Here is a 72,089-nt window from a genome sequence, read left to right as displayed (position 1 = left end):
CCAGGTGCTCCGGTTTCCTCCCACAATCCAAAAATATACTGATAGGTTATTTTGCTCCTAACAAAATTAACCCTAGAATGTCTGTGTGTGCGTGTACATGTGATAAGGAATATAGATTGTAAACTCCACTTGGGCAGAGACTGATCTGAATGTTCAAATATTCTCTGTAAAGCGCTGCGGAATATGTGTGCGCTATATAAGAAACTGTTAATAAATAAATAATACATAAATAAATGTGTTTTGGGCCATTTTGCTGTTGTAGGAACCATGACCTGCAATGAGAAAGAGCTTTGGGCAGCATGCAAAATGCCTTCATAGTTGATATTTCATTGTGCCCTGCAGATTCAAGGCACCACAATGTAACCCATCTTTTCTTCTTACATGTTTGACTATAATTTTACTTCAGATCTCCTCAGATAACCCTCTCCTTTGATTTATCTGGTCCATATTCACTGTCGCACATGATGATACCAAACAGCATAGTGACTACTCTCCATTGAAATTAGAAGATTAAAGACATGTGTGATGCTAATTCAAAAAAAGCAATTAGCTTAAAATAGCACTATAATCCAAACATTTTCTTTTTTTGAAGGAGTACCAACAAATTTGGGTACTTGTTTAGTTTCACGGCGGCCGATATATCAGATGCGATATTGGCTGATATATCGGGCGATCCGATGCGATTTTTTACCTGTTCATAACCCCACTATCCACTACCCATGGAATTGATTTTATAAAGTGTGGTGAGCACAGTAATCCGCATCCCCTCGCGGGGCTCGCTACGCTCGCCACGCTTCGGGCTCAGTGGTTTGCTGAGCTCTCTACACTATATGAAATCAACTCCATGCGTAGTGGATAGTGGAGTAATGAACAGGTAAAAAAATTGCATCGGATCGTCCGATATATCGGCCGATATCACATCCGATATATCGGTCGCCGTGAAACTAACAAATTTGTCCTGAATAAGCAATGATCTATTTTCCTAGTTTATTTGCTTTCTTTCATGATACACCAAAGGCATGCAGGTATACAACAGCATTTAATTTTATCGCGTTTCAGGAGGAATTAATCATTAATCTTCAATGATATAAAACAATTTGGCAACATCTATATATATATATATATATATATTTTGCAATATACCTAAACTATACCTACCATTACTAGCCTATTAATGGATAAAGGTGATGTAGCCTCAACCCGGGTAGAAAACCAGGTCAATCTCTGTATAATTATGAAATTTAGCACAAAAAAAAAAAGGTAAATCTAGTGAATAGAATATTCACCAGGTAAACTTGAATGCCTGCAATGTATCTAAGCAACAGGAATTCTTGGTCTATAGAGACAGCAGTATGGAATAAGTAATCGTCAAATTTCTATGTTTTATTTGAAATCTACAAAAACATCTGTATTCAATGAATATGTTCATACATTGCAAATATGACACACTCAATCTATCGCTATCTGTATCATTCTTTTAATCATGTTGGTTTTATACACAAACACACACATACACACACACATACACACACACACCATATTTGAATGGTGCTGATGATTCAGTGTAAATGTATCTGTCTCTCATCACTTTCTTCCCCAAAAATGTAACAGTGTAATGTGGGCTAGGTGAAATGAGGGAGATTGCTAGAGTAATGAGGGAGAGAGGGAGATTGCTCTTATTTCAGGGAGTCTCCTGTAGAATGCAGGAGGGTAGGCAACTATGACTCACCCTCGCACAGAGACCCAAAGACTAACTGCAGCATTAGAGAAGAGTGAGTAGCTGTATTGGCCAGGTCCATACAGCTTAGATCTTATTGTAAATTACTCTTGCATCACCCTGTGAGAGAGTTTTGTAGACGTGTATAGTAGCAGAATCACGAGCACACCTGCAGCATAGATGTAACACTGGTCTTTTTTCACCATGAGGCAGATACTAAGTGCAAGTAAGTGAGACTAACCAGGAAGTAAGTCCCCTCAGCATGACATCATCTCCCAGGATGCACAGCATGCATTTACATCCCCCTTTTTAAACTGGAAGGATTCAAACATGAAAGAAACAAATGCAACAATATTTGGCATGAGCAAAAAAATTGATATCATACAGTAAAGTCTTGAAACTGGGTTGGGCTTGGACACTCGGCCCGATCTGGTAATGGTATATTGGGAACCTATAGGTATGTCCGCGGTGACACCAGAGGGCTCTACTACTTCAGGAGTGGCCTCTGGTGAGGGACTGTCCATGTAATGTGGATCATCATTGACATTGGTTGCAGCTGTGTTAGAAACTGGTGAGTGTAGAGCTTTCTTCAGGTACACTTAACAGATGGCGGTGGTTGCGTTCATAGAGGGCATTATCAGATATAGCTATTTGGACGACCTGTAGGATGCTAAACCACTGCCATTCTGTCACAAGCGGAGGACTGGGAGGGTTTGTGTGGTGCTCAGGAACCACTCTAGGACTGGCAGAGGTAGGGTTAAATCGAGCTGGTTTAATAATGGAAGGTTTCGTAAAGGATACACAAATAAGATAACATCTCTCTTGGAAACAAACAGTGCACAAATACTTCTTTGAGCTGGACCGGAATAGAGGGACGGTCCCAAACTAAAGTCTTTAACGAAAAGTCCTTAACATAAAATTACGCTCTTGCGTGGGAATTTGGAGGAAGTCTCTGCTGGATTGTGGAAGAGATGACTGATGATTGATACTGGAGAAAGAAGGTACTTGCAGATGAAATTTACTTGATTACTGTGAAGAGATGCAAATGGCAGGAGACCTGAGGCGTCCGAAGTTGAGTGACTGAAAGACGTGATGAATGGATTGAATAATAAGACTTTAAAGAGTTGATGGGACTGGAACCGGAGTCATATTGGAGACTGCAAGTCTTGGACGGTGATGGACAAATGGAGTATACTGGTGTGACACCCAGCGGGTGGACAGACAGGACCGGACAACCGGATAGGTTAGGGCTGGAGAGGCTGTGACCAATAGGGGAAGGTTCCAGGACCAGCAATGCCCACCAGAGATGAAGCAGAAATGAGCCGAAGTACAAGTCCAGAGGGGCGGAAATTGACCTGGTTGTACTCCAATGAGGATTTGCCCTCATCCAAGATGGCGGCGCTGGCCTCACGCCGGCACCAGAGTCACTACTGCCGCCGGGATCTGCAGCTCACATGGAGCCTTCCAGCTGCCGTCCTGCCACCGTCAACCTGCCGCCCGGGACCCGCTGCACAGCGGGAGAGCCGCCGGCGGGCACGGAGGGGTGAGTAGTGGACCCTCCGTGCGCCGCTGCGGCTGCTCCTGACACATTCTGTCAAATCCCTGCTCGGTTTGCATGCAGACTGGCTGGCCTTGAGACAGTGGTGGCAAACGGTATGCTGATCTGTCATAAGAAGCTTTGGCAGCCATTCTGCGCTTGCTGATGGTTTCAGGTACATGTGGCTCTACTCTGGGTTGCAGGAGCTGCTTTGTCATTGGGATGCCTGTGCAGGTGCGCCGTGCTAATAGGCATTGTGCAGGGGATGGGAGTCCATCTCAGGATGTGTTTCTCAGGTTTAGCAGTGCCAATTATATCTCTGATCCATCTCGTGCACACTTCTCCATTAGGTGCTTTGCAGAGCAGACTGCACACTCTGCAACCCCATTGGACTGTGGTTAGTGCGGACTTCTAGTGATGTGCTGGAAGTCCCATGTGTTCGCAAAGTCCTTGAACTCTCTCAGCTCGAATTGCATGGCATTATCATCGATCAGCTGTTGTGGGGTGCCATGTGCTGCAAAGTGTCTTTTCAGCTTTGAAATTACAATATGACTTGTGGTGCTGGGTAAGTAACCATCCTGAATAGGAGTCAACGGTACTTGTTTAGTTTCACGGCGCCATCATGGTGCCATGCGTCTGTGTCCAGCTGCGGGGCTGAAAACTCCATGCCAACGTGTATAGTTCGTACCCCCACTATCCACGTTGGCATGTAGTTGATTTTAGATAGCGTGGCGAGCGTAGCCATGCTGGCGCCATGAAAGTACACAAGTACCGAGTCAACTAGTACCAGGTACTCCTTCCCCCTCCATTCGAATAAATCAGCTGCCAGAATGGACCATGGAGGATCAGGAATGTCATGGAGCAACATGGGCTCCCTTGGCTGGTGTGGACGTAAAGCATTGCAGGGTGCAATGTCACTGTACATGGAGGTCCAGAACGTGGTTTCACGGGCCCTATGCTTGGTGGCCTCCAGGCTGGCATGGTCCTGGTGCATCTGCTGGGTGTAGGACGTTTGAAGGGCAGCCGGGATCACAAAGACAATTTTTTCCGACCAGCCTGGTAAATATCTTTAAAACCTCCGGAGTTACCCCTTATCCCTCCACATTAACTGGAAAAATTGGCTTATATTGTCCCCAGACCCATTGCATATTGGTGCGGATAATTTTTCTCAGACCCCCCAACATTTTAATATTGTTGTGCTATCATTGTTATGTGAATTGTTTGTATTTTAATTAAAATACCGGTAAGTGTTAATTTTACAATTGTGCAACGCTGCTTTCTATGCTTCTGTGAGTTTTTTATTAGCATATCCGGTACTCTTTACCTAGCACGGCGCCCGCGATTGGCATCGCGGTCATCGGGGGTAAAAAATCGCGGGCATCGCGGCCATCGCATGCACTAATAAAATGGGTGTGACGCGATGCCCGCGATGCCCGCGATTTCCCATAGGGATCAATGTTAAAAGTGTCAATGGACGCGATTTTTGTGTTCAATGCCTCAATGCCCGCGATTTGTCCATAGGAAACAATGTTAAATGGGCCACAGAGCCCTAATAGTCCCCCTGAAGTCTGAAATGGCCCCCCCAATTGTTAACGCCACCCCACGATCAACGTGAACCGAGGGGCGGCGGTACGCGTCCTACGACCTTTTCATACCCCCACTATCCACGTCGGCGTGGAGTTGAGAATAGAATAGTGTGGCGAGCGAAGCGAGCCACCGAGCCCGAAGCGTGGCGAGCGCAGCGAGCCCCGCGAGGGGACGCGGACACCTGTGAAGCCCGCGAAGGGACGCGTTTACCTGTGAAGGTATCCGTGTCCCCTCGCGGGGCTCGCGGGGCTCGCTGCGCTCGCCACGCTTCGGGCTCGGTGGCTCGCTGCGCTCGCCACACTATTCTATTCTCAACTCCACGCCGACGTGGATAGTGGGGGTATGAAAAGGTCGGAGGACGCGTACCGCCGCCCCTCGCGGGCTCGCTGCGCTCGCCACGCTTCGGGTTCACGTTAGAGATGTGCACCGGCCACTTTTCGGGTTTTGGGTTATGATTACCTTGAGGTTTTGGGTTCTAATGGGTTTTGCCAAAACACCTCCTAAGTGTTTTGTGGTTGGATTTCTTGGGTTTTGGGTTCTGATTTTTTTGTTAAAAAGGCATAAAAACTGCTAAAATCGCAGAATTTTTTATTTGTTTTGCTCCTACGCTATATTAACCTCAATAACATTCATTTCCACTCATTTACAGTCTATTCTGAACAGCTCACACCTTACAATATTGTTTTTAGGGCAAAAGGTTGGACCGAGGTAGCTGGATAACTATGATAAGCCACACAAGTGTGCGGCACAAACACTAGACTGATATGGCACACTTAGCATACCCTCTAGGCCACAGGTCTTCAACCTGTGGCCCTCCAGATGTTGTGGAACTACATTTCCCAGCATGCCCTGACAGTTTTGGCATGCTCTTATAGGAAAAAATGTGGCAATGCATGTTGGAACATGTAGTTTCACAACATCTGGAGGGCCATAGGTTGAAGACCCATGCTCTAGGCTGATACTGCACACCTAGAATTACCCCTGGACTGATATGGCACAGGTAGCATCACCCCTGGACTGATACGGCACATTTAGCATCACCCCTGGACTGATATGGCACACTTAGCATCCCCCCTAGTCTGATACGGCACACCTAGCATCACCCCTGGACTGATATTGCACAGGTAGCATCACTCCTGGACTAATACAGCACACTTGGCAGCACCCCATGAATTATACGGCAGACTTGGCTTACCCCAGGAATTATACGGCACAGATGGTGGCACCCCTGACCTGATACAGCACACATGGAATTATACGGCACAGATGGCGGCACCCCTGGACTGTTACGGCACACATAGCGGCAGGCATGGAATTATACGGCAGACAAATTCCTGCAGTAAAAATAAAAATGTGTATTCTTTTAATTATAAAAAAGAGCAGCACACCTTACTTAGCAACACCCCATGAATTATACAGAACTCTTGGCTCACCCCTGGACTACAGTGCATTTAACAGCCCTTGCAGTAAAAAAAAAAAAAAAAACACCTTAATTTTATTTTCATTAAAAAAAAGGGCAGCTCCCCTGGTCTGATATGGGACACATGGGGCACCCCTGGAATTATACGGCACACATGCGGGCACCCCAGGACTGATACAGGGCACATGGGGGCACCCCTGGACAAATACAGCACACATGTGGGCACCCCTGGATGGATATAGCACACATGTGGGCACCCCTGGACTGATAGTACTGGTAGCCAGTAGAAACAGCAGATTGGAATTATATACTGCAATAAAATACTGGTAGCCAGTGGCAACAGACTGGAATTATATACTGCGATAAATACTGGTAGCCAGTGGAAACAGCAGACTGGATTTTTATATACTGTGATAAATAATACTGGTAGCCAGCGGCAACAGCAGACTGGAATTATATACTGCGATAAATACTGGTAGCCAGTGGAAACAGCAGACTGGATTTTTATATACTGTGATAAATAATACTGGTAGCCAGCGGCAACAGCAGACTGGAATTATATACTGCGATAAATACTGGTAGCCAGTGTAAACAGCAGACTGGATTTATATACTGTGATAAATAATACTGGTAGCCAGCGGCAACAGCAGACTGGAATTATATACTGCGATAAATACTGGTAGCCAGTGGCAACAGCAGACTAGAATTATATACTGCAATAAATAAAATACTGGTAGCCACTGCCAGTGGCAACAGCAAACTGGAATTATATACTGTGATAGGTACTGATAGCCAGGGGCAACAGCACACTGGAATTATATACTGCAATAGGTACTGGTAGGCACTAGCCAGTGGCAACAGCAGAGAGCAGACTGCAGCAGACACTAGGCAGTGCAGGGCAGGCAGTGGCACTAGCAGCACCAGTGGACTATCACACTGTGACTGACTATACAGGAGCAGACTCAGCAGAGGCAGGCCACAGCACAAAGGAGAGACAGAACACAGCACCAGTCATCCTTGCAATGGTGATGTCTTGATCACTGAGCAGAGACACAGTACACAGCAGCACGGGCCCCAGCAGAGACCACACACAGCAGCAGCACACCCTTCCCTACCCTTCTCCGAGATTGGAGTGAAGATGGCGGCGCAAGGTTGCGGAATTTAAGGGTTCCGTGATCTCGCGAGATTCCGACGCCGGGCGATGACGTTTTGCCCGTGCGCCCGGATTCGAGTAAGGCGGGAAGCGCCGAGCGCTGCTCGTATCCGGGCCCGGATTGCTGACGTCCGTGCTGGCTCGGATCTGAGGAATCCGAGCCCGCACATCTCTAGTTCACATTGATCGTGGGGTGGCGTTAACAATTGTGGGGGCCATTTCAGACTTCAGGGGGACTATTTGGGCTCTGTGGCCCATTTAACATTGTTTCCTATGGAAAAATCGCGGGCATTGAACACTAAAATCGCGTCCATTGACACTTTTAACATTGTTCCCTATGGGAAATCGCGGGCATCGCGGCCATCGCGTCGCACCCGTTTTTTAGTGCATGCGATGGCCGCGATGCCCGCGATGGGCACCGTGCTAGGTAAAGAGTACCGCATATCCTTTGTATGTTTTTCACCTGGTAAGGACTGACTATCCTCAATTAAAGCAGCTGCTTTTTATCAAGCGCTCAGAAACATAACCCTGGTTATTTCTTCTGATAAATATTTCGCCCTTCTCATCCAAGTAGTCTACACTGTCAGAGACTGTCATGCGAATTGTGTTACATTATGGCTCCGTTTCAACCTGGTTAATCGGCCGGGGTGGGTGGCTGTAGCGTGACTCAGACTGTCTCTTTATGAAAGTTTGATCTTTGGTGCGGCAGCACCTTGCAAAATGATTCCACTTGCCACATGCATTACATCATTTATCATATGCAGGACAGCTTTGCCTGCCAGGAGGGTGCTGTGCTGCGCAGTTCCCACATGTGGGTGATCGGTGTGGAACGGCCGCCATGACACACACCTCAGCGTCCTTTTTTAGCTCCCTTGTGCCCTTTTCAGACTGTTCATGTAGCATACAGATGCTTATGGCAGTTTCTAATGTGATGCCCTTCTCCCGCAGCAGCTGTGCACGTACCTTGTTGCTGCGGATGCCACGTACGATTCTGTCATGGATGAGCTCGTCTGTGAGGATACCGAAATTGCACTTCTTTGCCAGCAGCTTTAGCGTGGAAACGTAGGACTGTATAGTGTCGTCACCCTTTTGGTTTGTGCTGTTGAAGATATGTCTGTCCATAATGTCATTCTTTACAGGCATGCAGATCTCTTCAAACTTTGTAAGTAGGGTGTCAGGATCCCCTCTGTCTTCTTCATCAGTGTATACAAAAGCATCTGACTTGTCCGCAGCATCAGTGCCTGCGAGGTTCAGCAGTGTGTATCCCTGGACTTTTTTTGATTTGTCTGAAAGACCGGCTATGCAGTACACGTGCCATTACCTTTTAAACCTCAGCCAGTTGTCAGCAACGTTTTCATCAAATATCAGCGGATCTATTCTTCTCATACCATGTGCCATGTCAATCCCTATTCTAACACCATGTAGAGGTGTATAGTAACAGAATCACGAGCACACCTGCAACATAAATGGTTCCTGGGTTCTCCCCGAAGAGGAGACTGTAAAAGTCGGCAGCCCTGTGTAACACAGGTCTTTATTCACCATGAGGCAGACACTAAGTGCAAGTAAGTGAGACTTACCATGAAGTAAGTCCCCTCAGCATGACATCATCTCCCAGAATGCACAGCATGCATTTACAGGGTTATCATGGCACAATTCTGGGTAATGCACTTGTAATGAATATGATTATGCATTTCTTGCACTTAAGCATGCTTAGTTCACTGTCTTCTCCATTGCTGTGCACAAGTACAAAAACCAAGACCACTTGCTTACGTTTGTCCCCCACACTAAAAGTTGCCAGCCAGCCCCTGACAAGGTATTTTCTTTAGTATACACTTAATAGTGAATCAATACAAACAGGCAGCTGGTTATTAATAACGCTTTCACATAACAAATGCCCAGTCGCACCCGGGATTTTGATACGGTCCGTCCCCGGAGCAACCCAGCATTTACGCTAACTGACATCATCCGGGGTTGGGGCAGTAGCACATCAGACGGGGCGGAGGAGGAGGCAGCACTAAGGTAATGCTTCTGCCTCCTCAATAAAAGTGAACAAGACCCGGGTTGCGAGATCCAGATTACCCATTCACACTGCCCAGCAACCTGGGTCCAACCCCTTCTTTTTACCCAGGTCGGATTGCAGGACCCGAGATTTTTCAAAAGGAACTTTCACATCGCACAGTCAGTCGACCAAGCAACTACCTGGGTCGGACCCAGGTTATTGTGTGGTGTGATAGGGGTATCAGTGAGTTTGCTGTACAGTATCTTCAAGTTATGAACTTTGACCATGAGGTGGCTGCCCAGGGGCAGTTTTTTTTGGGGTGTCATCAGTAGCCCTAATTCCTAGCATTGTCTGTTCACATCCTGTCGCTCCTGTTTAGAAATAAAGGAATAAAAAAATAAAAAAGAGAAAAACACTGTAAATGTGTTAAAAAATTATTGTTGAAAACTAGAGGGATCAGAAACACGTCTTTCTCAAATATTTGATTGTTTGTTAAAAAAAAATACGAAAAACAAAAAGACAAAGAAACACTTGAAATTGTGAACTATTTTGATCTTAAAAATATCAAACTCACCATGTAGATCTTAGTAGCCTTCAGTTAAGGTGGGAAAAAATGTCCAGGTCAAATAATCTTGTGCGGCCTAGAGGGCAGATGTTGTTGACCTGTAGCAATTTCTCCCAACATAGGTGGTAGTAGAGAAGGGGCACTTAGGGGCCTGGCCTTGTAGTCAGGGGGCATGGCACACCCACTAGGCCACATCTCAGCAGAGCAGAAGGTAGCAGGGGGTCTTCCAATTGTGTTGTGGTGAATGTAGAAGGAACCGCACAGACTAGCAATAACGTAGCCTCTAATTAGTAAATAAACCAATGTGATAAACTACTAATGACAATTCCTGAAGTTGTATATTGGTGGTGTGCCGAGCATTCAGTATAGTAAGGAGAGAAGGGGTTTACCTGCAAGAGGGCAGGCTAAAGAAAAAAAATGCTTTTTGGGCACACTCTTTGATTCGTATTTCGTATGGATAATGATTGTTTTAAAATGTAACTTTTATTAAGACTTCTAAAATATATAATTCATCTTTTACCATATTTCAACAGAGGCGAATATTGTTGTAACCTATTGTCCCAAAGAATTATATTCGTTCTTAGTTATGCTGTAATCTTCAATTGATTATGGGACTCGTTATCTCGCCGGTCTTCCAAATGCCCCACCACCACCACCACCCTCCCACCTGGGACACTGCCGGCCCCAGGTGGGAATGCGGGACAGTCATCAAATAACGGGACTGTCCCATGATAATCAGGACAGTAGGTATGTTGTAGCCATTCTATCAGACAGGGAATATAGAAGGTATGGTGGCAGGGTGATACAGCCATTCCCATTCCAACCTTAATGTCAGAGATGCAGATGGCACAGTATACTACTTGTTCTCTTTCTGTAATAGTGCACCTGCTGTAGGTGGGAAAACAGGGTAGTATGAGCCACATGATGGTGTTGTCCAGCATAAGAAAGGTCTGATCTCACTGCAGCTTCCCAATATTCACTGGAACTAGGCTAATTTCTTCCTATTCCTGATGATTGTCCAGTTGTTCCTCTGATGATGGTTGTCCATGGGATGGTCTGCGAGGTCCTAACCTCTGCTATGTCTCACTGATGTTATGTGTTGTTCTATCATTTCCAAACAGCTGGCCTAACTCACACAATAAGGGAAAAAAGGGGAAAAAAAGAAAAAAAAAGCACAGACGTGATTATGTGCTGAAATCCGGTCACTGGTGAATCGCTGGTAGCAAATACTGAGGTTTTGTCTCATGTGTCCACAACAGCTTCTTCTTAAGAAATGCCAAGGATATTGCCATGCACTGAGGCTTTATACCATGGAGAATTCAAACCTGTCTCTAGATATCGGCTGTATGAGCCAGTGGTAGTCCCTCCTCTCTGTCCTGGCAGTCCCCCCCTCATGACAGACATGCTTCTGAAAGCTTACAGTCTAGACCAGTGGTTCCAACACTTTTTAAAATCATGGTGCCCTAGAGTATCAGAATTTTCTTCATGGTACCCCTGGGCTGAAAGTTTCTTATTCATAAATTTTGAAAAAGAAATTAAATAAATTGTGTTTATATGACATTCCTAAACTCGGGTACAGTGGCGGATTCAGGGGGGTGGCACCCAAGCAAGTGACCATTTCTGACATTTTGTAGCTGAGGACCCAGGCTTTCCAATGAGCCCAGCTTTGCAATGCTAGCCCCCCGGGAACCGGAGATACCGCCGGGCAAACCTGGAACATTTTCCCCATAGGATATCATGGACCCGTTAATTCCGCCCCCACCCGGTTCCGACGGCTGCTGGTTCCCCCCGGTATCACATAAAAGAAGCTCATGGTTGATCTAATTCGAACCCAAATCGCAAGGCCTTCAATCTGATACCAGGCTAGTCCATGTGTGTCAATTGGTTCCAGAGCTATTGTGGATAAACCAATTTTTTTATTTCTGAAATGTAATTTCATGGCTGTTCATATTCTCTGAGGGCAGATTTGTCTGGTCTCAGTTTCACTGGACCAGTATCATTCAAAGCCCACTCGAAAGTTCTTTAAAATGATACTGGTCTTGTGTAATTGGGCCAATTGGTTCTGAAGATATAGAATGTTAAACAATATAGTCGGAATTGTCCATGCATGATCCAGGGACCATATTCCCAGGTCAGACCCTGCATTTTCTGGTGTGAAAGGGGTATTATTTCAAGTAGCTGGGACCAGCCAACTCATAATTGTCCATGCATGATCCAGGGACCATATTCATGGTTAAGACCCTGCATTTTCTGTTGTAAAAGGAGTATTCTGAATACAGCGGGGCAGCCCACATGGCTCAATCCATGTAGCATTATGTTAATTATGGCTCAATCTGTGTAGCATTATGTGAATTATGGCTCAATCTGTGTAGCATTATGTGAATTTTGGCTCTATCCATGTGGCATTATGTGATTTTTAGCTCTATCCATGTGTCTTTATGTGAATTTTGGCTCATTCCGTTTGGCATCATGTGTAAGGGGCGAGTATAATAGGGTCTAGTATTTTGTTGCATAATGTGTAGAAGTGGTAAATGGTGTGGTACATTACACTCAAGGACACCCCTTCTCAGGTATGTAGTGAGGCATAGGATTCGCTTCTGTTTGTCCACATATGTTATGGTTGGAAGCCACAAGCGTTAGTTGTGCCTATTACATTGCCCATAAATAATTTGAATTGTCCTGGACCACCAACCCAGGGCACCCTGCAGTTGTCCTGAGGCACCTCGGTACCACGGCACACAGTTTGGGAACCATTGGTCTAGACATTTAAAAAGAGAACCTGGTGAGACTGCTGGAAGGAAAGTCAAGTAGTGAGGGGGGTAAACCATGCTGAATAAATGGCTTTTGAGGGAGCCATTGACATTGAAAGAGTGTAAGACAGGGGTGGCCAAACCGATCTACCAACGGTCCACTTTTTCCAGATCACCTAGCTGGTGCACAGCTGTAGTCATTACTAACGGTCACATTTTCAAACCTGCTGCATTAATTCCTACAATAGATCCACAGGTTGCTTGAAAAACATGCACTGTTGGTAGATCTTGAGGACAGGTTTGGACACCCCTGGTGTAAGATATTGGACAGCTTGGTAAGTGGATTTAGTTAGTTCATTTATGGGAGGCAGAAAGGGAAGAGTCTTGTAGAGGTGGATACTAGGGGTGGGTGAAAGGTCATAGGTCAGAAGCAGTACAGAGAGGAAATGATGTATCTTGTAACAAGATCAGAGATGAAGGAGGTGAGTACTTTAAAGATGGGGGTGAGGAATTTATATTGGACCCAAGAGGAGATTGGGAGCTATTGAAGGGATTTAAAGAACTCTATAGAAGAGTTGGAATGGGGTGTGTAATCCTCATATACAGTATAGGGAGAAAGTGTCAGTTCTATGCAATGAACAACATGGTGTTTGGCTACAAACATTATGGAAGAATAATTTTGTGCATTTCATGCACAAAATTATAGTGCACACCAGTGACTGCTCCAGAGGTGAGGCTGCTACAGCGCAGTTGAAAAGTCAAATTGTGGAGAAACACCAACTGCCAGTGAGTAATTTTGGAATGGCAGTTGGTCAGTGTGACTCCCCAACTGTCCGCACCCTTCTGGAGCCTCCCCTGGTGCACACTATAATACAATTTGCAGGAAAAATGTGTTATGTTACTGGCCACAAAGTGCCTTTGTCTGCGACAACTGGAGACCACATGTGCTCATTGTTTAGAATCATATTTCTCAGAAAATGTTTTACAATAACAGGAAACAGTGGTAGAGAATCAGGGTGCGCTTTAAGAGGGGAGGAGACACATGTGCAGCCTCCTCAGGCCCGGCCCCATTCTCTCTGCCTGGAGCAGCACCTGCCCGCTGCCTAGCGCAGTACAGTTTGAGCACTTGTTAGGAGAGATGGTGTGGAGACCGAGATCCAGTTGCGGATGCTCAGCAGTCGTTTCTGCCTCCTGCAAACTAAATCTTCACCTATAACAGCCACGTTTATAACGCCCAGCGCTTCCTCCACTGTTCCTGATGTACAGGACCCGATGCAGCCTGACACTGCCACCACCGTAACTGCCTCAGCTCCGCCCTGATGACAGGAGGTCCCGTTGCTGCCTTAGGTATCTTTAAAGGTGGGGCGGGGGCAGTGTATGGGGGTTTATTACAACACAAAACTATTGGTTTAAGCTTGACATTGATGGTGGGAAATCATCTGGTTCTCCCCCATCGATGGCAAACTATTTGACATTGGCCATAAACTATCGATGATTTCTAATCATCGATGGTCGATGGTCATCCCTACTCTCCACTCTTTCTCCACTCTCCTTCTTTCTCTCTCTCCGCTCTACTCTCTCTGCTCTTCTCTCGCTTTTCCCTGCTTCTCTCTCTCTGTTCTCCTTCTCTCTCTCCAACCCCCCCTCTCTTTTTCTCTCCGCTCTCTCTTGCGCTCCTTCCCCCTATCTCCGCTCTTCTTTACTTTTTTCTCTCTGTTCTTCTCTCTCTCCGCTCTAATTTCTCTCTCCCCAATCTCATTTCCTTCTATTCCTTCTCTCTCTCTGCTTTGTCTTTCTATCTCTCTCTTTGCTCTCCTTCTCTCTCTCTCTCTCTCTGCTCTCCTCTTTCTCCATTCTCCACCTCTCACTTTCCGCTGTCCTTCTCTCTCTCACACACACTGTCCTCTCTTTACCCACTCTCCTGCTTTCTCTTACTGCTCTCTGCCCTCTCTCGCTCCTTGATCCCCTTTTGTCTCATTCTATTCTGTCTTTCTTACCCTACCTCCCTTTCTTACTCTCTCCCTCTCTTTCTTCTTCCCTTTCTCTCTGTCTTTACTTTTCTCTCCCTCCTTTTCTCTCTCACCTCCCCTTCTTACTCCCCCCCCCCCCACTGTTGTAACTCTCTCTTCTCTCTCCCTCCTCTCAGCTCTTACATTAAACCCCATTTGTTTCTGCCTTTCTCCCCCACTTATGCTTTACCTTTATGTCCCAGTGAACCCTTTGAGGTCAATTTTCCACTCGTACACCCTCATATAGAGCCAGATTCCATCTGCCTCTCCACGTCCTTTTTCTGTCGCATTTCCCTCTCCCTGTGGGTATGGATCATTAGGACACCCACATGTTGGTCGACAGTGATTAGATAAACACCATTAGGTCGACATGCATTTAGGTCGACATGCAGGAAGGTCGACATGAGTCTAGGTCAAAAGGGTCATTAGGTTGACATAGGGGTAGGTCGACAGTCAAAAGGTCGACATGGGTTTTTGCCAATTTTTTTTCCTGAATGTTGAAACAGTTGACATGGACACTGAAACATAGCACCGCGTCCCCTCGCATGGCTCGCTGCGCTTGCCATGCTTCGGGCACTATTTATTCTCCCACCACACCCTAGTGGATGGTAGGGCATGAAATACCGCCTGTCGGCATATGTCGGCTCAAAAAAAAGTGAAAAAAACCATGTCGACCTAATGACCCTGTCGACCTAACCCATGTCGACCTAGACTCATGTCGACCTTCCTACATGTCTACATAGACTAATGTCTACCTAACCCATGTCTACCTAACCATGATAGACTAATGTCTACCTAACCCATGTCGACCAACATGCTGGTGACCCACTGACGTATCCCCTCCCCGGTTACCCTCTCCTTGTCCTCCACTACTTGTCATTGCATTGGTCTCTCTGTCATTCTATATCTCCCCATTTTCCACTATCCTGTGAGGACCTCCTGCAGTGAAGCCACACAATTTTTCTGAGAGCACATGCACCCTGGCACCAATAAACATATCCTCCCTCCCCTCCCCCCCGTCATTTTCTTCTGGATTTACTTGCCCCTTCTAGTTGTATTTTTTTGTTGAAAAAGATTGATGTTCCCCCCCCCCCCCCCCCTGTATTAATAAATAAAAGTTTTTTCTTCCTGTTTGGCCAGGGGAGGGCTGCATGTAGTAGCACTAACAAAATTATATGTCCAGAACATATTTTCTACTGCACCAGTCTCTGCTCTTACTGTATGATTGCTTTATCTTATGACTTGACAAAGATGAGGGGTATACAGGCAAGGAAAAATAGCTAATTGAAATTAGTACAACAGGTAATTGCTCTCATGACCAAACATGTTGTGATTTGGTATATACTGTTTTTTCTTCGTTTGACATATACTCGTTCCTGCGCCTGCCCGGTGTTACAGTACTATATACTACTAGCTGCTGCTGCTGCTGCTCTGCGTCACTCTGAGCCATGGCCCGTAGCCCCTCCTATTCTTCTGAGTGGGTACACCCAGACCCTTCGCTGCTGCCGAGCGCAGAGGAATTGGAAAGCACGCTGCTTGCTGCCTATGATGATGACCAGACTCCGCCAGTACTACGGACAGGTGCTGCTCATTAGACGGCTCCAATCATTAGGGCGGGAGATATAAATGTCTCCTGTGCCCAAACTCGCCTCATTTAAGAGAAATATCTTAGAAAGCCACAACAGGCCAGCGGCTAGAAAGGCTAAAAAGTAGAGGAAACCTAATCTGCACATAGAGACCCTGTGCTATGGCTTTCCCACTGGTAAGGAACTGGCTGACTGTGTGACTAGAGTATCTATATACAGTGATCTGCATGCCAGTGACTACACAGTGAGTTATTTGTGCTGGGTGAGTGCGTACAGCATCAGCCGGTGAGGAGGCTGCAGTGCCTGTGTAGGGTACAGAGAGCTCAGGCGCTGGCTCGTATGGTCCGTGTATTGCGACAGTATGCCAGCCTGTGCTCTGTGCATATACAATATATACTATCGCAGCAGCCACTACAGTGATGATCCCCTCCCTGCCTGTTCACATCTGTCACTGAGCGTGTCCACCTGAGGGGGTGACTGTGTAACTACCCCATGCCTGCTACATATAGTAGCACAGTGCTTGCTGTATGACTCCGGCGACTACATGCCCCTATGGTGTGAGCACTGTAAAGGGTTAAGTGTGAGCCTGACTAGTGATGTCACGCCTCTCTGGTCCTGCGTTCTGTTGCCCACGCCCCGCGGAGAGCTGCTGGCGGGAAGAAGCTGGAAGCATGTGGTCCTTACAGGTTGTGCTGGCTCCTTCGTTGCTTATTCTATGTTGGTGTTCCGTTGGTAGCGCTGCATCTTGTGGCCCTGCTGCATCAGTTACTTATACGGAGGGTTTCCTTCTGTGGCCTAGTGTATACAAGCGCGATGTGAGGGCGGCTGCTGAGTGTTCGTGGGGTGTGGTGTGTGTGTGTGATCTATATTTTGTGTTATTGCTGGCAATTTATTCCATTCAGAAGTGAAGGCCTCCAGTGTCGTTTTAGCTTGATCCAAGCGATTTCTGGCCACTGTACGGCCTTGTTTTGTATTGGCTTACCCGTTAGATACTGCTTAAACTCCAGCTCGGGTTTATTAAGACATGCCATTCTTTAAAAATCTGTTAAGTGTGGCTTCCTCGTGTTTAATGTAACTTATAGTAACTACCCTGTTTAACGAGATGAGGGATTTACTTTTAAATGCAATTTTAAGCTGAGTATACGCTATTTGGGACTAAAAGCACTAATATTCGAATAGTGGTGTAGCAGAAAGTGAAACTACCAGCCAGCTCCAAACTTCCATGTTACAGGCTGTGTTTCAAAAAGGTAAAGGTGCCCATACATGCTCACTGCTACATCCCATCGGCACAGCTCTAAAAGTATGTGCTGCACATACTTTTTGAACTAGGTTCAGATCACATGCGATCTAATCCAAAATGCATCCAATTGCAGGGGCGGATTTAGGGGTGAGGGTGCCCGTAGGCACAACATTAATGCCCACCCCCCTGCCTAATTGTAGTATTTTTATTGATTAGTTATAAGCCCTGATTTAATGATTGCCAATTTAATATAATAATAAAAAAGCCAACAACTGTAACATTTTCTTTTATGTATACATATTTACTAAGTAGGACAACTTACAGGGGCAGTAACTGCATGTCCTATTCATTTACACTCTATTCAAGATGGAATATGGTACAGTGCAGTGGATATTTTGCAGTTACTGGTACATTTCAGGCTGACAGTACTATCACATGCATCCAAGTGCCGCCCCTAGGCACGTGCCTAATGGGAAATTCGGCACTGTCCAATTGTACAGTGTATTGGGACCTTTAGGACCCGCTAGTCTAGCGTTATTACTTTTGAAGCTTAGTGCATGTGGACCATGATCTGGCAAACCAACTGTCTAATCTGGTTAGAACGAGAATCTGCTAATTTATGGGAGCAAGTAGCAATGGACCATTTGCTTCCAAACACTATAAAACTGACAAAAGGTGGAATGCAATAACATCCACAGCCCCTCTTCTCCACACATTGCCAGGTACCTTATCGATGATTATTGCATATGCACTAACATGCGATTTATTATAGCAAAGGACAGCTCTTGCGGTAAGAGCTACCCTTTGTGATGCAGCCAGCGTTATGGCAGCTCCCCCCTCCTCCTGTGCCCGGTCTTCCCTGCACCCAGAAGGGGGAGTATGGTGCTACGGCGGTGGTCACTGATCCACGCCAGAGGCTGCCTGGGCACAGGTGAGGGGGTAGCAGTGGGGGTTGTGGTGATAAACCCTTAGGCTTCTATGGGGTATCATCAGAGTTTTCTGGCAACACTCCCCCAGCGATTAGGATTTAATTCATACCAAAATGCAGTAAAAACAAAAAATGCAGTTTTTACCGCATTTATAATTTATCATGCCCAGATTGTGTTAATCCTCGAATTACATAATCTGGTTTACGCTCCGGACAGATAAAGGATGGGATGCTCTAAACCAAAAATGTGGTGAACACACCATTATCTGGGTTTTTAACCTATTTTTATATGCAGGAAATTTAATATTTAAATTTAATAAAAGTTAATGCTCGGGATGGCAATCGATGGTAAACTTTGATGGATGACCATCGATAGGTAAAACTATCTTTGACTGACTGGCCTGTGGGGCAATCAGACTGTCGGTGGAGCGAGGGCTGGCCATCTCTGCCATCGATGGCAAAAATGCAACTGACCATCAATAGTGTGAGTATGCAATGGATGACCACAGATAGGTACATATCGATGGTCATCCATTATGTTTGACTGATTGGCCTGTGGGCAAATCAAAACACGTGGGTGGTGCTTCATGGGCAGGGCACTTTGCAAAAAAATTGTTTTCAGCAAAACCAATCTAGTTCTCACCTCATCAATGGCAAAAGTATTTTACATTGGCCATAAACCATTGATGATTTGGAATAGTTGTTGGCCATCCCTAGGTGTGGCTTCATGGTTTTCAGGGGTGGAGCTGTGGTCCGTTCCTGGCACTGTGAAAGCAAAAACAAATCCTAGATTTTGCTGTGCCATCGATGGGGTGAAACAATCTGGTTGTCCCTCATCAATGGCAAGTATTTGACGTTGGCCATAAACCATTGACTTTGAATCATGAATGGCCATCCCTAGTTAGTGCTGCTGCATGTTGCAGAGGTTTGTCTGCAATCACATAGGACTGCATGAAAAAAATCAGTGGGCTGTATTCCAATGTTTAATCATGCCCGATCTCTTTAAAGTGTTGGGAGATTATGGGGTGATATTAAAATTTAGTTTTTATTGTGCTGAACGTGCCCATTAAGGTTGGGTTTAGCTGGGAATAGCTGCTAAACCCAACCAAATGAATAGGTATGCCTTACAGTCCTGTTTGAGCATTGAAACTTGACTTTTTGTGCATTTTAGCTCACAACCCCAGGTGGTGTGAGCTGAAATGCCAGCATCTGCAGCCATACGCACCTGAGCAGAGCTACACTTGGATAGCTTAGTTGGGTTCCCTCTAGTGGCTGATGGTGTGAATTCATTGCCTTAGTTTTTATGATTTTACAATGTCAACTTGCATCTAACTGGATAGCCCTGGTGGGACCGGTTCACCACCATGTGCGCTGCGTCTCCTTGGATCTGGCCACCGATGCACTTATCGGGGACTCATGCATGGGATATGCCACTGGTTCTGCGGCCTATCGGCACACGCACACCGGGGCACGGGATAAAGGTAGGGGGGCATAGCGCTGTGTGGCTTCCACATCAAGCTGCCTCTCCTGTGGGCGTTCTTTACTAAAAAAGCTATTGTACCCAGACTGCTGCAGGCGGGAGTGTTTTATTCAATTTGTGCGTTTTTCATTTCAGGGTCAGTGGCTTCTCATCCCCCTATTGTTCCCTATATCTGTCTGCTGCGTGTACTGTATATGCTGTGTTTCTCTGTATAGATTTATTCTACATAGTCTCTGCTGTGTGTTTCCATCATGTCAGGCAGAGGTAATATCTCTAAGGGCTCTCTCTCTGTTCAGTGCAAAGAACAATTCCCGCAACATGTGAGTTGTGCGAGTTTTGTTATAAGGCCACTAATATCCCTCCAGCTCCTGCCCCAAGAGGTTCTACTGCTGGGGAAGTCTTTAACTTAATGTTATGTCTGATCTGGCTGCGGAGCTGGCAGCGTCAAACGGAGATTTTGCATGCTCAGATTACCTCATTAGGCACAGCTTGCATGAGCAACTGCCTTAGTTAAGTCAGTTGACTCCTTATCTAAATCTGTTAACAAACCAGTCTCAAGCCAGTCCTCTACTTCAAAGAGAAAAGCTGTTGCAGCTTTGTTTGTCTGATGGCTGACAATGCAGACTCCCTTCATGAGGAGGATGACTTTACTTGCTGTGGTTCCATGTCAGTTAGCATGAAAGGTAGCCGAACCTAAACAGGAAGAGCCCTCTCAGGGTGTTGATGTAATCATTTAAGTGGTTAGATTAACCCATAATGAGACGGAGCCTCCAGAGCAGGTTTCTATTTTTGCAAAACCCACAGGCAGGCCATTTTAATTCAGTAGAACTTGAAAAAGTCAGTGTTAGTGGCTTGGGAAAACCCCAGATAGAAAGTATCAACTTTCTGGGCGGTTTAAAACCTTATACCTGTTTCCCCTGAGGATAGACTCAAATGGAAAACTCAGCTGCCAGCAGATGCGTCTGTCATGACTTTCCAAAAAGTCTACTTTGCCCATTCCTAGTGCGTTTGCAATAAGAGCCAGATGACCATAGGTTGGAAAGCACACTTAAAACCATTTACACTACAGCAGGTATCCTTCTCAGACCTGCGTTAGTTCATGGGTAAACAAAGCCATGAAAAATGGGCTACTGAGCTAGCTCAGGGCCTGCATGACTCATCGCAGACCTCTGGTCCAGGATATCGGCCTCAGCTATTACAACTCTACACACATTATGGTTTTCTTGGCAAGCAGAAACAAATTAAACAAGTGGTTGAGGCCTTGAATTAGACAAGTTAATTTCATAGGCAACTGGAGGTAAATATCCTTTTCTGCCTTCTACCCCAGCACCTAAGCATCTTTATTCAGGTCCGGCATACATGGATAGGTCCAGGTTATCATTCCCAGGGCTGCCTCTTCAACCGGGGCTGCAGCAAGCTCTCAACGACAGGGTACCAAGCCGACAGATAAGCGCATGGCATGATGGGCTCCCGCCCCACTTAGGGGAACCCCATAGTGGGAGCACAACTGTTGCTGTCCATGAACAGCTGGCAGGAGTCCTTCAAGGACACGTGGGTACAGATTAGAATTTGCATACCAGTCACCCAGATTGTTATTCGCAACAGGTCTTCCTGCTTTACATACCAAGTGGAAGGCTCTGATATCGGCTATATATCGTCTGTGCCAGTTGGACGTTATTGTTCCAGTTCTGCCAGTGGAAAAGTGTTTTATTCCAAACTTTTCTGGTGCCGAAATCTGATGGTTCTTGGTGGCCAATCCTAAATTTAAAGTCCTTAAATCACTGTTGTACCATTGTTTCAAGATGGAATCCATCCAGTCAGTGATTGCCAGCTTGGAACAAGGAGACTTATTAATGTCCATGGATATAAAAGATGCTAACTCCATGTGCTAATTTGGTAGCAGCATCCAATGTATCTGATTCGCAGTGCGCTATCTACAATTCCAATTCAAAGCTTTTCCATTCGGTCTTTCCTCAGCTCCTCCCATATTTACTAAGATAGTAACTTACATGGTGGCGTCCCTCACTCAGGGGCATCACCATAGTGACTTATCTAGACTACTTTCTTTTAAAATATTCATCATAGGAAGCTATCACATGGCATACAGACGTGCAGATTTTTGGTTCAACATGGTTGAATCATCAATTTTAAAAAATCCCACTTCACAATCACAACAGACACTGGGCCAAATGTATTAAGCCTATCGAAGAGATAAACTGGAGATAAAGTGAAAGGAGATAATGCACCAGCCAATCAGCTGTGTTTGAAATATGACAGTTGGGAGTTGATTGGCTGGTGCATTATCTCCTTCCACTTTATCTCCAGTTTATCTCTTCGATAGGCTTAATACATCTGCCCCACTGTTTCTGGGTTTTGTACTCGATACAAAACAGCGCATTTTCTTGCCTCTGGACAAGGTGCAATCCCTGCTTTCATTGGTGGGTGCACAAGATATTTTTCTTTCAATTCGGTAACTTTTTTTATTGATTTTTGTATCAACAAGCAATAAACATAGCTTAACATAAAATAAATTGTGGATGGGTTGACCATATACTGCAGGCATTACATATTTGTCTAAACAGAGGCATAGCCATGTATGTTATGAGATGCTATGCCTCTGTTTAGACAAATATGTAATGCCTGCAGTATATTGTCAACCCATCCACAATTTATTTTATGTTAAGCTATGTTTATTGCTTGTTGATACAAAAATAAAAATTACCGAATTGAAAAAAAGAAGAAATCTTGTGACTTTGGGGTTGGGGAAGATATATTTTGTGTATTTCTACTTGCTGGATGGATTAGATTATACTTTACTATATTAGCCTACTTTATGACATTTCTAATTGTATAGGTTTGGAATATAGTTGTAGGTGCATCCTAAAAAAAATAAAGGCATACCTTACATTTCAACCTAGACTATTTGTGATTAAGCTTGCCCGAATGGCACCTTCGGGCACATGCAATGGTACAACTTATTGTTAAAATGATATATTCAGATATCAAAATTAGTCTTTATAACACTTAGCCATGTATGTTTTTATGAGATTCTAATTTGGAAAAGCTATGTTGCTTGATGCGAGCATCACCAGTAGCCTACAACAGTGTTTGCAGAAAGCCTAAAAGGTGAGACAAGCCAAACCGGAGTTAAGGGGAAGACCAGCAGCAAAACCAAAGTTCAGGCATCTGGCTCTCATTCCAGAAGTCTAGACTTTTTCAAGGGGGTTCTTGACTCCTTGTACTTTCCTCAAATCTGATACTTTTTGAACCATTTTAGATGTTGACTTGCATTTCTGAACTTGGCGTTATTACTAGCAATGCCATCAGTAAGACGGTTGTTCGATCTAGGGGCCCTGTCATGCTAGTCTCCTTACCTAGTGTTCCATGCAGATAGGGTGGAGTTACGCACCTGCCCAGGCTACTTGCCAAAAGTTGGAATGGAAGTGAAGTAGTATAGTCAAGTCTGCGTGCAGGCAGCAGCTGATACTAACATGCGGTTGGCATCGCGGTGACTGACGCCCCCCCCCCCCCCCCCTTCGGGGGCGTCAGTCACCGCACCGCAATGCCAACCGCATGTTAGTACATATGCGTGGGCATGGCGAAGGGCGGCGATGTATATTAATACATAACTTCCTATATGTCTTCACAGATATATTGATAGAGCGAACACAGTTCTACGTCACAAGTCGCTTGTGAGCAATGTACATCACCACAGCTCAGCATTGTCTCCACAACTTAATGGTATTTCACAGGGTGGAACTCAAGAGCCCTCAGCAGCATGAAAGCTATGCTGGAGACTATCACAGCTTGCAGCAAATACATTGCAGCCCAAGCAGGTGGAGCAGGATTTGTCTGTACTTACTGCTAGGGTGGACTGCCAGGGTGGACTGCCATTTCCCCGGTCTTTGAGATAGAGGAGGGTGAGTAATGGTGATGAGGAGGAGATTGAAGAGGACTCTCAGGGGTCACAGCCTTCTATTCAAGGCACAGAGAATCTAATCCTAGCCATTAGAGCGGTCTTAGATTTACCTCTGGCTGCTCCTGCAGAGGGGGATCCCTTCTTTGTCTCATAGGAGACAGGATTTAGTGTTCCCAGAGCAGTCTGACTTTGAGGAGGTATTTAAAGCAGCCTGGAAAAATCCTGAAAAACTCTTGCCAGTCTTCTCTTTTGACCCTGCAGGTAGAAAGGCGTGGGAGAAACCTCCAGTAGTGGATGCTTTGGTGTCCTGCCTATCTAAGAAGGTAGTGCTCCCTGTCCCGGGGACTTAGAAAACCTAACGGCAGTTGAGGCTATATACGCCCAGTGCTCGCTAGTTACTGGATGGATAAGGCCGATTTTACATGGGCCGACCAGCTCAAAGAAGGTTTGTTGGGTGACATGGATCTAGCCACGGTAGCTGAAAAGCTGTTTCATATCCAAGGCACAGCAAAAATGTTGTGAGGCACTAAAATAATTAGGCGCCATTAATGCACGTAACTCAGCCATGGCTGCTTCGGGCCTTATGATTACGGCAGTGGGTCCCTGATGCGGACTCTTAAGTGCAGTGTGGTGAGTCTGCCCTTCTCGGGACAAATTATTTGGGACTGAATTAGAGGACTTAATTTCCAAGGCTACAGCCGGCAAGTCCGCCTTTCTCCCGTCTGCTTCCACACTGGTAAGACTCCCATTTTCAGGGAATGCCCAGCAGGCCAAGGGTGACTCAAACGCCAACAGAGGTGCTCGTAAGGCCAGAAAGGAAACGGCCTCTTCCAGCCAGGACCGTAATGCACGCACAGCTGCACCCAAGCCCACTGCATGACTGGCTTCTCCCACCTCTAGACATTCTCTTGGTGGGGGCTCGGCTGAAATATTTCAGCCACGTGGAATGCTTCATCCCTTGACCCATGGGTCAGGAATATTATTTCAGTTACAAGCTGGAGTTTGAAAGACCATCCCCTCAAAAGTTTTTCTGGTCGGGACTCCCAGCAGCTTTGGAGGATCCTCAGGCAAGTGGTGCAAAAATTGGTACACACTCAGGTAATACCTGTACTGGCACTGGAGCAGAACCAGGGATACTTCAACCTGTTCGTGGTAACGAAGCTGGACGGCTCAGTCAGACCGATCCTTGATTTTAAAATCCTTCGGGTCTTTAATGTAGGGTACACACCACGACCCGCTCACGATGCACATTGTGAGCGGGTCGTCAGTGTTTCTTCAGACCTGCTCACGATGCTGCGGGGCGGGCACGACCCGCTCACGATGTGCACCGTGAGCGGGTCCGATCCAATGGCGACTCGCACCCGACCGTATGGTCGTTATTAAGATCCTACCTGCAGCAGGTAGGATCTGAATAACGACTGACCTGCGGGACCGCATCGGATCGGTATCGGTCCACACCAGGACAGAAAAGGGCCCAATCACCACACAATCTACATCCAATTGGTCGGAATTGGATCTAGATTGAGGGGATCGGGCCCTAGTTGTCCTGGTGTGTACCAGGCATAAGTTCCGCATGGAATCCTTAAGGGCAGTCATTGCAGGGTTGGAAGAATTCCTGGCGTCCGTCAACGTGAAAGATGCCTATCTTCACGTACTGGTGTGGGGACCACACCAGGCGTACTTAAGGTCTCCAGTTCTTGGGGGATGATGGACACTGAGAGGAGGGCTGCGCTCCAGCAGTTGCTGTTGGAGGTGCTGACCCTAGAGAAGGTGTCAGTTTACCTGTGTATCAGGTTGATGGGAAAGATGGTGGCCTCATTCGAGGCACTCCAGTTCGGGAGATTCCACTCCAGATTCTTCCAGTGGGACCTATTGAGCAAGTGGTCCGGATTACATGTCCACCTGCACAGGTTAATTTGTCTGTCAGCGAAGGCAAGACAGTCTCTGCAGTGGTGGCTCCACTCCAAACCTCCTTGCAGGACGAAGATTCGGAATCCAGGACTATATTCTGACAACAGATGCCAGTCTCCTAGGCTGGGGGGCGGTGACACAAGGGTGCATTTTCAAGGAAAGTGGAATCATTTGGCAGCGCAGCTCCATATCAACAACTTGGAGCTGAGAGCGGTCTATTACAGGCTCATTCCCTCTTGCTTTATCAGGCTATCCAGGTCCAATCGGGCAAGGAGGGACAAAGAGCAGGGCCTGCATGAGGGAAGCCTCCAAGACAGAACTTCATGCAGTAGCAATTTCAGCTATCTTCATCCCTGGGGTGGACAACTGAGAAGCGGACTTTCTCAACCACCACAACCTTCACCCTGGGGAATATGGGCTACATCCCCAGGTGTCTGCGAGCATTGTAGATCTGTGAGTACCATAGATAGACCTGATGGCCTCCAGAGTCAACAAGAAGGTCAACAGCTACTGCTCAAAGACTAGAGATCCCCAGCCAGAGGCGTGGATGATCTGACTATGATGTGGTCGTACGATCTGTTGTACCTGTGCCCCCCCCCCCCCCCCTCTCCTGTTGGGAAGAGTTACAAAGAATCCAAAGCCAAAGGGTCGAGGCAATTCTAATAGCCCTAGACTGGCCTCGGAGGGTGTGGTACGCAAGTCTTTAGGTTACCTAAATTTAGATGAGAGTTTATTGTGGTGTGCTGGTGCGAAACTTACCATATTACTTGTCCATGTTAAATCCTACCTCACATAAGTTATCATTCCTTTGGGCACAGGAACTGGCTAGTAAGGGGAAGTAGAGGGGAGGAGCCAGCACACCCTGGTTGAAGTTTGTGCCTGTCTCTGTTGGATGACCTCTCTTCCCCAATGTATTGAGACCTCCTTATCCCATATGAACTCCGTGAAAATGATTTACCAGTAAGTATTCAAATCCTATTTTTGCTCCCCTTGTGTATATGAAGAAAGAAACTCTGCATCTGGGAGTAAAAAGTGTATGTTGCAGCTAAAGCTGACAGTCCTATATTAACAGTAGTTGTATTTCTGGCATTTGCTGAGAGGGCTAAACATAACTTTCAGCTTTTAACAAGACTTGAACCTGCCTAACAAAGTAGACCTCTACCATATTAGTATGTGTACATGGCATGAATTCATTTTTGATAAATAATTCCTTCTAGTGAATAAATAGAAACTTTAAACTTTGTTTTTATGGATCTGCTTTTTGGTCAGTGTGATTAGCTCTGGCCAGAAAGCACATTCAAAAGCATAGGTCAACCGTTACTAGGGCAAAGCATGGAAAGGTGGTCATGCACTGCAATTTTAGCCGACTCATCAGATTTCCACGCATCAACCTGATTGTATTAAGTGGCAAATTGCATGTGTGTTGCCTCTAATCCGAAGCATGGTCTTGTGTGCATTAGACTAGAGCACCTCAATCGCAACTAAAGATTTATTGGACCCACAGCCCTTACTGGGATTGCATGCAATATATCATATGCAAAGGACCAGGTCACTTCGCCAGGGTATCGCATGCAATACTTCGCACAAGTGTATGGGGGCCCAATGTTTTCTCACTCTGACAACTTGTTCATATGTTACGATCCATGTGGATTGAAATTGGGAACATTAAAGAACCAAGCAGATCAAGGTGCCATGTCAGTGTATGCTTTACACTACTTGGGGCTTCATGTCAACAAATACACCCAAAAACATAACACTTTTTCATGTTTACCAATTCCATATCTACGTTTTTTAGTCAACGTCTTTCCTGTGTCAGCCTTCTCACTGTCGACCAATAATGGTCTAGTTAATATGTAATAAGTCACACCCTTTCTAACATTATTCATGTAGGGAGACACTACCCTTTACAGAACAGAGTTGCCACAGACTGCCTTACTGCAGAGTTCTGTAGCTGCATTTACAGGACTGAAGTACTCTGCTTTGCATCCTTTGTCCTAGCAGTATATTTGGTCAGTTTGATGCCTAGCATCACATACACTGGTGAATCAGGGTTTTTCCATCGTAAATCAGCTATCCCTCTATTTGCATAGTCTGGATCCAACTGCTTACACAGCTTTGTATTGGACTCGAGGGTCTATTAGTGCAATCACTCCCTGCCTAGTCATGGGGATGCAGTCTGATCATTTCACCGCCCTTCTCTGGGGGAGGTGCTTTGTGCAGGCATTGATGCCACTAGTTGCTACTCATGCTGGCAGGGAATGCATCTGCAGAAGGGATAGTGACTCAGGAGAGGTGGGTCTGATTTAGAATGTGTATTGTGTTGATGGCTTTTGAAGCTTTTTTTTTTTTTTTTTTTTTTTATATGGTGTATGGTCTGTGCTAACGTGATTGTTTCAGTGTCAAAATAACTACTTTATCCATGCAGTATCTGTAATGGAAGTGATGTCTGGCAGCTTCTGACCAGATAGTCTGCTGCATCAAACTATTTCATTTGCATTTATACGTATGCGACTGGCAGTATATAGTCTGCATCCAGGAATTGCCATCTGTTCACTGATCATGGATATAAAACGATCTGCGTGTCATTTTACATTGTTGGTGTGCATGCTTTTGTCCAGATTCTGTGTGGAAGTAGGTCTTTTTGCATGAATATTTAGCTGTATTAAAGCTATACTACCACATACTGTAGAAACTTTACTGAAGTGCTTAGCCTCTTAGCAGGAGCGCAGAGTGTTTGCATGCAGTTCTCCCAGTGCAGCTCACCAACTTTTAAAATGGTGGTTGCGGTATCATGTGACAGGACCGATTTGTAACTTGCAATAGTTCCTTTCAACTGTTAATGTTGCTGGTTACTGCCTTAGAAAGTACTATAATTTTCTGGAATTATTAGACCTTGGTTAAAACGTATTGAACCATTGCAGGCTGCTTCAGATTACATGTATGTGATCAGTAACCTTAAATTATGCCACAAATAAACATGAATTAATATCCCTTCATATATCTTCTGAATTACTAACACGTATTTTTTTTTTTTAAGTGTTAACCTTACTAAAGCCCTGTACACATTGGTGGTCTGACTAGCTCTTGGTTACATGTAAAGATCTAGAGCCAGATGCGCTAAGCTTCAAAAGTGATAAACCAGCCAATCAGCTCCTGTCTGACATTTTTCAAACTGTCTTTAACATGGCAGGTACTGTAGGAGCTGATTGGTTTATCACTTTTGAAGCTTAGTGCATCTGTCCCCTTGTCAGGCAATGGTGACGCACAGGATTGTGCTTTGCTGTTGCTCAGGAGCATACAGAGCGACCTGTACTTAATTTCTAAGCAATCTAGTCAGATCACTTAAAAAATGGGCATAAAATTGCCATGTTTATACCCCCCAACTTGACATCTGTCAAAGTAGTTTGGGCACCTATTACAGATTCCTCCCAGGCTTCATAGAAAGAGGCAGGCAGAAATGACGCCCCACCCCCTGCTCTAGCCCACGTCAAGATGTTAAACTCTTGAATAGGCCAACAAGGGTTGCCCATTATACAGAGGGTGTCCTGGGTTTAACCCCCCCCTTATAACCTGGGTTGAATTGCCGGATTGGTCAACCCAGGTATACAGGTTATAAGCTGTGGTGCTTTTACACCACACACCGACCCATAAGTCACCAACCTGGCAGTAACCCGGGTCTGAAGTTTGGTGTGGAAGGGGTTTATCTTGAAACGGGTTGGGATCATTCGGTCGACATGGGAAAAGGTTGACATGGTTCTAGGTTGAAAGGTCATTAGTTCGACAATGTCTAGGTTGACAGTTACAAGGTCACCATGGTGTTTTTCCATCTTTTTTTATTTTTTTTTTTTTTTTTTTTTTTTTAACCTGAATGTTCTCACAATCGACATGGACAGTTTAAAGTGCATCGCTTGCTATGCGTCAGGCATGGTCCCTTGCTACGATCGGCACACTAGTTTATTCTCCCACCACGCCGTAGTGGATGGTAGGGCGTGAAATACCGCCTGTCTGCTCAAAGTGAAAACCCCCATGTCTACCTTTTCACTGTCGACCTAATGACCTTTCCCCATGTCAACCTAATGATTGACCATCATGATGTAGACCAAATGACCGCATCCCCTTGAAACCACTGTAGGAGTTTGCTGGAAATGATGATCACATGGCCCCTGCCTTGTTAGAATATGCAATGAAATGGAGTTGAACCCTTAATGCAGGCCTGGCCAAACTGTGGCTCTCCAGCTTTTATGAAACTAAGGGCCTTATTCTAGTTCAAATCCATGTGCACTGCAGGTGGTGCAGAGATATAACATGTGCAGAGAATTAGATTTGGGTGGGATTTTTTTTCAAAGTGATATCTATATTGCAGTGTACAATTAAAGCAGTCAGTATTTTCCCTGCACAGAAACCAAATAACTAGCCCAAATCTAATTCTCTGCACCTGTTATATCTGCCCCCCCTGCAGTGTACATGGTTTCTTCAATCTAAAAAGGAATTTGCCTCTAAAGGTGCCCATACACGCTGCGACTATCGCATGAGTTTTGTACTTTTAAAGTATCGCATGTGCGATAATCGCACTGTGTACCTGCAGGGATGCAGTGCGTGTCCCCGCAGGTACAATATTGTAAAGCGCAAAGTATCTGCAGGCAGTACTTCTTGTGCTTCATTGCATCTGTACAGGAGTACATGCGATGCGATGTCCATTAGTACCTATTAACTTTAAAAAAAATAAAGTGGCTAACATCACATCGCATCGCAAAGTACATTGCATAGCATCCACTAAGTGCCAAAATCGCATGGCAGCTTGAAGTACAAAAAGCACAGGACATGAATATCTGTGCGTGTATGGGCACCTTAAGAGTGAACTAGAATAAGTCCCAGCATACCCTGCAATCACTCTTGCTATTAGGTTATACTAAAACTAGTACAATGCATGCTGGTGGTAGTTTTTAAAATGGTTGCGGAGCCATTTCATACGAAGACCAGGCCTGATAAGACCAGTATAATTGACTATTCTTTTGCAGCGCCACTAGAAAGCACTGTTTTGCAACATTGATCCATACCAGGTTTTAAGGAGTGACTAATTCGTACCTTTGCAGTATATTGATGTAACAATCTGGGCTAAACATGGATACCCTTAAAATCAGGACTGTAATGATGTGTACACATAGGGCCAGATTCTCTAAGCTTCTAAAGTGATAAAATAGTGATAAACAACCAGCCAATCAGGTAGGAGCTGATTGGCTGGCTTTTTATCATTCTATTTTATCACTTTGAAGCTTAGAGAATCTGGCCCATAGTGTGATGTGGTGGCCACCGATATAGATTAGACATCAGCAGCTGCAGGGAGAGATGGAGCGTTGGGCCATGCTGCATTCAGCAGCATGGGCCTACTCTTAATTTAGCAGATCAAAGCAGATCTAGAATTGCCTGAACAGTATTTCTGCTCTCAATCACAGGATGGTGCATCTAGATCAAATGATCAAAACAGTTGAGATGGTAGTGGACTTTAAGAAGGCTGTTGCTGTTCCTCCGCTAACAATTGCTGACAGTGTGGTGTCGCTAGTGGACTCCAAGTTCCCTGGAACCACAATCTCCCGAACCTTAAATGGGGGCCCAACACTGATACTATTGTTGGAAAAGCACAGCAGAGGCTATTCTTCCTTAGGCAACTGAGGAGGTACAACATCCCACAGAAGCTTCTGCTCCTCCTCTTCTACTCTGCAATTGTGGAGTCTGTACTGTGCTCCTCAATACTGGTCTGGTACGGCCCTGCCAGCGAGACAAATGCAGACTCCAAAAGGTAGTCAGAACTGCGGAGAAGATAATGGGGGCGGACCTTCCCTCTGTCCAGGACTTGTGCCTGTCCAGAGCAAAAAAGCAGGCAACGAAGATAGCCAAGGACCAAATATATCCTTGCCATGGCTTGTTTAGCCTGCTGCCATCAGGCAGACTCTACAGGGCTATTCCCACCAGGTACAGTAGAAGCCTAAAGTTTCTTTCTTCAAGCGGTTCACCTGTTGACACGTGAACTCATGAACACCTCACTGTCTAGTCGTGCCATAACCCTTTGCACATAATCTAACATGGTGTCCCCTCAGAATAACTTTCTATATGACTGTAAATGTTCCCCCACCTGGTTATACTGTGTTTACTTGTTACCCATCTGGCTGCTGCACAGCAAACTGAAAACAAATTCCTAGTATACGCAAGTATACCTGGCCAATAAAGCAGATTCTGATGTGGCTGTACATGTGCATTTCAGGCTCGCCTATCTGGACTAGATAGCCCAAACCAAATGGAAAGTGATCCTGAATCGCACGGTGTACAAAGTATTAGTGTGGTTTGAGGACCCTGATTGGGGAAACACGGCTATAAAGGGCCATACACACTAGAAGATCCCTACTGATGCCAATATTGGGTGGGGGGGGGGGGGGGGTGTGCTATGTTGGGTGGTTGTTCACTTCACTGACCTAGATCGTAAATGATCTGTCGGTGTGTATGCACTATAGTATTCTCCTGCAGCACTGTATAGTTAAGTGTATCAGCAACTGAGTTTCTTAGGGATGTATTCAATGCGGCCTGCAAGGGGGTTAAACAGCGGCGATAACTGAAAACAAGTGATCCTCGCATTTTAAGCCCTGCGCCGGCTGCTCACCCTATTCAAAGCGGCAGGGAATTCCTCACGGTCAGGACAGTGAGGCTAATGCAGGGAGCCCGATGCATTTAGCCACAAGTCTTGCTGATTCATCGTCTGCATACACTGTTCCCCCTCGCTCCAAGTGGGAACAGTGTATGCAGGGAGTCGGTTGAATACTGAAATTTGGAAACTATAGGTAATTCTATCTATAGATATCATTGCCTAATAAAAGCCAATGGGCTTCTCTAGACTATTTTCCTGTCACACATGTATGTACATGCTGGTTGACAGTGCAGATGGACTTCCAGGTCATAAAATTGCAAGCAATCTAACAGCAAAGGATAGCTTTTATTGGGAGTACTGTTACTATGCTATGCTTGCAGTGATTGGTTGTATGGATCACATGCAAAAGGAATGCTTGATGCATCCTCCCCAAAGCATGATATTGTGAAAAATTAAAGACCACAAAATATTACACCGCAGTCTGCACTTGAGAATGGTGTTAATTATCTTGTCACCCAAACTACAAATTTACAGTCTGAGACACACTCCCTACACAAGACAAATACAAGACTAAAAGCCCTCCCCCTGAGATCAACCTGGTACCCTCCCAGGGACTCTATACTTAAGGTGACCTTTAAAAGCTGCACATGTGTTCATGTGCTTGCGCCCAGAAGAGATCTGCATGAAACTATAAAATGTTCTCTTAATATATGCTACGTTTATTGTAAATTATTAATAAACTGTTCTGACGGTTGCTTTTAACCACTTAACTGGCTATTATATTTTCTAAACGGCTCAATTTGTCACCTTTTAAATGAACTGCGTCAAGAACACCCATTTTAGAGCAGAATTGCTTTTCATTGGAGGAAACAGGGTGTGATGTTGTAACATCCGCTGCCCATTATCGCCGGCCACCGCATTTTTAATAACTGCATATGCTGTAACATATGCGGCTATTGACGCAAGGGACAGCTCTTGCGATAAGAGCTGTCCCGTGCGGTGCCGGCACTAGACTTCCGGGTCTGACCCAGGAGTCCATCTGTGCATGCGCAGAGTGACGGCGCCAGCCGCAGGGCATGCTGGGAGGGATCCGTGACTGCTCCCTCCAAACAGCGCTGCGGTAAGAAGCCCATAGGCTTCTGCAGGGAATCGCCAGCTTATGGTGGTGATGCCCTCTGCGGAGGGGCCATATAGCATACAGAAATGCGATTAAAACCCCCGATAACTGGGTTTTTACCGCATTTCTGCTTCAGAGAATCTCCCCCAATATCTGGTAAAAGACAAAAAATAAAAAGACTTCTCTGCAGCCTTGGATCCAGGTGAATGATGGGGAGTTGCTTTATAATGCTGGGTACACACAAAAACTATTTGGACTGGATGCAAATCATGCGATCCGATCTGTATTAAGATGAATGGATCTTATACAGATCCTACGTGCAGCAGGAAGTATTGGAATCGGATCCAAACAAACTATTTTGACCCAATCTGCATCCAATTGGTCTGAATTGGATCCAGATTGATGGGATTGTGCCCAAATCGTTTTGGTGTGTACCCAGCATTACACTTCCCTGGTGGGTGGGTTGCCCAATCAGAGGTTCCTCTGAATTGCAAGTAACTACAATTCTGGGGTTTCTTGGGCTGTTTATCTTGAAGTTTATAGTTTTAAGTTGATGTCTGGTTTGTCCTTGGGTTAGGTAAGAGCAGGGATTTACACTTGTTAAATAACATGTAAAAAGGTAACTTATTTGTTTTTACATTTTTCTATAAAAGGTCTAATGAACCCCTACCTTAGAGGTTGGTTCTTCTAATCTGCATCTAATTGCCATTTTATTGTGTTTAGAAAAAAAATAGTTCTGGCTAGTACTTTGGGGGATTTTTATCAAAGCTTGGTGGGAGAACCAACCAATCCGCTTGCAGCTGTTTTGAACGGATTGCCTGGAGCACCATTTATCAGTTTATTTTTATCCTAAAATATGTTCATAAATGGACCCTATGGCCTGTACACAATATGATGGGCATTTAGGAGCTGAATGGTCTATGTCAAATGGTGGATGCTTGATTTATCTTGTATCATTAACGGTACTTGCGGCATATTTTGTTAAGGGTTACAGGGATATGAAATAAACATGGCACTGGTATTTAACATAATCTACACCCTAAATTTCTGACCAAATGCATGTTACTGCAACTCATCACTGACTCCAAAACCTACAACATCTTTTGATGTGTTTTCATGACCTACAGTAGATCAATAAAAGCTAATGCAGTTCGTGTTTGCTAGTACTTGGACTTAATGGTTTTGTGCTATCATCAAACCAAATACTTAAAGGGCCACCTTAACTTAAGCTAAATGTAACCTCAATAAGATTACCTTGTTTGGGATAAGTTGGGGGAAGACTATGGGTTGTGTATGAAATCCAGCAGCCTAACATGACTCCAAACACTAGTGCCAAATTTAAAACTCTCCTTGGGCATACTTACGGTGTCAGGATGCTAACTGCCAGGATTCTGACTAAATTACAAAGGCTACAGAGAATGCAGCACTTCAGAAAGTCTAAAGCAGCCCATACACACTGCGATGCCGGGCTGTGCGTTCTGTGCTTTGAGGTGCGCACTCCCGCATCACCTCATCACACAGTACAAAAAGTATGTGCTTGCACATACTTTTTGTACTTAGTTCTCATCACATGCAATGTGATGTGATCCATGCTAGTACAGCAAGGAAAGCACACCCACAAAGCAGCGTGTATGGGCAGCTTAAGGCTGGGTACACACCTCAAGATATCTACAGACAAGGCAGTGTGCTCCGCCACACACTGCCTTATAATTCGTGACTCACAACTGGGCTGGTGTACTTGCATGCATTTTTGTAGTCCTTCTCTGCCAGCTTTTGCAGCAGGTGTATGATTTACTTCTATTGTCAGTGCTACACAACTGATGCAATATGTCTCTGAACGACTTTGTTCAGACCTTGCTGGTACACACTGGCCAATGGACCAGCCATGTATATCGGCCATTCATACTTCAGACACAAGCTATGGTCTCAGGGTGCTGTCTGAGCTGAACACCCCAGTGTTGAGGTCGACATGCATTTAAAAAAAAAAATTGTGTCCATGTCCACACCTGAGCATGTGGACGCACAATTATTGTACAGTGTCTCACTTTAAAATATCTGATCAGAGTCTATGTGGATGGTATTGTGAAATTCCAAAAAATGTAAAGATCAAAGATGTCTACCACTGCCATGTATACCCATTGCTTGTGTTGATCTGACACTGTCCATATGATTTCTGCTTGCACATTGTCTGCCAGTCATCCGGATACAGTTTATCTGTAATAAAGGTGTGGGATTTGTTAATTCTTTTTCTATTCCCTTTGCCTGTCTCCTTCTCTAATTGCGTTAATCCCATAAGGTTTAGCTAGTCTAGAATTTACTGAACTATAATTATAAACGTTTATATATAGTAGCATGGTGTTTTGGGGATTTTTGTCTGACATAGGGAGGTTATTTACCTAAGATAAGACACCAGGATCTAAAGCTTGGGGTATATGTTTGGGGGGGGGGTCGCACTCCTGATAAGACTCATTTTGCCCTGAATGCCCAGGCTCAGTGAACTTTTTTTTTTTTTTTTTTTTTGGATGCTTTATAGAATTTTGCTCCCATATAAGCCATGAAAGTGGTACAGATTATCTGGATAATTGGCCCCTGAGAGGTCAATTACAACCAGATCACAATGTAACTGCATACAGCCTATAGTTTCACTAGCCTCTAAGCATGGTGGCATTTTGGCAAAAATGCATGGTTAATTCTGCTAAGCATGTATAAGATATATTTCCAAATGGTTAAATGTCTGTGTATAACATTATTTTTTTTTTTATATTTCTTTGCAGAAAGATGATTTAGGAAGAAGTAAAGATTGCTGGGGATGCCCTACTGATACCCCAGCACTTTCTACATGCAGCAATGCTGACATTTTTCGTCGGATAAACGCCATGCTAGACAATTCTCTGGACTTCACTGGTGTATGCACCACCCCCAATCAGAAGGGTAAATGTGATCACCTACAAGGTACGTTACTTTAAGCAATTAACAATCCATGTAGTCATTGTGTAATATGATAGCTCTACTGTGATCATGGTGGCTGTCTTCAGCAATCGAAGCGCTTTAAACACAAATTTAATTTGGTTTTTGTTCTTCCATAACTTTACATAGTCTTCCATATCTGACAAAAGGTGGTCATATAGAAACGACAACCATTTCCTAATGCTGAAATGCATATATACACATCTCTCTAGAAAATAAAGACTGCTCCTGAATTATGCATTTTCAAATTCAGTTCCCTTGTTTTGTGTGCCCATAACTAATGGGCGCAGCTATTTAGTGGTTTGACCAATGGCCAGGAGTGCTGCGGATGCCCATTTCTTATCTCTTTGCACAAATGCACACGTCTAGACTACTAGGCATACTGCGGAAATAGGAATTGAGGTTTATGCTCAACACCTTAAGGTATGAGTAGAAATAATTGGTGCCTGTGGTTGAGCCGATCTGTAAAACAATTGCAATAGCTGTTAGGTGCCCAACCCCCCCCCTTCCCCCCCAAATCGGTGATCCAGAAGGAGCCAACCCAGAATGCAATTGCATCTCTGCCTCCTGTTCGCAGTCTTGCATCTGCAAATCTTAATTTGTGACTCACTTTGTACCTGCTGAAGAGACTAGAGATTTTCATTTTGCTAGCATCCTTTTTATTCGGCGCGGTTTCTAATCTTTGACCTTCATAAACCAATTTCAATTTTTGTAGAGAGAAAGTTCTCATCCAGATAAAAAAAAAAAAAAATATATATATATATATATATATCACACATATACACATATACACATATACACATATACACATATACACATATACACATATACACACCCACCCACACCATCCTTGCTTTACACGGCACTGGTAACAGTTTACACCATAGGCAAATGCATGGAGGGTTGCCAGGTGCCAGAGACTAGGGCTTACAATTATAACAGACCTTTGAATAATGCCCTATTTTCATATGAAAGGTTTCTATCAAGCCAACAACCAACCAAATTTTACTTACTCCTCCCACTTCAGATTTTAACATGTACCTCTTAGTTAAATACTGACCACTTATATAGGTCCTAAGCGGTACATGTAGAAATCTGAAGTGGGATGAGTAAGGAAAATTCGGTTGGTTGTTGGCTTGATAGAAACCTTTCATATGAAAATAGGGCATTATTCAAAGGTCCGTTATAATTGTCTGTGGGGGTGACCAGAATAAAAATCGCTGGATGAGCACTTTCTCTCCACAAAAATTTAAATTTGTTTAGAAACAGCGCCGGATGAAATTCTCAATTTTTAAATATTCTGCGCACCGTATGATAAACCCAGGAGGACTTCATTTGGCAGTAGTTAAGGGGGCGCACTTCCCCCTCCTACACCCTTTTTTCTTTGTATTTGTCTCTGCAGCCATGTTGTCTTAACTGTAGACTACACATACTTACTGTACTTTCATTGCAGTCAATCACGCCCACTATTTGCAGATCCATGTTCATTCAAGCCCTAGTCTCTGACCCTATAGTTCCCATAAGTTCTGAGTCTTATACTGAAAGATGGTTTTATGTGGGAAGCGACCCAATGCGGAAAGTGCAATTTGAGACCAATATCAAATAAACATTCATATTGATGGGGTAAAGCCCCATACACTCCAGCAGACTAGTGGCACAGCTGATGTAGTTAAATATTGGCAGTGCTGCTGGTTAAGTGTGCACACAGAACAATGGGGTAGATGTATTGTGCCAATAACATTTTAGAAACAAAGGGTCCCGCTTCTCCTGCAATGAGAAGCGGGCACCCATTACAGCCTTATGTATTAAGCCCCCCCCCCCTTGCCCAGGAGGAGAGGCGTTATGTTCTGTCTTCACGGCTCTCCTTATCGGCTGCCCTGTGCATGCACCTTGTAGCAATCCTGCTCCCTCTCCCCTGGCCAGCTCTCAGGGCATGCGTGAGATCTCCAGGCAAGTTAAAAATCAGGCAGGTAGAAGCTGCACTACCTGCCTGCTATGCAGCCACTGCTGGAGGAACCAGACCAAAGCTACGTGCATTACGTGCCGGTCTCTGAGAAATCAATGTCACTGCATAGCAGCGGCATTGCAACCCTCCCCCAGCCGCACAGCCATCCGTCAGGAAACACAAATGGTGGTGGTAGCAGGTTTTTTTTTTATCACTAAAACTGGTGCCTTCAACTGAGTTAGCCGGGGGGGAGGAGCGTATGATTGATGGGACTCTCTACTCCGGGTCTGAGAATACTTCAGAGGGGGTGCTGGCGCCATTTTAGATACATTTTGGTGCTTTTGCACGCTGCCTGAGGAAACTGCTTGCTGTTTAAGCTCGTTTACACGGTGACTGTCCTGCTACAAGACTCTTTACCCGGTCTGTGAGTAAACACAGTGGGGATTTAGGGTGGGTGAGACAGTTGGGCTGTCTGCAAATTACAGGCTCCAGCGCTCCTTATACTGCAGTGCTTCTAGGCCAGGCCTGCCCTCTAACTACTGTCTCTTCCTGTCAGTGTTTCTCACCTTTTTTCTATCACTAATTGCATATTAGTGGAGTGCATTTATCTTGTGTGGGAGCCACTGCATTGTGGCTTTGTCAATGGCAGGCCGATGTAGAATCCAAACAGGCAGTTGAAGCTCTACCTTTTTTGGGAGAATTTTTGTTCATGGCAGAGCTGTGTAAGTGGATCTCCCAGGCTACAGGAGGTAAGTCTCCTTTCCTTCCCACTGCAGCCCCTCTGTTTCAAAGGACAGTACAAGGACCTTACTTTCATCCACAAAATAGATTTTGTTGCCGCTCCAGGGGAGGCTACTCTTCTCAGAGGAGGCCGTGGCAGAGGCGTTATCTCTACATAACAGGATACCACATCCTCCTCTAAGCCCTTGGCATGACAATCCCCCTTTCCAAGTGAGGGATCCCAGGGTGGGGGCAGGTTTACAACTTTACAGTGCTGTGTGGAGGCAATCCTGTCAGAATGCCTGGGTCCTGGACCTCATAACTTCGGGTTACAGGATGATTTTTCAACACAAACCCCCCGCAAGTTTTTTCAAAACAGGTTTCCCAGTTTTGCCAGAAAAAGGTAGTCTCCTAAAGGCAGCCATTACCAGAGTGCAAACATTAGGAGTAGTGATACCAGTTCCAGAGGATGAGAAAACCCAAGGGTTTTACTCCAGTCTTTTTCTGGTTCCGAAGCCGGACGGCTCGTCCTATTCAATTTTAAAACCTCTAAACCTGTATCAGACAAGTAAAATTCAAAATGGAACAGCTTCAGTCTGATAGCGGGATTGGAACAGGGGAGTTCATGGCCTCTCAAGATATCAGGGACGCCTATTTACACATCCCCATATGGGTTTCCCATCAGGCATACCAACTGTTTGCAATCCTCGACCAACATTGGCAGTTTCAGGCCTTACCGTTCGGCCTCTCATCAGCCCCCTGCGTTTTCACCAAAGTGATGGAGATTCTTTGATCAAAGGGCATAATGGTAATAACTTGCCTAGACTACCTCCTGTTGAAGGAATCTTCACAGGAGTCTCTCATAGACTACCTCTCTCGGACTCAGAAAATCCTCAAGGATCACGGCTGGATCCTAAACTTAGAAAAATCCCAACTAGAACAATCTCAGATACTTCAATTTTTGCAACATCCCGTCCATCCGCCTTAGGCACCTTGTGATCTGGTCCTTTCCTAAAGTCTGCGGTATTTGAACCCTTGGAGAGGGTGGATTTGAAATCTCACCTGGAAGGTGGTTCCACTGTTAGGGGGGAGGGGGGAGTAGAAGGGGAGGAGTTGGCCACACTGATTTACATTTAAAGTACCCAAGCTCCCTGTAGTCGCCCTTCTATTCCCCACTGTTAAGATCCAGGGACACCTTTGGATTTATGGTATTTATTGGATATGGGATTTATATTGTAAGCTTGCGAGCAGGGCCCTCCTACATTTTGACTGTCTGTAAATACCCTGTTTTGTTGTTTCACTGTCTGCTATTGTAAAGCGCAACGGAATATGCTGCGCTATATAAGAAACTGTTAATAAATAAATAAATATAAAACTGTAAATAAATATTTAAATAATAAAATGGTAAGTACAAAATCCTTTTTACAGGATTTCAATGAAACCACATAGCATGAACACTATTGGTCTATATCAGGGATGGGGAACCTTCGCCCCTCCAGCTGTTGAACTACACATCCCAGAAAACTTTGCTACAGTTTTAGCATAGCAAAGCTATAGTTGTGCATGCCTGGGATGTGTAGTTCAGCAACAGCTGGAGGGCCAAAGGTTTCCCATCCCTGGTCTATATACTACCCTCTGCTTGCGGTTGTCCTACCTCTCACCGTTCTCTCATGACTCCACCACCTCCCCCAAACTCCCACTAACCCCCGTGGCCTTCCTGACAAACAACTTGTGCCTTGGTTTGCAGTCTCTTGGCCTCACTGGCTGGAAAGAAGCCACACAGTCATTTGACACACTATTTTAAAATAGTCATACATGTCTGATGTGCATTGGATCAAATGTCACATGTGATTTTGAGACTATTTCACCCGATTTATCGGCCCAAGTGCCGAAATCTGCCTAAAATCACCTATTGTATGGGCACCTTACGGTTTGGCTGCAAGCAGTTAGCAGCCAAGCAGCAATCTCTATCAGCCTCAAACTTGAGTCTCCAGCAAACCACTGCTTTAAGGCCCCTAGAATTCTGGGGCCCTAGAGCAGCTCCCCAGTAAGCCCATGTGTTAAGATGGCACTGCCTTATTGCAGAACTTATTGTGGCACACTATCCCTGGCAGCTCAGTTAGCACATGAGGGGAGATAATTATACACAATTTGTGGCCAGAAGTTTAATGTAAAAAATTAGTTTTGGTTCCCTAATCTTCAGAACTACAAAGGTTTTTGATATGGCCTAAAATACATTCATTATAACTCACTAATTCTCTAAAGGTCATTACAGTAGCTCAAAGACCAGGCTCTTGTCTATATTCCAAGCAAACAGATTATGCTAGCACAATGGTGAAGCCCTATGTTGCTGCTGATTCAGGCTTGGCGTCTCTCCAGGATAATGTGTGGGAGGGGTGCTGGAAGGGCTGGGAGAGGGATGAAGGCAGAAAGAACCACTGAAGGCAAAGTGTCTGAATCTGTGCGCAGGAGCCTCTCCATTTCATCTTGACGGCTGCAGATTCTATATCAATCCTATTGAATCTTATTTTCTCCCTGATGCTTCATATGATTAAAAAAACAAGCTATGCCTGCTGAAATTACGTAGCAAGCAGATTGGGGTGTGGGTAATGCGGTGCTGCTTTAGTTACATAGCAATGGGTACTATCTGCTGCAGGTGGAAATTGCTTAATGTCTAACAGATGCATGCAGTATGTGAAAGCCTTTGTTTTTACATTTTAAGGAGAATTTTCCGATACAGAAGGAGCGACAGCAAGCAGGATGCTCTTCCCTACGTCACATGATCAATCGCCCCGTGGCCTTCCTGACACAAATGACTTGTGCCTTGGTTTGCAGTCTCTTAGCCTCGCTGGCTGGGACAGACCGTGGAGCACTCAGGACTCTGAGATTTCTGGGCAGTCCAGCACGCCATCAGCTGCCCAGTCAGGTAAGGCAGTTGGGGTTTTACCCTTCTAATGTTAGAAATAATTAAAATGCAGCCCCCTTGCCATTAAAATGGCATTACTGTTATCACCCTCACAAATATTTTAACTGTGTACATGTGAAGTAACTTGCTGTGCCTTTGTTTAAATGTGTAAATCACTGAATTGCCATGCATTTTGGTACCACATACTTGCAACTTATAGGAACAAGTGCCAATGCTTAAATTGCTGTGAAAGCCTAGAACTCCCTAGTCACTCCCTTTAGTTCAGTGTTTTTTTTTATTTTTTTATTAATACTTTAGTAAAATACTACAGCTAGTTTTACTGCTTCTTTACTTTGAGAATGTGTACTGTATGATCAGTCCCAGTTAATGTCCCTACTGTATAGCTTAGAACTTGACTTGTTTGGGTACCCCCCTCACAGAGGAAAACTCTTCAGCATCTGTTTAATCTTGTAACAAATGCTGCAGTGTAGTGCAGTGATGGCTAACTGACACTCCAGCTGTTGAACTATACATTCCAGCATGCCCTGCATCCGTTTTTAGCCTGGCATGCTGGGGATGTGTAGTTCAACAACATCTGGAGTGTCAAGGTTAGCCATCACCCGTGTAGTGGTTCTCAAAGTCTATCAGCACCCTGCACAGCTCATGTTTTCCCATCACCCAGCAGGATAAACAACATCTCACCAACTGTCACTAAAAATCCACAGGTGACCTGAAAAATTTGAGGGCAGAACTTGGTATTTTGTTGCACTATAGCACAGGTTCTTAAAGATCTATGGGGAGCAACTTGAAGGTGGCTTATAAAGATCTAACAGAAGGGGAGACCACTAGCAAAATAGAGCCCATTCTATCTGGACAGGGATTTATTTTTGCCAATTTTTTTTTTTTTTAAGCGACGGTCATGCCTTGCAACTTAAATGTTACAATTAAGTTAAGCAATAAGATGTTTGAATAGAGTAAACCATATTTAAAACACATTTGCAGTCTCACTCTGGGCTACTGCACCTATCTTCCCTGCTTGGGCCAAGTGCTCCGTATCAATTGCTGGTTAAACATGTGACTGTGCTTGTGTGATCTCCTCATGACGCTGAATCATGCTAGTCTGTTTTGGAGAGATGTTAGACCACTCTTAAGGGGCATACACATGGGGCAATTTCAGGCCCTTTTCTTAGCGATCTGACTAGATCACTTAGAAACGGAGCACAGAATGGCCCGTGTGTATTCCCTGCAGTGATGCGGATGCACAGTCCCGCGCATTGGTATCACCCGAAGGGAAAGCCAGTGCCATGGAGAGACACCAGGTACTTGCTGTTGCGTCGACGGCTGCTTAGCAATGTGCAGCACAACACGAGCTGCCCTTTTTGATAATCACATCTTATCCGGCAACCACATCGATAATTGCATATGCACAAAGTGGGAAAGCTATGTTAGTGCATCCCCACCCCATAGTAAATACACACAGAATGATTTGCACAGTGACTTGGTTACTGGTATGATAGTTTATGCACATTGAATAGTGTGTACCCAGCTTAAAAACAGGAGCACCGGAGTTGGCAGTTTCCAACTGTCTACAAAGGTGTGTGGCATGCCTGAGCTGAGTCAATGGGGTCACAGAAATGCCACATGAGCTCTCATGATTTTGGTGTATGTCTACGCATAAGCACTTAAACCCCCATCCCAATTAGTGTACCATGTTAACTAGCTTCTCAGCCCAGGTGTATTGCTTTGCACACTTCACCATTCCTAATCAGAGTGGATGGGGGGGGGGGGGGGGGGGGTTGTGCAAATTTCAGTAATTCAATTCTGTGTGAAATAACTGTACAAACCTGGTATAAAATTTGAGCAACCCAGAAAACATGCATACATAACTTTAACATGGTGATACCAAGACTTAAAGGTGGCTCTGTGTGGGCAGTGGGCTGCTGCATCATCGCTGGGAATTACCAGCAGATGAGTTGCTGTGAGGATGGCTATGCAAAGCCAGGCAGGGGGAAAGCCGCTCAGTGTGTATGTACTGAGTGGCTTTCCCCCCAGCAATGATTGCGGTCATTGCTGTGCATACACTCTGGGAATAATAGCCCAGTGTGTATGGACTTTTAAGAGCGTTTAGGTTCTGTTCTCAACAATTTGGGGATGTATGTTTGAAAGTCACATGTTAATGGAATGTGTCCGTCACATCTACTGACTAATAAAACACTAATGCTTTAGACAAGAGTTATCAACATGCAGTACTCAATTTCGGGCCATCTATAATAACTGTTATCTATCAGAGCAACTTAATTGTTGCTCCAATATGGACTCTTAATACTTTTCTCCACACTTCCGGAAGGCTGCAAGAAATGTCCCACAGTTAATGGGCGTCTAACCGGAGCAACAGTTGAATAACTGATGGATGCTTGGTACTGTGGATGGCCAATGGGGTGTGCAGCACGAATTCCCCCACCATTATGGACTGCTTGTTGGGCAAATAGGGAAAACTCTCTCATAGGGAACTCTAGCCCCATGCATCACAAAAGGAGCCAGTCTGTGTTAAAGCGCCACAATCACCCCCTAGAGGGCATTTTTTGTCTTTGCCTTACTGCAAAGTTTAAAATTTTGAAAAAGTTATGAGAAATTTACAATATTGTGTATTTAGTTTTCAAAAATCCCTTAAGATAGTCCCAGTGTTTACATCAATGGGTAGTGGGGTATAATGGGGAAGATGTATTAAGTCTGAAGAGATAGGAGTTGATTGGCTGGTACATCACCTTCAACTGTCATTTTTCAAACACAGCTAATTGTCCTTCAGCTCTTCACCAGGCTTCGTACATCTGCCCCCAGTGCTCTCACACATATTGACCTGCTAATGTGGGACTAATCTCGCATGATTAAATGAGTGTCCACTCATTCAAATTGTCCCCTAACACCCATTGTCTGATCACCAGACAGTGTAACCCAGTGCCCTAGCTTTCTCATTGTGGCATGCACATATGGGGGCACCCTGCCTTGTAAATGGTGAGGTTCTGGTTTCAAACTGCGCCACCTAGTTGTAGTCTGATCACCGAGAATAGGATATAAAATGTTTCCTCAAATGTCATTGTTTATAACATGCATTATGTATATACAGTTTAAGGCAGCTGCTGGTCTCCGCAATAGGTTTCCCCTTGACTGCATGTAATACCACTGAGTGGTTGTCCGATCAATGGATAAATGTAGTCATAAGATAAATAAACTTCAACAAACAAATGGCCAAAACTATTCGATAACAGATAGTATGGCATAATTGGTTGGTGGCAAACCTGCCCATTTGACCATAGTGCTGTTTGGGCAAATGCCATATAGCCATAAACTAAATGAAGTTGTTGTAAATTCCAATGAACAGTCCAGTGCTAAGTTTATATACAAAAAATGGTGAAAAGAAAACTATCCAAGAAAATTGTGTGTAAAGGCAAGCAAAAAAAATATACTTTTTTGCTTATTGGAAAACATAGTTTGTTCCTTTTTTTTCAGAAATGATTTGCACTGCATCTATTCACTTAATGCCATTGAGACAGTGAGCAGGGTGCCTTTAAAAATTGGGAAGGGAGCAGTGCCCTACTTAAACAGCCGAGCATGAAAACTAGTGTGTGTGGTGGAGGCTCCCATTTGTTTCAGACTACCATTAACAGCATTTTTTTATCACTATTATATCCTCATTCCATATTGTGAAACTACATTTTCAATAGTAGGTATGGTGCCAGAACAAAAGTGGGCTTCCACTCAACATTTGCATACCTTAAAAGAACGTGATACGGTCACTTGGTCCCCAGCGTGATCGTCGACAGTCAAACGATCGACATGGGGTTTTTCACTCTTGAGCCAACAGGAGGTATTTCATGCCCTACCATCCACTAGGGCGTGGTGGGAGAATAAGTGTGCCCGACTCATTGTGAGCGCAGCGAGGGGATGCGGTGCACTTGAAACTGTGTCCATGTTGAATGTGTTGACATTCAGGTAAACTGTAAAACACCATGTCGACCTTTTGACTGTCAACCTAGACCTTGTCGAACTAATGACCGGTCGACCATCATGCTGTAGACCAAATGATCCCAACCCACAAGAACTTGTCTGCGTAAAATGGAATAATATATCTAAGCACAAGTAGGATGTTTTATTCTTGATTTACACTTCTTCCCATCTATGGGGTATATTCATTGGCCTTTGGTGAGTAGTGCTGATAGAAAGCTGTCACAGCTCATGGGAAAGTACTCAACTGACCGCCCTGCACTCGATGTTTCCACCTCGCTGTTTTTTTCCAGCGATGTGGAAATGGCGAGTGTGCAGCAGTCAAAACTGTGAGGCTCGCTGAATTAGCGGCAAACCTTGCCATTCGGGGGATCCTCTGTCCTCTGCTGGACAGTTAACATATTCATCATTGGATATTTAATGCTTCTGTCAGAAGGGAGAAAAGTGTGTAGTAGCTTGCGTGTAAATCAATCTCTCTCAAAATGCGTTAAACCCCCACCCCCTGCTGGCTCACCGCAAAGGACAGCTCTTAACGCAAGAGCTGTCCTTTGCCATAATTTTCGCATATGTTAGAGCATATCCGATAATTATGTCAGCGAAGGACAGGCCGTTATATTTTTTTTCCTTTTTTTTTTTTTTTCTTTTAGTTCTGTAGCCTTTAAGAAAATATTTTTCTTTTAGTTCTGTAGCCTTTAAGAAAATATTTTTTCTTTTTTGTGGCTATCTTTTTAATTGCTTTACCCAAGCTTGCAAATGTTCTGGCTATTTACCAGGGATACTGTTAATACAGGAGGATGTGTTCTGGATCTGATCCCTGCATTAATACAGTGATTCAGCAGAATGCTCCCCTTCCTTGGTCTGGACTGTCTGTGCCAGTTCTCAAAATAAATTCTGCAGGGGGGTGAGGGCTGCAGTCCTGGTTGCATATGTTTCTCAATGTTGCCCAGTAAGTGGACACTAAAGCAGACCATGTTATGCTATCCTCAGACTTCATTTGTTTTAGTGGTTAAGCATAGTCATGCACTGACCGGAGGTGCTGCATACTCAGCGGAGCCATGTCCAGCTTGTCTTTTGTTAAAATACAGAAATCTGTTTTACATGACTACTATTAGTTGCTACATGAGTGAAGGATGGCGCTTGTTTGTATAGTGTACAGCAGAAGTTATCAATATAAAGTAACATTGGCAGTTTCAGATGTTTTGACAAGCTATTACGTTAGGGACAGCTGCTGTGTTTAGAGCAGAAGAGAAAACACTTTTTGCTGGGGGACTCTTATCTTTTCAAACTAACACGCACACACACGCCAGATTCTTAAATAGTTGATTAGGTACTGGTGATTAAAAGTTAAACTGGTCATACATCTACAGATCCATTGTCAGATTAAGCTGGTTGGAACAAAATCCTGGTAATGGATGAGAGCAAATTAGTTGACCATTTGCTTTGAATTGCTGGAAAATTGCCAAACTATCATTCAGATAATACCAGGTTTTTGTTCCAACCAGTCTAATCTGATAATATATCTGTAGATGTATGGCCACCTTAAGTGTTAATGCAATTCACCAAAGGGATCTGTCCCCAATATTCTATTTAAGAATCTGCGATGTCTTGTGCCCGAATGTGTATAGATTCAATTTATAATATACTTATCTTTTCATGCAAAATCTTTTTTTTTTTCTATTTTTTGTTTTTGAATGGATGCCTGTGTGCAGCATCCATTCACCTCCACGGATGGGGGCTGAGGGCAGCCCAGCAGCTTACCTTGGTGTTGTGCTGTCCCAGCAGGGGTGATCACGGTCCCGGCACTTGGAGATGTTATCTCCAAGCACTGCATCGGTCTACACTGCGGGTAGGCACCGCAGTGTAAACTGAAAATCCTGGATCCAATCTGGTTTGGATCCGTGTTCCAAATGTAGAGTTTGATGTGGGATTTTTGGTATAAAAGGGGTATTACATTACTGTCTCGGCTGGTGCTCAAACACTTTACTTACGCCCCCCTACCTACAATAGAGGTGAGTAGGTTTAGACTTTTATCATATAGGACTTATATCCCATTGAGTCACAACCTTTAGAGAGATTCGAGTAACCTCCTTTTTTTTTTTTTTTTTTCTAGTTTTCAACCTGCTTAACAACCCTCTAGGAAAACATCCACCCCTGGGCTATTTGCCTCTGGATCCCATTGGCTCAGATTTTGTAGACAAATACCACTCTCCAATGCTGCGTGGCTCACGATTGGACAGCCGCTCCATTTTAGACTCTCGTTCCAGCAGTCCCTCGGATTCTGATACAAGTGGATTCAGCTCTGGCTCGGACCACCTTTCAGACTTGATTGTAAGAATAACTTATATGTAAAGTTAGGAAGGAAGAGTTGTACAAAACATACCTGTAACATTAAGCTTTCTAGATTCTTAGGACCGTATTCAATGAGAATATTGACGGCGTGCGTCCTGTTTAGGATTCACTGCACACTCGCCACTTCCCGCCGTGTTCCGGAGCCTCGCTGTCCCCCCTTTTCAACTTCGCAGGGGCTCACTGCCCCTGACGGCCTAGTGAACCACCGCAGGGAGCCTGAGGACGGTGGCAGGCATGGAGATGGAAGTCTCCCTGCCTGTCCCAGAACGTATGTGGGGGGGAATTATTATTTTTTTTGTAAATATATATATTTATGTGCTATAAGCACATGAATAAAAATAGCATGCCCCTTCTCAGAATAAAATTCCTGATATATATATTTTTTTTTTTTTTTTTTTTACACCAAATGTAAAAAAAAAACTTATTTTAGAAGTTCACTTTTCACTTCACCATGAAAAGATGGCGATTTGCTACACGGTGAGGGACGGCGAAAATCACTTAGAAAGACAGCGAGAAGTGCACATTGAATAGGGTGATTCGCTTTCTAACCCGAAAATAGCACAAATTCGCCGTGAAACAGGGCGAATTATCCTCATTGAATACTGCCCTTAGAGTATAGCAGCAACTATATAGGAACTACTGGCTTTAGGTACTGTAATTGTTAACTTTGCTGTAAAATTTAATTATTTTTTTCTTCTGCCCCTTTGTAGTCCAGTCTACGCATTTCTCCCCCTCTACCATTTCTCCCTTTGGGAAGTGGAGGTTCCCGTGACCCCTTAAAGTATGGTATTGGCTCAAGGTTGGACACAGATCATGCAGCTCTTGCAGCAGCAACTGGTTCCCCTATGGGATTAACTAAGAGATGGCCTGGAACGTCTGTTTGGCCCTCATGGGATCTTTTGGAATCTGCCGAAGATCCATTTAGCATTGAAAGGGAGGCCCGACTGCACAGACAGGCAGCAGGTAATACTTGTGTTTCTGCTAACTGTGCTGCTATTGGTCTTAAGTCTCTGAATAAGGATCATTATGAACATGCAGTTACTTAATGGAGTAATATACTTGGTTGGCTTCCATCTGAAGCTAGAACTCCTGTCTTAACATATGGCGATCCTGTTCAAACTACTTTTATTCATAGCTATACATTTGAAAAACTGTTCTAAAAATAGAATAATCTGTCTTGGAGTTGTTACATGTGATTTAACTTTCCAAATGTAACTTGCTGCACATTGTCTGTCTTTACACTTCCCTCTAGCTGTGAACGAAGCAACTTGTACATGGAGCGGTCAACTTCCTCCTCGCAACTACAAGAATCCAGTTTATTCCTGCAAGGTGTTTCTTGGTGGTGTTCCCTGGGATATCACGGAGAGTACGTGCATGCAGAAGCTATGTAGTTATTAATTCACCACCCCTTCCCCAGCATAGATGGTAGAAGTAGCATTATTCCCTTAGCTGCACTCATTGTTTCTAGTGTTATCAAACTTCTAGTCGTTCAGACTTTAATCAGTTCCTCAATCAGTTTACACTGCGTATCTGTCCACTCTTTCGAACTTTAGCATCTGTTTTACAGCTGGATTGATTAACACATTCCGTGTGTTCGGTGGTCTGAATGTTGAATGGCCTGGTAAGGATGGGAAGCATCCCCGTTGCCCTCCTAAAGGTAATATGCCTAAAGGTAATACCAGAATGGTAGGAGAACTTTTTTTTTCAGCACTTCTTGGTGGTGCACTGGTGGCCAGATGTTTCATGGGACTTTATCACGTGGTGATGGGAAACTTTAATCCTGAGAAACAAAATGACTTTAGAGTAGAACCACTTGACCCATGTAGTCTGCCACAAATTTTTTTTTTTTTTTTTTTGCTTGTCTTCCGATTTCAGATAATAGTGTAGATTTTGAGTATCTAACAATGTAAAGCTGGCCATAAATCTACAGATTTATTTCTGTATGTACCACATACTAAATGACAAATGGTTTACTATAATTGTAACTAGTGTAAGCACGATCGTCAACTATGCCTGCTCCCATGAATTAACTGTCCTCAATCATCTGACGATAGTGAGAACTTTGACTAAAAGTAGAAGTTTCTCTGTTTTTTTTTTTTTTTTTTTAGACTGAGCTGTCATTTCTCCATACCACTGTGTGCATAACATACTTTCTAAATCCAATATATACTAGATTAATGATTAGACAGCATGTTCTGAGCAGGGGGCAGGTGACCTCACTGAACGATAGTTAACTTGATGTGTGTATTTATATCTCCATATCTTTCGGATACTCAGTTTTGGAATTTTTTATTTTTTGTTCTTCCCCTTGTTTCTTGCTCCAGGCTATGTGTACTTGGTGTTTGAGTCTGAGAAATCAGTCCGCGCTCTTCTTCAGGCCTGCACTCAAGACTTGTTGAGCCAGGATGGACTGAGTGAGCACTACTTCAAAATGTCAAGTCGCAGGATGCGCTGCAAGGAGGTATAATTCTTGGGTTAATGCAAAGAAGTACTAACCGTGCTACAAAGTACCAGCAGATAGGTAGCAGTCATGTAACAAACTGTAGTTCCTTTTTTTTATTTTATTTTTTATTAAGGTTTTATGAAAGAAACAATTAAACCAATTGACAAGGTAAATACAATGGCAGTACTATTAATGATCAGTACAATCACAAAGTCATTGGTAAAGACTAAAGAGGGGAATCGGGAAGGACAAACTAGTTCTAAACAATATTGGTTGCATGTCAAAACTTAATGCCTATTGATATAGAGCAGTGGTTCTCAACCTCAGTCCTTAAGGACCCACAACAGTGCATGTTTTCCCGGTCACCTGGCAGGTGCACAGGTGCTCTAATTACTCACTGACACATGTTTAAAAAAAAAACCACAGGTGGAGCTAATTGCTTCACTTGTGATTCTGTGTGGAGACCTGGAAAATTTGCACTGTTGGGGGTCCTTGATGACCGAGGTTGAGAACCACTGATATAGAGAACCACTGATATAGAGGAGCACTTATGAAGTGAACACTTTGCTTTACTAGTCTAATAAAATTCAACAATTTTAGGTACTTGTTTCCTAGAACGGCCACAATCGTGAGTGATCGTGGCTCTTAATTAAGGGACACGATCCTCACGATGTGGCCGATTTTTTACATTTTTTTTCCCTTTGATTGACAGAAATCGGGTCAATCGGTCGGTCGCGACCAATTAAAATCGGCCGCGATGCGACCGACCGATTGACCCGATTTTTCCATAGACTTCAATGTTAAAAAATCTTTTAACATTGAAATCGGGAGGATCTTGTCGGTCTTGTGCCATTATAATGGCACAAGATGAGATGGACTTGATTAAGTCCATCTCACATAGTGAAAAATGATAAAAAAGGTGAAATGGGCCAATATGACCCATTTCACATTTTTTATGTTCCCGCCATGACCCCACGATAGACGTCAACCCGAAGCGTGGCGAGCGCAGCGAGCCCGCGAGGGGCGGCGGTGCGCGTCCTCCGACCTTTTCATTCCCCTACTATCCACTAGGGCGTGGAGTGAGAATAGAATAGTGTGGCGAGCGCAGCGAGCCACCGAGCCCGAAGCGTGGCGAGGCGGTGCGCGTCCTCCGACCTTTTCATTCCCCTACTATCCACTAGGGCGTGGAGTGAGAATAGAATAGTGTGGCGAGCGCAGCGAGCCACCGAGCCCGAAGCGTGGCGAGCGCAGCGAGCCCCGCGAGGGGACGCGTATACCTGTGAAGTTATACGCGTCCCCTCGCGGGGCTCGCTGCGCTCGCCACGCTTCGGGCTCGGTGGCTCGCTGCGCTCGCCACACTATTCTATTCTCACTCCACGCCCTAGTGGATAGTAGGGGAAGGAAAAGGTCGGAGGACGCGCACCGCCGCCCCTCGCGGGCTCGCTGCGCTCGCCACGCTTCGGGTTGACGTCTATCGTGGGGTCTAGCCCACTTAGTAACATTTGGGGGGGCAATTGAAAAAAATCAGGTGAAAAAAAAAAAAAAATCGGGTGAAAAATCGGTCGCATCGCATGCGACCAAATCGCATGCGATGCGATCGATCCGATTTTTTATCTTACGACCACAACGATCTAAATCGTTGTGGCCGTTCTAGGAAACAAGTACCCAATTTTATGCCTGAACGCTATTAAGTCCCAGGCTGCTTGTGATATCTAAATCTTTGATCTAGTCTAATAAAATTCAACAATTTTATGCCTGAACGCTATTAAGTCCCAGGCTGCTTGTGATATCTAAATCTTTGATCTTGAAGGACCTATACATAAGAGTGCATAGGCAAAATCAAATATGCTGCAGAGCCCCAATTCACTGATTCTGATACAAATGATCAGGTTCATGAGTAGGATTTGTAACTTGCGGTTTCTTTTATCCAAATGATATGCTGGGATTCATTACTGTTCACCTATAGGTGGGTGATTAGTGGAGCCAGGCCCTTAAAATTTTTGGCCGGTTCTGCCCTCTCTATGCCCCACCCCCAGACCAGTCTTATGCTGGGTACACACCAGGACGACTAGGGCACGATTCTGTCAATTTAGATCCAATTCCGACCGGTTGTATGCAGATTGTATGTACTATCGTGTGTTTTTGACATTTATTTGATCCGATTCCGATCAAATGCGCGTTCACGCCGCTCGTTTGGTCGCATCTTTGGTCCTACGTGCTGCAGGTAGGATCTGTCAATCCCAGGCCGACCGACCGTCAATCGTATGCAGATCGTGAGTGTTTTTTGCCGCCTCCGTCGTCCGTCCGTCGGTGCGTCCGTCGTTTGATCCAGCCTATTTGAGTGGCATTTCCTAAACACTCCCCCGGCGCCATGTTTTTCCACATAGCAAACAGCGCTGGCGCAGCAGTTGGACTCTCCTTCTTGTCTCATCTCCCAGAACAACAACCTGGTATGTTTGCACTCCCAATGCTCTTCTATGCATGCCCACTGTTGCCACCAATGTATATAGTGTGTATAAAGCACTGGTTTGGCAACCGTGCACCCGACCATGTCACTGTTTTTTTTGGGTGGGCCCCATGTCTGTGTGTATACATATAACCAATGTCCACCATTGCAGTATTCAAAGCACTCCTCTCTGCTAGGCCCCATTCACCTGTGTGTGTGTGTTTGTGTATATATAGATATATATACATAAACCATTGTCCACCATTGCAGTATTCCAAGCACTCCTCTCTGCTAGGCCCCATTCACCTGTGTGTGTGTGTTTGTGTATATATAGATATATATACATAAACCATTGTCCACCATTGCAGTATTCCAAGCACTCCTCTCTGCTAGGCCCCATTCACCTGTGTGTGTGTGTTTGTGTATATATAGATATATATACATAAACCATTGTCCACCATTGCAGTATTCCAAGCACTCCTCTCTGCTAGGCCCCATTCACCTGTGTGTGTGTGTGTTTGTGTATATATAGATATATATACATAAACCATTGTCCACCATTGCAGTATTCCAAGCACTCCTCTCTGCTAGGCCCCATTCACCTGTGTGTGTGTGTTTGTGTATATATAGATATATATACATAAACCATTGTCCACCATTGCAGTATTCCAAGCACTCCTCTCTGCTAGGCCCCATTCACCTGTGTGTGTGTGTTTGTGTATATATAGATATATATACATAAACCATTGTCCACCATTGCAGTATTCCAAGCACTCCTCTCTGCTAGGCCCCATTCACCTGTGTGTGTGTGTGTTTGTGTATATATAGATATATATACATAAACCATTGTCCACCATTGCAGTATTCCAAGCACTCCTCTCTGCTAGGCCCCATTCACCTGTGTGTGTGAATAGCAATCTGCACAATAAAATGTATAGTGGTTTTCATAAAAGTTTATTAACATTTTAAATACTTAAAACATAAGAACTAGGTAAACTGGTAACTATAACTATAAAAATTTAAATATGAAACAAAACATGGGTATAACTATAACAACTAAAATGGTTTTATCTTTTTACAGTCCCAATGTCCAACGCAAAGGAACAAGAGTTTTTGGAAGGGTTTATTGAAAAATATCGTACACACGAATGCCTGTGGAGAACCAAATCCAAGGAGTATTCAAACAAAATGAAAAGAAACCAAGCCTTGGAGGAGTTGGCACGCTACAGTCTTCCATTTCACCCAGAGGCCAATGTTGAATGGGTGAGGAAACGCATCCAGAATATGCGCACGGTGTTCTTAAAGGAACACAAGAAGATGGAGGCTGCAAAGAAGTCTGGTGCTGGAGTCGACGAGATGTATCAAACATCGCTCTGGTACTATGACCGGTTGACATTCACCCTCAGCCAGGAGTCGATGAGGACAGGAGTAGTCCTTATGGTCGAACAGGAAAACCAAGAAGTCGCGGCGCAGGAGGAGGAGGAGAATTCGCAGTCTGCATCGGTGAGTCTATTTTTTTGGCTATCTAATTGATTCCTCCTGCCAATCCACAGCGCCCTCCCCATTAAAGTAGGCCATGTACTCTTCCCTCACCTGTTTGGCTCGTGCACTCCCTGTGTAGCGTTGTGTTGGGGTTTGCAAGGAGGATATCTGCACTACCTCCTCTGGCAGTTCTTGGTCTTCTTGGAGTGCTGTGCCTGTAGCCCTTTGCTGTGTGGCTTTTCTGCGGAGCAAATTGTGCAGGACACAGCACGCCGTGACAACCCAGTCAATTTTGTCCACCCTCAGGTTAATGGCAGTGTGAAAAATGCGAAACCGGCTTGCCAGGATGCCAAAAGCATTTTCCACAACACGCCGTGCCCTGGATAGCCTGTAGTTAAAGATCCTTTTGTCATGGTTCAGGCCCCTTTGCGCATATGGCTTCATGACATGCTCGTGCAGGCCAAAAGCCTCGTCAGCCACAAAAACAAAGTTAAGCCCCTGTTTAGTTTCCTGGACAGACGGCAAGTGAAGGGTGTTCGCTATGAGCCTTTCGTAGAACTTTGTGTCCTTGAAAGTGCCACCATCCGATGCACGGCCATTCCTTCCTACATCCAGGAAGATAAACTCATAGTTGGCATTCACCACAGCCATTAGTACAATGCTAAAATAGCCCTTGTAATTAAAATAGTAGGAACCACTATTGATAGGCTGGGCTATGCGGACATGTTTGCCATCAATGGCTCCACCGCAATTTGGGAAGTTCCATCGCTGTTCAAACTCCTCTGCGATGACTTTCCATTCATTCACGCTGGTAGGGAACTGAAATTAGAAGTAAATAGAATTGATTAGTAAACATGTTCAATTTTTTTACAGCTTGGTGACTACCCACCTGCAACCCCAGACCTATCTGTCCTATCTGATAATGCATGCACATCTAACGAAGTTCCTACTCCGGCACGCACTCCGCCACCCACCCTGGAACCCACTCCACCACTCCCCCGTGCCAAAAAAATGCGTGGCAAAGGAAAAAAAGGAGAAGCAGCGGCACATGAAGAATTTATGATGCGGGCACATCAAGTCCTGCAAAGAAACCCGGACAAACATGACAACTACTTCACTTATGTGGCAGAGTGTGTTCGCAACATGGCTCCTGACCAGCAACTTACTTTTGAAAAGTTATGCATGGAGTTGGTGTATAATGGCAGTTTAGGGTATCTCAACAGTGGCACTAAAATAGTTGGCATTGGTAGTGCACCAGACACACCACTGTCATTAGAATCACCAGTGCCTACTCCGCCTGCCACCGTAGCAGGCCAGTCGAGCACAATTCCAACACATACCCAGTCAACACCTACACAGCCTTCTCAACCCCCCCAGTACCGTCAATTCTACAGTTCTTTACTGATAGAAGATCCAGAGTGTCCTGTTTTTGAGGATCTGTCTTAAAAAATAGGCTACTTTATCATTTACCATCGACATGGTCTCAGCTGCAGGTATGTGATGGCCACTGCTCACATGGCGTATGGCGCACATCAATGGGGCCGGGACCATTGCATCTGCGCCATGCGCCATGTGGGCCGCAGCCTTTACATATCTGCAGCAGACATCCTCTGCCACACAAGGGCCACAGTGTGTATTTTTGTTTATTTATATGCTGCTACCTGTACCTGCATTACCAGAGGGAGAACAGGATTCTCCTCAATCTGGATAGCAAACTCCATTTATTGCCCTTTTGTCTTTACCAATAGTATGGGGTACTGTGCGGCAGACATGGTCTCGGCTGCAGGTATGTGATGGCCACTGCTCACATGGCGTATGGCGCACATCAATGGGGCCGGGACCATTGCATCTGCGCCATGCGCCATGTGGGCCGCAGCCTTTACATATCTGCAGCAGACATCCTCTGCCACACAAGGGCCACAGTGTGTATTTTTGTTTATTTATATGCTGCTACCTGTACCTGCATTACCAGAGGGAGAACAGGATTCTCCTCAATCTGGATAGCAAACTCCATTTATTGCCCTTTTGTCTTTACCAATAGTATGGGGTACTGTGCGGCAGACATGGTCTCGGCTGCAGGTATGTGATGGCCACTGCTCACATGGCGTATGGCGCACATCAATGGGGCGGGGGCCATTGCATCTGCGCCATGCGCCATGTGGGCCGCAGCCTTTACATATCTGCAGCAGACATCCTCTGCCGCACAGTACCTTATCCCTACTGTTGTAAGGGCATGTTCCAGAAGTTACCAGAGTGTCTTTTGTCTTGGTTTTCTACATATATGCTGCTACCTGTACCTGCATTACCAGAGGGAGAACAGGATTCTCCTCAATCTGGATAGCAAACTCCATTTATTGCCCTTTTTTCTTTGCCAATAGTATGGGGTACTGTGCCGAAGACATGGTCTCAGCTGCAGGTATGTGATGGCCACTGCTCACATGGTGTATGGCGCACATCAATGGGGCGGGGGCCATTGCATCTGCGCCATGCGCCATGTGGGCCGCAGCCTTTACATATCTGCAGCAGACATCCTCTGCCACACAGTACCTTATCCCTACTGTTGTAAGTGCCTGTTCCAGAAGTTACCAGAGTGTGTTTTTTGTTTTTTTATATGCTGCTACCTGTACCTGCATTACCAGAGGGAGAACAGGATTCTCCTCAATCTGGATAGCAAACTCCATTTATTGCCCTTTTGTCTTTACCAATAGTATGGGGTACTGTGCGGCAGACATGGTCTCAGCTGCAGGTATGTGATGGCCACTGCTCACATGGCGTATGGCGCACATCAATGTGGCCGGGACCATTGCATCTGCGCCATGCGCCATGTGGGCCGCAGCCTTTACTTATCTGCGGCAGACATCCTCTGCCACACAGTAGCCCGTACTTATTGGGAAAGTTTAAACTGGGTCATACATACTTAAATCTTTATATATAGTGTGTGTTTTTGTACAATATCTTTTATATATGGTATTATAATATATTTTTGTTGACACAATCTATTTACTATTTTACATGTTTTAACCATGAAAGGCCTAAAAAACCTGTTTCTGTCCTAGGCCTAAATTATAAATAAAAATATTTTGTTTGCACAATAAAGTGTACAGTGTATATTTCATCCTTACCTTGCAATACTGGTACTGCAGCACCTTCACAATGGCTTTGCAGGTCTCCGGGATGATGAGGCCCAAAGCTTGCGGGGAGATGAGGGATCCAAACTTTAGGTCAGCAAGAGACCGTCCTGTCGCCAGAAACCTCAGGGTGACCACCAGCCGTTCCTCAGCAGGGATAGCCATGCGATACTTGGTATCCTGCTTCTCGATGTGGGGAGTCACCAGACGCAGCAATTCCTGGAATGTGGCATCATCCATCCTCAAGAAGTTACGGAAATCGTCTGGGTTATTCTCCCTGATGTCCCTGAGCAGTGGCATGTGCGAACGAGTCTGACGCTGAAGTAGCCACTGCTTTGTCCAGCATGATCTTTCTCTCCTGCGCTGGGCTCTCTGACGCCTGAGCTTCAAAACTGCATAATAGAGCAGGTACTGTTGCTGGTGACTACCCATCACTGCATTCTCCATAGTGCAGGGTTAAAAGACACTTTGTAATGGCAGGCAAAACAAAGTAATGTGTAAATAGCTATGTCCAGCGTTCAGCAGGTATAAACCAAGCCTCACTAGTAACAAAGCAGAAATACACTGGTTTAAAATGGCTGCTGCTATTCCTATCCCCCTCTGCTAGTCCTCCCCCTCTGCTAGTCCAGCCCCTTCATTCAAATTTCAAAGGCCCATCTGACGACGGTCGCATGTGTTCTTGCAAAAAAAACAAAAACCAGCGATCCGACCGTCTTAACGACCATCGCGGGCGCATCGGGATCGGATCTAGATCGTTCCGCAAAAAAACACAATTTTTGCTAATCGTTTGCTGGGGACTGCCTGGGAGCTCCCGGGAAGTCCAAGGGAAATCGTTCCATGGTCGTCTATCGGTCGTGAACGACGGTGGTCGTCCTGGTGTGTACCCCACATTAGAAATGTTCTTGGTAGAGCTAGTCACATTCTCTGGAGCTCCAGAGGTAAGATCTTTTTAATTTCTAAAAGTCTGACCCACTGTAATCCTGCAACAAGGGAGCAGCTGAGGGAATTAGGTCCCACCCCAGTCCCTTATTAGCGGGGCTCCCAGCGCTTTCATGGGGACTAATGCAGTAACTAAGCAGCAGTAAACAGCCACGTTGCCAACAAATAAAATCATCGCTGGCAGTTCTGGACTTGTAACTTGGTGGGACTGCTATGCTATTACTGATGCCTGTCCTTGCGTTTCCCTCCTATGTCCCTATAGATTGTAAGCTTGCAGCAGGGCTCTCCTACCTCCAAGTCTGTCTGTTACCCAGTTTGTTTTATCACTGTCTACTATTGTAAAGCGCAACGGAATCTGCTGCGCTATATAAGAAACTGTAAATGTTTACCTGACAGTATTTATTTACACTGTTCCGTGTAGCTGATCTGGAAGGACTGAGCTCCCTCCTTATACTCCACCCAGAACAAATTGAGGCGAGGAGTGTGCCGCCTTGTTATGCTTGAAACCCCGTTTAGGGTTTCTTCGACCCCCCCCCCCCCCCCCCTTATTTTATTTTTTTAAACAATGGGGAAGATGTATTAAGCCTTAAAAAGAGCTAAATCCAATGACTTTTAAATCAGAGTGTCCTTACTGATAACATTCCAGGTTGTGCAAGAAATATCGGTCTTGGATTCTGCATATTAAACATAGTAAATTCTACTTCCAATCTTATTGGAAGGGCTAGAACCGGGGTTTTGTTTGATTTGGGAGACTTTGTTACTCTGGGAAATAGTATCTACCTAATCTGTGAGGGGTACTAGTCTGCCACACTGAAGACCTATCACTGCCTTGTAAAGCTATTTCCTTCATGTCTAATTATCCTGTAGTTGGATCATGCTTTGAGGCACTAAATGCATTTAACCTGAAGCTCCTGATTTCTTAAGACATGTGGAGTCTGTCTGTAGGTCCTAGACCAATGGAACGTCTTGATGAAATGTCCTGTCATGATGGCATTCAGCTGGTCTTAGCATGACCTGTCCTATAATGGTACAACTTTTTTTAGTTTGTAACATCTTTTGTAGGTGCAGGTCATTCCTTGGGTGCTGGCTGACAGTAACTTTGTGCGTAGTCCTTCTCAGCGTCTAGATCCCAGTAAGACTGTATTTGTTGGTGCTTTGCATGGCATGCTTAATGCTGAAGCCCTTGCCTCTATAATGAATGATCTGTTTGGTGGCGTGGTCTATGCTGGCATTGATACAGATAAGCACAAGTACCCAATTGGTGAGTAGTTTTCCAACATCGTCCGCTGCCCGGCCCCCCTAATCTAATAAGTGCTGTAGAGAAAACCATTTGCTTTGTTTCTTATAGGTTCTGGGCGTGTGACTTTCAACAACCAGCGCAGCTACCTAAAGGCTGTGAGTGCTGCTTTTGTCGAAATAAAAACTGCTAAATTTACCAAGAAGGTAAGGGGTGTAATTTGCTCTGCTGAAATGAATAGGGGGTTAAGGTGCACAGTGGTAGTGATGTGACTTGCTGTTAAGGTTTTTTTTTTTTTCTGCGCTTAAAACAAGCGCTAGATACTTTTATAAGGACTCTTGTATTCTGTGTTTTTTTTCAGTAATTTTTATTGATATTTTAGAATGTCCTGCATTTCCTAATGTACAAAGCCCTGGACAAGTCCTCTAACACTGATGTAATAGTTAGCGTTACTCTATAGGAGCCTATGGGCTACATTCAGCATTCCTAGTTGAGCGATTCAACTATACCCCTCCCAGTATCCCCTGTGGACAGTTTCCGGTGCCAATGGGTTCCCAATTCATAAACCCAGAAGTCAAGGACCATTGCTGATTATTGGAAGTGATGCCCCTTGTGTTAGTAATTGCATATGTTAGAACCTCTTGCAGCACATTCCACTGATTGCATATGTACTGTTAAGTAGCGCTAGTTTAATGTGGTAAAATGTTTCTCTCCCATCACTACAGGTTCAGATAGACCCATATCTTGAAGACTCTGTATGCCAGGTTTGCAATGCTCAGCCAGGTCCATTTTTCTGCAGAGACCAGGTAATGACTCAGATCAGTCTGCCTGTTTATATTGTAATAAGTAACCTTTTTCTTATGTGCTGCCTTCACCCGACAGCTCACTCATTTTAAACTCCAGTAAACCGTTTTGAACTCCAATTATGTGCTTTTCCTCCCCAAGTACTGTAAAACGGTAACTATGTAATGGGGCAGCTAAATTCTCTAGACTGATTCGTTCAACTACATTGCTTAATTTCCAGCAGATATTAAATGGCCTAACAGTCCTGCAAAGTGGGTTGGTCCGTTTCATACATGCAATGAAGACCTGTGATGGCCAAGGGGGAATTGGATGCTGTGGTATGACAAATGGTGTCCACACAATTCCACTATTGCTCAACATGCATTAGGTCGACATAAGCGTTTCACTTATATTTTTTTTACGTTTTTCGTAATTTCCTTCCACATTGCATACTGTATTAAAAACCGTGAAGTGCACCTTGGCCATAGCATTGTCAGTGAAGCGGTACACTACTGGTCCATGTGCTGCAAGATAACTGGATTACTAAAAACATGAAGCTCCCAATTTTAATGTCTCCCTTTTTTGCTGGTTAACTTTTTCAGACCTGCACCTGCTGGTCCGTTTTTTATGAGCAGACCCCATAACAGTCTTTACAGATCTCCTCCTATTTTGTGCACATGTCTATACATTAATGCAAATCTTGCACTGTTGGGATCCCTTAAGACTAGAATTGGAGAAACACAATCATGTTTTATACACATAAGTGGGAGAATTTGATATGCTCGGGGAGGATGAGGCTCTTAACCACTTTATAGGAATGCCTGGAAGTTTTTCGGGTTGTGCTGCAGGAGTGGGCATTCCACTGATGAGCAGGTGTGCACCACTGGCACACCACCAGTGAAATTTGGGGCCACTTGGGAGTTCACGGGTATTCATGTGCACAGGCGCCCAAAAAGAGCGCCCGCGCGCAGCAAATGCCAGCCGCAGCAGCTCCAGGGGAAGGCAGCGGCTGCCCCTTTTGTGGTTATTTCTGGGGCAGGACAAACCTGCCCTGGTAGGTTTGTCCTGCCTCAGGGAAACTCACCACTAAAGGGGTTAATATACCAATGTTACTGGCTTTGTATATGCTGCTGAGGAAATGTGTAGCTAATTTGTAACTAAATTGGAATTAACAGTAATGCTTAAACTCATAAATCTTGTTAATCCCAAGGTTTGCTTCAAATATTTCTGCCGTTCTTGCTGGCACTGGCAGCATTCAATGGAGATTCTACGTCACCATCGCCCTCTGATGCGTAACCAGAAGAGCCGTGATTCCAGCTAAAAATGGAAAGTCTATAGCCACTTTGCGAAAAACAATGTGCGACAGGATGCGGTATCCTGCCAGACTGCAGAGCACTCGTGAATCTTTCCAGGAATAATGCGGAAGTCGGTGAATGGTGGAAGTCACTTTTTGTTTTGGCACTTGCTGTACCTTGTAACAGTTTTTTCTGCACTTGTGCACAGTGAATTCTGGCCAGGGTTAGTGTTTTTGTTTTTTGTATGTTTATTTTTATCATTGTGAGGGGGTATATTTCCCCCCAGAAGTCTTGCAGTTCCCAAACTGATATCCAACACTTGCTGAATGTAAGCGGTGTGTGGACAGTGTCTGGTTAACTATTAATGCCTCTGCCTTGGGTTTTTTTTTATTACAGGCGCTTTTACATTCATTGCAATTACTGTGGGTGATATTTCACTACATCTACCTGTTACCCAGGTTTTGCTCTTGCCATAGTGCCTTCCAATTTCTTTAATCTGAACTGCATAAACTGGTTGTTCAGTTGGCATTTTTACTGGTACAACAATAGCAGGATCTGCTCTTCATTTAAACCAATCATATTTCATATTTTTACCCTGTGTGGGATTTTTACCAGTTCCTTTTTACACTCTTAAGACTGTTTTTAAGTCCATTTTTTTCCTTTCCTGGCAGCTTTTAACATAATTGCAACACTTCTGTTTCTGGGAGCTGCTAGTTTAAGAAAATAAACTTAAACAAAATTTATACAACTATTTGCAACAATGGAGACTTGGGGCCTTGGCTGAAACTAATTACAGTGTGTGTGTATATAGTTTTAAGGACGTTTGTTGCACTTTTTTTTAATTTGCACTTCAGGGGATGGTAGAGTTTTTAAACACTATTTGTTTGACTGGACAGAAGGGCTGTAATATATTTTCTTTTGAGAATGGGGTAGAGGTAAGAGATGAGACCTTTCTCCTGGAGGGAATGTGCCCATGCTCTTAGGTTATTTTGTTATAGGGAGCAGCTGACTTATGCAAATAGTTTCAAGCCTTTAAAATGTGTCCATGTTTTTTATTTCTGTACCCCCCTCTATTTGGAAGCTCTGTGCCAAAGATCCCACTGTCTGTAACTCTCCCTCCTTCAGTACATGCTGAGCTATATCTGCACTAGCTGCCCTATAAGGGTATTTCTGTGAAGCTGTGTGTAAGTCTCTACCTCATTGTAGTTATGCAAGCAGAAAATGCACTTGACCTACAGATGTGGTGTCATAATTATTATTTTTTGTTTGTTTTTGGCACATAATAAACACGTTGAAGCAGTAATGGTGTGTTGTTTTTTTTTTTGTTCTTGGAACAGAAAGATATTTATTTTATTTATTAACAGTTTCTTATATAGCGCGCACATTCCGCAGCGCTTTACAGAGCATAGTTGTAATAAAAAACACATAACCAATTACAGTACAAGACAAAAATGGGGTACCAACAGTATGTACAGTTGGTACCCCATTTTTTTCTTGTACAATCTGTTTGTGTATGTTGGGTGATACATACAATCTAATAGTGACCCAGGGCAGCGATCAAGCGCCAGGTTAATCCAGAAAGCTACATTGTTTCTCTCTACAGTACAAGACAGTTTAGGACAAGTACATGGTTAATATGGATAGTTGCACCAGGGGACAGGACACTGAAGCAATTATCAGGGTGGCGAGGTTTATATATTCTAAGAAGGGCACATAAGGAGAGAGGGCCCTGCTTGTGAGAGCTTACATTCTAAAAGGGGAGGGTTAGACAGACTGGGGTGACACAGAAGGCGAAGAAGTGAGCTTAAACAGGTTAGGTTGAGAGATTGTCAGGTTTTATGCAGGAGGGTGGGAAGAGGTCAGCTTAGTCTTTAATATTTTAAGTCTAAAAAAGCGCTGGGCCATCCAGGAGTAGACAGCAGAGACAGTTGGAGATATGAGTGAGGATATAGGGAGAGAGATCAGGAAAGGATCGGTAGATTTTAGTATTATCAGCATAGAGGTGGAAGTTAAGTGAGCAAATAAGCTCACCCAGAGGACATGTGGAGATAAAGAAGAGGGCCAAGAATAAAATGTTGGACACCTATTATCAATGGAAGAGCAGGAGAGGTGAAGTAATTAGAGGTACAGCTGTGCATTTTCAAAACAGACAGTGCATATGCAAGCAGAAAGAGTAATATTCAAAGTTTTAGCAGTTACGAGTTTCACTTATGTTGATTGTAGTTTCTGTCCAGGCTAAGATATGGAGCAAACGTCTGTTTTTTCCTGTGCGCAACAATCAGAATTCTTTAGGCTGCTATGAGAAGACACCTGGAGCCTCCACCAAACACTCCAAACAGATTCAAATGTACATGCAAAAAGTTTGTGCTCTCAATTAGCGCCACCAGATGTTATCATCCACCAGAGATGAAAATTAAACCTTCCTTTCTTCTTCGTAATATGAAAAGGCTTCCAATATGCGTTACTTGAAATTCATATACTGGATCTGTAAATGACTTCAAAAGACCAAAATAGTGCAAATAGTGCAAAAAAGCACTGATCACTTTTGAAACAGGATCCTGTAATAGGACCAATAATTCCAAATAAACCTGTTTTTATTTATAGGAGGGCACCCTCCATAAAAGATAAATTAGTGAAAAGCACTTTAGACACAGTAAAAAGTAGTAATACTCGCAGCCTTGGCTTTCATAGATGTGGCCTATGTATGATGTGTAAACATACAAAGGGGCCAAGTAAAAATTCCAGGTGAAAGATTACATATCCAATAAAACAATTCATCAAGGGGATAACACTCTGCAAATATCCACATATGGTGGACTTGTATGCGATTTAAAAAATCAGACCAATAATTATGGTTATGGTGTTTAAACAATATTGCACTATTTTGGTCTTTTGAAGTCATTTACAGATCCAGTATATGAATTTCAAGTAACGCATATTGGAAGCCTTTTCATATTACGAAGAAGAAAGGAAGGTTTAATTTTCATCTCTGGTGGATGATAACTTCTGGTGGCGCTAATTGAGCACAAACGTTTTGCATGTACATTTAAGTCCAGGCTAAGTCTAGGCTGACTGTGCGGTTGTATATTCCTACTTAGATTCTGACATAATTTCTATAGCCAGCCAAGGCTTAGTCAGCCTCCAATACTCTAATAAGTAGGTCTGTAAAAGCTGTTTTGGTACTTCTGTAGTTTCACCGCGCCGGAAGTAACAGAAACTTGGCAGCCTGCCAGAGGCTCGCGTGCCGCTCTAGCTAAAGTGTTATAGTGTAACGTGATGTAGCGTAGCGCTGCGTGTGCCACTCTAGTTGAAGTGTAAAGGAGACAAACCGGGCTAAACGGGGCTTATAAATCGCACACCGCTACCACAGGGGGTGTCCCGAATGTAGACGCTAACTTTTATATTGTGGTTTGAGACTCTTTTAGCATCTCGATTCACACTCCCGGCACTTCGGCTTAGACGCGCGCGGACAGCGTTACGTAGTCAGAGAGAGTTATGCAGTTTGCTCAGTCAGTCAGCAGTAGCCCTGTATGATTCACTGAGGTGAATAATGGCAGTGGCAAGTCTCTGTATGGCAATGGAGCGTCTGACGCTATTTAACCTGCCGCAGACGGAGGAGGAGGCTGTGGCTTTCTTGCGTGTTCCTGAATCAGCCTCACTATCCACGCCCACCCGAAGTGTGGCGAGCGCAGCGGTACGCGTCCTACGACCTTTTCATACCCCCACTATCCACGTCGGCGTGGAGTTGAGAATAGAAAGTGTGGCGAGCGGACGCTGACACCTGTGAAGCCCGCGAGGGGACGTGGATAGCTGTGAAGGTATCAGTGTCCCCTTGTGGGGCTCGCCACACTTTCTATTAACTCAACGCCGACGTGGATAGTGGGGGTATGAAAAGGTCGTAGGACGCGTACCGCTGCGCTAGCCACGCTTTGGGTGAACGTGGATAGTGGGATTTACACGATCCACAGCTGTGGCGTCCACTAGTGGCACTGAGGGTGGGTTTCAATAGTGTTCCCCTAGGGCCACCTAAATTTAGATGCTTTTGCGTCTAAATTTAGATGTACCCCTTCACCGAAGTAAATCCAGACGCAACACCTTTGCGGCTTGCAAGGCGCCTGTATTCTAATGCTTTAGCGCCTGAATCCAGGCTTTCCGGCTTCTTAGCGGCTATCTATGTGACTCGAGATTCAGACGCAGTTGCGTCTGAATCTAGCGTACAGTTTAGAAGCCCCGGCATCGCTTGCCGGGGTGTCCACTTTAACATACCCCCGTTGTAGTTCCACAGTGAAATAGGCAGTGCTGACAAGTGCCACAGTGACATTGACCTGTCAGCGCCTGGGCAGCGCCGCTGCTGCTGGCCGGCCGCTACGCTGTTTACGTACAGCTAGAGCGGCACAAGCTCAGTCAGACAGCTAGAGCGGCACGCGCACAGAGCCTCTGGCAGGCTGCCAAGTTTCTGTTACAGACTGTGCGCGCGGTGGCGCCGTGAAACTACAGAAGTACCGCTGTTTCTAACTTCAGTAATTAAGACCGCACCCAATGCCCCTCTCCCACTAGAGAAAGTGAGCAATAAAACTGAGATAAGCAAATGGTGAGATGTTACAGACCATGTCCAAGTCACTAGTCAATTTTAAGTCACTATCTAATTTTAAAAATAAATTTGTACATTTACTTAGACAATGCAGTATACTAATCAGTGATGCTAATTCAAATATGACTGTTGCATGAATGATATATTACCTAGACAATGCAGTATACTAATCAGTGATGCTAATTCAAATATGTCTGTGTATATATAAATGTTAGTGATAAACATGCAAGGTAATCAACCAGCACAATGTAATGAAAGATAGAACAAGGGACCAACCCTAAGTGAGCACTGAAAGCTGATTTGGGTTTTGTCTAATGGCACCAATGGTTGTACAGGTTGAATATCCATTATCCAAATTATTCCAAAAGCCAAAAATTCCAAAGGTGGAAAACAAATTGCTTGCTAAGAACTTACTGGGGAAATTTGTAACCGCACTACTGAGGATATATGTAACTGTCACTAAATATGTGCAAGACCATGATTGCTTATTCAAATTCAGTGCCTGAGTACACAAACTTTGAGTTTGTGTTTTTGAAACCTTGTTTTATGCACAAATAAAATATTTGTGTGTTTGTACAACATAAATGCAAAATACCTCCACTGAAATATAAAAATATTTTGAAATGAAGTAGAATACCTTAATAGCTGTGAACAGGCCATAAATATAATTGCTGCTGTAGAATGCAGCTTAAGTGACCAAGTTCTAGTATTGTAGCAGAGTGCGGAAAACGCAAAAGTCACATTAAAGCAGGGTTTGACTTTTTTTTTTTTTAATCTAGGAGCCAGGATGAAAATTACAAGGCAGACAAACTAATGCTGCTTTCAGACCGCATAACTGGCTTTGACCCTGTATTTGAAAACGTTTCCAAAAACGGGTCTGCCAGATAAAACCCCTTTCACACCGCAGCTCTTAAACGGTATATTACCGTTTAAGTGCTGATTTTTTGACACTGGCAGACCCGTTTTTGGAAACTTTCCAAATACAGGGTCAAAGCCAGTGCAGCCTTCAGCCCTCCCCTCCGTGCAGCTCCCCCCCCCGCGCGCGTGTCGACCTACCCCCCGTGCAGCCGGTACCTGAATACTTATAAGAAAAGTGACTTTTGGAAAATGACTGCCCCCATACGAAAGACAGTTTTTTTTAAACAGGTTTTCCTATGGGGCAGCCATTTTCTGAAAGACACTTTTTTCCATAAGTGCTTCCGACCATACTAAACTGCAGTGCCGGGATCCATAACGGAGGTACCGTCTGCACGGGGGGGGGGGGGCGGCTCCAGTACTGTGAATATTTAATGAGCGCTCATTAAATATTTACTGCGCTGAATTTAGGACCCAGCTCATTGGCTGGTTCCTAAATACCGTTTCAGACCCGATTTTGAGCCTAAAATACCGGTTCTGAAATGGGTAGGACTCTGCATTTTAACCGGTTAGAAAAAACGGTATTTTCTAACCGGTTAAGTGGTCCTGCACCTTTCAGACCGCACAGATTACCGTTTTAAAACGGCAATATACCGTTTACAAAGTGCGGTCTGAAAGGGGCATAAGGGTGCCTATATATGGTGCGATGCGCACAATGCGTTTTGATTTTAGATTGCATTTAGTTAAAAATGCAAGCACTGCCTTATAGCAGCGTGCATTTTTCATTATACTAGATCTCTTGTATCTCCATCTGATATCCCTGTTTCTTTTTGTCTCTATTAAATTTCTTTACCATGCGATCCCTGTAATGTATGGGAGCATATGACCATCAACCATTATTTCCCAAATGCTGTAAAATGCACAAAAGCACCCTTGATAAATCAAGTGGATTTAACTAATTTGTATGAATGACATTGTATGTTTTCCAGTGTTTGGGAGCTAATGTTCAATTCTCTTATCCCATACCTTACCAGATTTTTGTTCCTAACAGATTGGACAGATAAAACTTTAGGTGTAATCTGGAAAGTTCTGGGAGCAAAATAACAATTGACAGTTTGACCATTTTGTCTGTTTTCCATGTTTGGGAGCATTCAGGCAAATTGGTTAAATTTTGTTTATGCAGATTGTTTTTGTTCATTTTACAGCTTTTGGGAGCAAATGGTTGATTGTAATTTTGTTCTCAATTTCCAGATTTTGATTCCAACCAGTCATATTGGACAGATAATAGTAAACTTTGTGATGTATGGGAGCATATGACCGTCAATCATCTGCTCCCAAATGCTGGAAAATGGACAAATAATTGTTCAGGTACATTGTTACATCAAACGACTTTAACCAATTTGGCTGAATGTCAATTGTCTGTTTTGCAATGTTTTGGAGCAAATGTTTAATTCCTATATATTCCCATACATTACCAGATTTTTGTTTCCACCAGATAGATTGGACAGAGGTCTTTAGGTGTGTATCCAGCTTTAAATTGTTTTTATAGGCCTTAAAACTGACATAAGTTTCATATCCTGTGAATTGTTAAACTGGCAGCAAGTAATGAAGATATCTATTCACCCACCCCTAGGAGATCTGCAAAACATGCAAGGTCGGGTACACCCCTAAACATGTATGTCATCTGGGAACAAACATCTGCTGAGCAATGACAATTGTTTGTCCACAAACATTGGAATTTTTTGGGGATAAATGTGTTAAATAAAATGGATTTAACGAATTAGTCTGAACAAACATTGGTTGTCAGTGTTTGGGAGCAAATGATGGACTATAATTAGCTCCCATACATTATTACATTTATGTTCCCACAAATCCAGTAAGACATATTTTAGGTGTATAACCAGGCCAGCTAAAGGGGTATGGTGTGCCATAGAGCTATAGTTCCCTACTCCAGCCTTCAGGGTACCATAACTATTGCTTAGGTCTCACAGAAACACAAGTGAAAATATCGGTAATACTAGTTTAGCACTTCATTAATACACCTGTTCTCCGGCAATGGAGTATAGAAGACATGCATTTAAGGATTCCTGAAGACAGGAGTTGAGGGTGAAGCTGTATAGACCACAGCTGCTCAAAGTCTAACAAGTGAAATAATTAGCGCCACCTGTGAATCTTTAAAATTGTCAGTTAGTAATGAGTGCACCTGGTGGGTGACTTGAAAAATGTGACCTGCGTGGCGTCCTGAGGACTGATTTTTTTTATTTCACTGCTGTAGATTATTAAAATTGTCCCAACACACCCACCCCGAGTCTAATGATCTAACATAGTGGTTGCCACTTACCGGTAGCTCGCGGCAGCGATCTTTGTGGCTTGACCATTCTGCTGCCACCTGCCCCTCCATTATCCACTGTTTCTTCCCTTTTTCCCCATAAGGGGAGGAAAGAGCATTGCGCGCGCGCGCGTCTCCTACCCCTCACTGTGTCCCTTTGACTAGGCCATCTGCCAATCAGGAGCTGGCCCACGAGCGTTGATTGGCGGAAGGTGCAGTCACAAGGAAGTGAGAGGGAGATGTGTGGTGCGCTGTGCTCCTCCCCTGAAAAGGGAAGCAGCGACCCTGGACACAGAGCACCTTCGGACACAGACAGCAGCACTACAGGGGGGCCGGATTACTGAACAGTTCTCTACCCTGCAGCAGCAATGTTGAGTGTGTTGAGAGACTCCTGGCACTGTGGGGGGGGATGGGTTGAAATGGCTGCCGGGCATCTTTGTGATAACAGGAAGAAGTATCAAGCCTCTTAGAGATACAGCACAAACATTTCAGCTTCTGTTATTTTTCTTGCACAGTCTATTAAATGGCAGGAGCTGATTAGTTGGATATAGTGTAGGCCAGGGCTGGGCAACACCAGCCCTCCAGATGTTAATGAACTACACATCCCAGGATGCTTTGCATTAGTTTTGCTATGTGGCCATGCTGAAACTGATGCAAGGCATCCTGGGATGTGTAGTTCAATAACATCTGGAGGGCCGGTGTTGCCCAGCCCTGGTGTAGGCAAAACATGGTGCAGCACTCAGTCTTGATATCATAGAAGTAGTTTAATAGCAATGTTTCAACGCTACATCTGCATTGTCATCAGGGTATCCATCCTTCCATCATCCATCCAGAGAGATCACAAGTTAGGGCAGCAGACTGATGGAGTAGCCCACAGGGATTGCAGGTAAATGCTCACCTTCCCAGGGGAGGCTGGTGCCAAAGCACCGTGGGAGCACTCTGTCATGCGGAAAAAGAAAAACTGCGCTTGTGCTATACTGAGGTATATAAGTGCACATGGCTAGGTAGAACAAAATTTTTATGAAAAAATATACATGTACAGTAGAACAATAAAATTGCATGCGTCAATTGACAAAATAAAAAAATCTATAAAACACCCTTAAATGATCTCATGAAGGGGAAAAGGAAGCAGCGCTGGTTCTACAATGAAGGAATACACAAACTCAGTTGGTAATATATCAATGCCTTTATATAAAAAAAAATGTTAAAACATTAACATACATTTACAAATAAAGAATAAAAAGGGGGGGGGGGGGGAGAATTCTCAGGATGGATGTTAGGTACTCAGTCCAATTGTGGGTAAGTGCATTAAGCCCAATGGCTGATACTGGAAAGGTCACTGCACCAGATGAATGGGTGGGGAGGGAATGGTCACAGGTCCTCACTAATGACATGGAAACTGGATCTTTTACCGCTGGAGGATTCTGTGAATGTAGACTTGAAAATGCTCAAAGATCCTCTCTATTTGAGACGGGGCCCCCAAGAGCTGCTGGAGGATATGGGTAGGCTGTTGTATGTCCAGTTGGAAAGGTCCCCTGATGATGTTAAGTGGGGATAAACTTGGAGTATTTCACTTGTTGGGGGGGGTCCTCTGGGATTTGTCCCTCGGTGGTATTAGGGTGACAATGTCCATAGACAGATGGCTTTGGGCGTAATTACGCCTGGAGGTGTCCCACTTGGTGGGCAATCACAATGGATCCTCTATAACAGGTGGCTATAGATGGAGGGCTCACCTGGAGGTATCCTGCAAAGTGTCCTGATGGAATTGGTGGGGGAGGGTTCCACAAGCTGAATGGCAGTGGTATCGAGGATCAATCAATAGATGGTAACTTGGAGTCCAATCCTGGAGGTCACATCTAATGCGTTTCACCACTGGCTGTGGCTTTTTCAAAGGTCTACATCCACAGAATCCTCCAGCGGTAAAAGATCCAGTTTCTGTGTCATTAGTGAGGACCTGTGACCATTCCCTCCCCACCTGTTCATCATTGTAGTAACAGCGCTGCCTCCTTTTCCCTTTTTGTGCTACCTGTTTGAGTGACAGCCCCAACACGGAGTGACTACACCTGTTAACAAGCAGCTGCACAAGGGAGACCACCCATGCTAAAGGCGCCCTTTATA

General features: G+C 44.5%; 1 protein-coding gene across 3 annotated transcripts; it reads left to right on the top strand.

Annotated features, from left to right (window-relative positions):
* Positions 1 to 16,340: 16,340 nt before the first annotated feature.
* CPEB1 (cytoplasmic polyadenylation element binding protein 1) lies at positions 16,341 to 63,499 on the top strand. Of its 3 annotated transcripts, none has more exons than XM_083183705.1 (12): positions 16,341 to 16,499; positions 36,330 to 36,507; positions 41,910 to 42,113; positions 48,205 to 48,422; positions 49,154 to 49,406; positions 49,696 to 49,809; positions 50,011 to 50,115; positions 50,768 to 50,904; positions 59,944 to 60,142; positions 60,230 to 60,324; positions 60,844 to 60,924; positions 62,112 to 63,499. In XM_083183705.1, exons 1-12 carry the CDS (start codon positions 16,485 to 16,487, stop codon positions 62,220 to 62,222), a joined length of 1,710 nt encoding a protein of 569 aa, XP_083039831.1. In that variant the 5' UTR covers positions 16,341 to 16,484; the 3' UTR covers positions 62,223 to 63,499. The 3 variants fall into 3 exon arrangements, with proteins under 3 accessions (XP_083039831.1, XP_083039830.1, XP_083039829.1); XM_083183704.1 differs by lacking the exon at positions 16,341 to 16,499 and adding an exon at positions 16,877 to 17,009 and having other exon boundaries at positions 50,011 to 50,100; XM_083183703.1 differs by lacking the exon at positions 16,341 to 16,499 and adding an exon at positions 16,877 to 17,009.
* The last annotated feature ends 8,590 nt before the right edge of the window (positions 63,500 to 72,089 follow it).

The sequence above is a fragment of the Crinia signifera genome, chromosome 4, assembly GCF_055691185.1.
Source record: "Crinia signifera chromosome 4, ASM5569118v1, whole genome shotgun sequence".
NCBI lineage: Eukaryota > Metazoa > Chordata > Amphibia > Anura > Myobatrachidae > Crinia > Crinia signifera.
Note: the sequence above shows the minus strand (reverse complement) of the source record. Positions and strands in the feature narration are given on the sequence as shown.

Excerpts from the sequence above, each read along its gene's own strand:
- CPEB1 (XM_083183703.1), top strand. The coding sequence starts at position 16,920 with ATGTCACGCCTCTCTGGTCCTGCGTTCTGTTGCCCACGCCCCGCGGAG. Across the intron at positions 49,810-50,010 it reads TCCCTGGGATATCACGGAGA|CTGGATTGATTAACACATTC; the intron begins GTACGTGCATGC and ends TCTGTTTTACAG. Across the intron at positions 60,143-60,229 it reads TAAGCACAAGTACCCAATTG|GTTCTGGGCGTGTGACTTTC; the intron begins GTGAGTAGTTTT and ends TGTTTCTTATAG.